The sequence below is a fragment of the Tetrao urogallus genome, assembly GCF_951394365.1.
Source record: "Tetrao urogallus genome assembly, chromosome: 2".
Classification (NCBI taxonomy): Eukaryota; Metazoa; Chordata; class Aves; order Galliformes; family Phasianidae; genus Tetrao; species Tetrao urogallus.
In genome coordinates this window covers 58,189,889-58,261,977 of record NC_136814.1, presented here as the reverse complement: position 1 = coordinate 58,261,977, position 72,089 = coordinate 58,189,889, and the positions used below count along the sequence as shown (strand labels likewise).

The 72,089-nt window shown below is 41.4% G+C and overlaps 2 protein-coding genes across 2 annotated transcripts; both read right to left on the bottom strand.

The window, feature by feature from the left end:
* Positions 1-1,302: 1,302 nt before the first annotated feature.
* On the bottom strand, positions 1,303-8,797 carry KIAA0408 (the record flags this gene model as incomplete). Its single annotated transcript, XM_079550553.1, has 5 exons — positions 8,606-8,797; positions 5,767-6,108; positions 5,368-5,447; positions 3,323-4,682; positions 1,303-1,476 (listed from the first exon to the last, which is right to left on the bottom strand). The coding sequence occupies exons 1-5, from the start codon at positions 8,738-8,740 to the stop codon at positions 1,303-1,305; spliced, it is 2,091 nt and encodes a 696-aa protein (XP_079406679.1). The 5' UTR covers positions 8,741-8,797.
* Positions 8,798-20,153: 11,356 nt separating this feature from the next.
* On the bottom strand, positions 20,154-44,579 carry MTCL3 (MTCL family member 3; the record flags this gene model as incomplete). The annotated part of the gene is made up of 6 exons (XM_079550827.1): positions 20,154-20,264; positions 21,638-22,813; positions 23,412-23,483; positions 39,602-39,760; positions 43,207-43,431; positions 43,713-44,579. 6 exons carry the CDS (start codon positions 44,577-44,579, stop codon positions 20,154-20,156), a joined length of 2,610 nt encoding a protein of 869 aa, XP_079406953.1.
* Between the last annotated feature and the right edge of the window lie 27,510 nt (positions 44,580-72,089).

Genomic DNA, 72,089 nt, shown 5'->3' with positions numbered 1-72,089 from the left:
ACTCAAGTGAAGGCAATAACACTTTCGATGCCATTTGTTGAGAATTTCTGGCACTACTGTGATGAGATCTCGATGCAGTACTTCCATACTAGATGTGGATGTTACTAGAATGCAAGTAAACTTCATTACTGACTGTCAGAAGTCAGTTAGGGAGCAGCATGCTGTTAGCAAGCGGCTCAGGCACTCCAGTCTAGGAGGAGAATAAAAAAGGAGTGTGTCTGCAGCACTGGGAACAACAGTCCTTGTTCTCCTGCCTTGAGTGAAAAGTAAACAAGTCCATTGTTTTCTGACTTTGCCAAACCTCAAAGTATAACGCTAGAAGAAAAAATAAGTTTTACAGAATTGAGCACATACAACCCTTTTCTTCCCTTCATAAACTGTATGTTACACTAGTTGGAACTGCTGAACTGTTTACAATATGCTATATATATATAATGGCACGCTTAAACATTTTAAAGAGATCAGAACATTTCAGGAATGTCTCTGGTGTTGAAAAAGGCTGTGTATTACAAATCATATAATATTTTAATTCAGAAAAAATATGTTTGGGTATTTTGACCTCGTACTATAAGGGTTAGGAAACTGAACAAGGATGCCATGAAACATGACTGATAAATCAGTCGAGCTAGTCTGCTTCAGATACATATTGTGCAAGGCATTATCGCTGCAATTAGAGTCACAAAAATGCATATTTAGTTTTTGTACATTAAATACTACACCTGTGAACCTATGTAAAAGATATACAAAATATAAATGTCATCAGGACTGTATATTTCAAACTTTTATAATAAACACAAAGTATATATATATATATATATGTTGGCATATAGGTTGTAATTTCAATGGCAACACTAGCACAGTTTGTCTCTTCTAAGTACAGACTTGTATACTTCTTAGCCCAACACATGCACTTACAAACACATGATCATGCATACAGCTTTATGTTCTGCTGTTTGCAGAAGAGTCAGAATATACAGCACTATACATTGTTTCAACTCAAAATTGATTGGCGAATTAAGAAAGATGCCACTCAAAATAAATTCTCTGTGAGCTAGTATTCAAAACAAAACAACAACAACAAAAAAAACAAAACAGGAGAAACCGGGGGTATCATTGTTTCCTCTCAATAAAAACACTGAAGACCATGATGATGACCTAAGATTCAAAACATTTTGTCCGGCATGTGATGGAGTCATTCTTGAACAAGATAGGACAGTGTAGATCTGGTTGCTACAACACATACCGAACACAGTTATAATGAGGTGCAGAGCTTTCACAACACCATCCAACCCATTTCTGGGTTCAAACTACTGAGGTCTCTGACCGAAAGGAGACAGACCAGTTGTATGCTGTCCTTCTCACAGCTGGAGGTGCTGATGGTGATCTGGATGCCCATCTGGAAGGTAGACGTCTATTTGCTGGTCGGGCTGGCCGTGAGAAACCCTTCCCATTTGAACATTTAGCTGGCACAGATATCTAGAACACAAAAGCAACCATCCTTGATTTAATGAGTTACAGCAGGAAAGTCCTTCAGGGAGTGCACTGGGAATGTAGGAGACATTCAGGGTGACCACAGAGCAGGTGGTCTGAAGCTATTAAAAGGAACAAAGTAATGCGCAGAATGCAAAAGAACAGGCATTTCTATGTATAGGAATTCTCACTTCAGCAGCAGTTTAAAATATGCAGAGACAAGTGTCAGACATAAGGAAAGAGACAAAATGTTAATGCAAGTTAAAACTGAACGCCCATTTTTCATTTCTCTTCATTGTTGGAAGTCTTGTGAATGAACTCCCAGCATCTTAAGAGTACGATCTACATACTTTTTAGGTAATTTTTGATAGCTTCCATTTCAGCAGATGCATTTTGCTAAGAACTCTCTTTCTATTAGCACAGCACAAAGCTGTTTACAGTTGGTAAATAATTCAGAATGATTATTTATTAATGCAGAGCTGTGCCTGCATGCCAAGCCTTATATGTACAGGACAAACAACAGACCCTGATTTTAGCTACAGAAATATAAATCTGAAATAATAAAGATAAAACTCCATGCTTCATGCTGGGTGTAGTTTTTCACATCTTTGAAAAGCTGCTGAATGGAACCCCCTAACCAAGCAGTACTCTTACTTTATGCAACATAAATGACATCATGAAGTGTGAGTCTATGGAGAAAATAATCCAACTGGATTAGTAAAGTTATTCTGGGCTTGCATCAATGCAAATTCAGTCATTCATCATTATTTCTTCCTTACATATTCATTGATGAAATTCCATTTTCCTATCAAACTTTCACTGGATGAGAAAGAAATCAAAGGCTTTATGTATTTTCCTGTGCTGTAACAAAGATGCTTCTGCTAAGCAAGATGTTGCATCACTGCAAGGCTGACATAAAAACACGCAGATTAAAATCTACATGCTCACATTCTCAGCTGTTTAAATCCACATACCTCCACTGAAGTCTGTGAATTTGTGACAGTGTAAGGCATACCAGATGACAGTCTGAATCCATCTAAGTTTCTCAGCTCTAAACATATTTGCCTTCTTGTTTCTGAGACAGTGAGGAACACATTCATTTGTGTTTAGGCCAAGGAGCTCTTCAGGAAAACAGATTTTTCCTTCTCTGAGGCCTCTTACAAAATCTGTAACTTATAGTTTATTTAAAAAAAACCCAAACATCTGTTTCTATTTTCATTAAGAAAGAATGTTGGCAAAGGCAGCACTTTTGCAAATGCAATTCAGCCAAATATAAATTAATTAGTTATGCCATACTCTTCTACTCTTGTGAGCATATACTTGAATTTATAGGACAAGCGTGGAGATGTAAGTGGATGTCACTTCATTCCTGAAAGCTCTAAGAATAATATAGCTCCCATTTTCATGGTCAGTTCCAAGGAAATCCTGAACCAAGCAGCACCCACGACTCTGAAGGATGCTGCCTCAGCCATCTAGAATTTTGACATGGCAGAGTAGTCTTAAGTCATTTGAGAAGGTTTATGAAACAAGTATCAGCTAAAGGAAGAAGGGAGGGAACTAATATCTGATTTTCAGTAGTTCAAACCCCAAACTGCTGTTAACATCTAGTTTTACGTAGCAGCAGCAAAGGCTACAATCTGGCACATAACTTCACTAGTCATGCCCACTTACATACTTCTGCCCTCTCATGACTCTATTACTTTTAAAGGAAATCCGTCTGATTCACCTAGATCCTGGCCTTACTTACCAATTTTTATGTAATTTTTTACAGTATCATGATAGTCTGCCTCACTTTAAAACATGAAGCTAAGTATAAAATGGATTTTGTTCTTGCCATTCTTCTGAACCTTACCTCTGGTAACTTCTGTCTCTCCTTTCCTTGCTTCAGTTGCTGCCCAATATGCCTGGCTGAATTCCTCAGAAATTCCTGTCTTCCTTGCTCACTTGGAAGCATTTCTAAACACTGATTCAATGTCTCACAACCTCCATCAGTGGATTCAGAGTTTGGCCATGCCCACTTATCTTTGCAGTATTTTGCATTACATGGAGAAATCACTGCAGATTTTTCATAGTTTTTCAAAAGCTTTTCAACAACACCATAGTTTGATCTTGAGTCAGCTGAACGCGGGCGACCGGATAAATTACTCGGTCTCCAGTCATGCTCATGAAGCATGTGCCTGTAACCACTAGTATTTGAAGGTTCATTTATTTGCTTTTGTTGTCCTACTGTTCTGACAACTTTGCTGGGGTTGCTAGTTTCTTGTTCTTTTGCTGCAGAGAATTTGGGATTTGAAACACAAGATGTATCTACCGTTTCTGTCCTGCTAATAGCAGAGTCACACTGTGGGCTGCAGGGTTTGTGATCTAATGCTGTCCGAATCACCTGGTTTTCTTGTGAAGTATTGTTACATTTATCTGTGTGAAACACAGTCCGGTTAAACTCATCAATCTTTGCTGCTAAAGTTTCATTTCTCTGAGTCTTTCCCAAAGTACAACTGGAGTCTCCCAAAAGATCATTGTGCAGGACAGCAGGGGCATAAAAGTCATTGCTGTAATAAGGACTGCAATGAGACTTGGAATTTTGTTTCTGATGCATTCTGTTACTATGAGCCATATTTCCATCTGAACAGCTCTTCTGGGCTGACAGTGGGGAAGGCTCACTTTTACTGTCTTTACCAACATCGTATGCCCATGTATTGTGGCAGAAACTTGGCACAATGCACTCGTTTTTGGTTACAGGTATTGCAGCAGTTACCACCACAGGACCTTTCCCAGCCTGCTCCATATTTGCATAGGCCACTGCAGTTTCATTTTGTTTTATAGATGAAGGATTTGTCAATTTCCTTCCACTCCTACTGTCCTGAACCTTGCAATTGCTTTTGATGCCTGGATCTCTCATTGGTGCTTCAGAAAGCTGTACAACTGTAGAAAGTGAGTTTGTTAAGTGCCGAGAAGTGCTTCGTGGAGGAACTGGTGGAGCTTCTTTCTGTTGCCAAGGTCTGAAAACCTCTCCTCTGTTGCCAGTAAGACTACTGTAAGACATATCCTTCAAAACCTTGGTGGAGCTCATCAGATTCTTCCTATTATTATGCTCCTCTGTTACAAATGCAACTGAAGACTGTGATTCATTGTTGGACAGATGGTTCATCTCAGGCAGAATAACCGTGTTTTGGGTTTCTTCAAACTCCCCCAGGAAAGGAACTGATTTCATTCTGGACATAAAAAGATAGATATTTCAGGGATGAGCACAAAGTATATTCTCTAAGGGGACTTCAGCATGGACTCATTCTATGAGCAGGTATTTTAACACTGGCTGCTTAAAAGGCTTTGGCAGCTGTTTTGCTACAGCTGATACAGTTTATTCAGAACAAACATGATGAATTTGAAGAAAGCTCAACACAGAGAATTTTGTGTTCCTTTCCCTTGCCACTAAAACTATTTGCTTATTTTCTTAACTATCCTATAGCGGGGATTCCTTGTCAGGCATTCCTTGACACATTTCAATATTTAAGGCTAAATCTGGGATTACAATAAGAAACTTCCCAGCCTAATATAAAATATTCTATAGAACCACACAGCAATCAGGGCAGACAAAAATATCTGCTCCCTTTCCCAAGCCTCTATATGGACATTATAAACAGGTACAATTTAATCTCATACGAATACTTACCACATTTTGTAGGTTCTATAAACTTCATTTTACTAGTAAAATGTGTCCTGTATCATATTTCAGAACATTTCATTTGAATGATTTATGCTGTGTACTAAAAGACTGAGAGGACAGAAACTGATCGGCTGCTGATAAATTCAAGAGCAACCCTCCCTTCAAAGTAAACAGAAACATGGACTTGTATCTGTTTTCTTCCTCTAAGATATAGAGTCCAAATATGCCTTTACCTTCTGTGGTTAGACTTCTTCCGAATTTCCTCTTGATAGCTGCATAATTCTTCACTAACTCTGGCAAGTTCTTTAAGAGCCTTTGTAAATATAAGAATAGTTTTTTAACATAAGCCTTTTAAATAGTATCTCCAGAACTACTTTGAAAACTGTTGGGATTTTCATTTAATAGTCACAGCACAGGAAAGCAGTGTAGGGAAAGATATAAAAAAGGTTATGAACTGAGGTAAAGTGCATGCTATAAACACATTTAAACAGTGAGAAGACGCACATCATCAAACTGAGGAGGAAGTAGAGACAGCACCTCGCTGGGAGAATAAAATCAGGTTAATCCTAGCAGACTACAGCTAGGGTATTTTCTTCATCCTCTTAAGTGAAACATGCTAATACTTTACTTACCACATTGAGATCACCAATATAGCTCTTGGCATTTTTCTTGGAATTTTTGATGCTGAGGCTGTCTTCAAGTTCCTCATGGTTCTCAAAGGCCAGACTGTTCATTAACAGGGTATCGTTTTTTCTCTTGGCTCTGATTTCTTTGCATTCAGGTCCTCTTTTACTCAGCAAACTCCCTCTTTCCATCCCATCATTTACCACATTGTGTTGATAGTTCAGTTCCACTGTGTCACTCTTTTCTGAAGTAGGAGAATGCATGGACAGCTGCAGCATCTTGCTCTGAACAGCCTTATTGTCGTGGACATTCATATTGTTCTCTCTTCTAAGTTTTACCTCCTGGTAAAGCTAAAAAAAAGACAACAGAACCTTCTATTAAATCACAGTACTTTGATCAACTTTTGAAAAAAAAACATCCACCACATATTAATTTTCTATTTCGAATAATGTTTCACTTGGTAGCACTAAGTAGAAAAATTTGATACACTTGTTAGTAGAAAAGTGTTGAGTCACACAGCATGATAGTCCACAGGATGTTATTGTCACAGGATGTGGAATGGGAGGTTGCTATTCAAATCCCTTTGCCATGGTTTTAATAAATGGCTGGCACACATAGGATGGGATTCCAAGAGATCTCATGAGGACAATGTCCAGCCAGAAGTTGTATGATTGCCTTCCAAGTAATATTAGTGCATTATATTGTGAATCACAGAACCACAGAACACAGTTCTGACAGGCTGCACGGGGAATGAGAACAGATGTGAGAGAGGGCTCTACGTCACAGCCTGGTAAACTATATTAGTTTAAGAAGGGGAAGTGAATTTTCAGCAATACAGTGCCATCTGCACTAAAGCAGACTCTTCTGGTTCTCAGACAAATGGAATTCTTCCCTATGACTTCAGTGATAAATCAGTACTCCAGAATGGTACTATTTGGCAATGTGCTGTCACTGTCCTATTTTCTTTCTACCTGCTGAGAACCAGTGGCTCTACAAGTAAATGAAAAGGTGCTAATTCCTGTCATCCAGTATATACAAACCAGAGTACTGTGACAAACTACAAAGTTGAAAAAATAGCAGCATCATAAAAACCTCTTATGCTTACATTATTATTTCTAGTGCCAAGAATCCCACGGCTCCTTATAAACACTCATTCTTAACTTTCTCTTATGAAGAAAGAACAGAGTAGGCACCTCCAAATAACCACCTGCCTGCTCTCTTGTTGTGCACTGTCCTTTTGGAAGGACAATGAAAAAGAATGACAATGTGAAGAACACGGAGTCATTTCATGAGTAGTGCTGTTGATAAGAAGTACTCTCATATTCAGAGACTTGACACTTGACCTCCTCTGAGTCTTTCAAAATTCACTCTCAAAGCCCAACTATTCAAGAGATCTGAGGGCCAAACTTTGTAATATCCAATAAAAGAGAGCCTCATTTGGATTCAGCACAGATACTAACAGGGTGCTAATTCAGCAACATCATCTCTTAAACCATCATAGACCCTTCTGGAGAGATCCTTCAATGAAGTTCATATTTGGTGGGCTGAAGAAAATTACCAAACAAAATCACAACCTGATAAAGTAGCAGAAGCCTTGTTTAGGAAAACCCTCTGCAGATGACAGCATTTAAAAAGGGATCTCCCCTTTTCTCCAGACTTGTGGCTTTTTGTGAAGAACTGCCAGGAAACTGAAATCAAGGGCTGCCACAGTCATAGATTAAAAAGGACCTTAGGATGTCAATAACCTTGGGGCATCGCCTCTAGTACTGTCTGATTCTGTATTTCCCCTTAAATCCATTTCATTCTTCATCTCTTTCCTGACAGCACAGAAGCATCCTAACACAAAAGACAGAATGCAGTGGAGATTGGCACACCAAAGTTTGTAAAAACTTCAGGGAAAAGACAGAAGAGCTGACATGAAGTAATATTGCATGCTTTGGACACTATGGCTGCAGTTCTTTTTCCATCTCCTACTTCCACGTGAGCAGTCTCTGCCACACATTCCTGTGTTGCTCAGCCACAGGGAGGTGTTGGCAGAGAGCAAGCAAAGCTACTTCATGTGTATATTAGCATGAAAAATGTGGAAAACTCGGTGATGAAAAAGCTTGTCTCTATGTACTGCCAAAGCAGATTCAATTTATGTGTTTCAGGATGCCAGAGGGTTCTACTCAAGTGACAATCTGGGGATAAAGAAGTAACAAATAATTATCTAAATTATTTCTGGAAGGAGACACCATAGAAATGGCAGAAAGTGAATGTTTGTTAATACGTGTAAACACAAGTGGTGCGAGGGCTTTCATGCTATTTACCGTAGCCATTTTCTCTATTAAATGTTGTCCATAAATGGAACAGGTTCTCGACAGAACAATTCAGCATCATACAGAGATTGATATATTACATTCTTTTTAACATTACTGTTTATCCTACCAGACTTGTGCCAAGTAATGCCTTTTTTTTTTTTTTGCCAGAGAATTGATACTTTTTTTTGTCACTAAATATGCTTTTTCCTATGCCTCATACATTCAGATCTATTTAGCATGTCTGTACTTGCAAAAAGCATGTATAAAATGAGCACCACGGCTCAGTGCCAGAAGAACTGGCACAAGTATATACGGCCAACAATACAGCAAACTTGACACAGAGTTATGTTTAACCTCCTGCTTCATATTTCTGAATATTAAATAAGCAATTGCAAATACTGATTAATCCCAGGCTCTGCATCCTACAAAATCCCAGTGACCGATAGGAAATAGGATATAACTCAGAGAAAAATAAATTAAACTGATCTCTAGTCACTGAAAATACTTAAGTAAAAATGTTAGTGTTCAAAGCTTTGTTTTAAAGTACCTCTTCAATTTTCTTCTGCATAACTTTCCATTGACATTCCCATTCTTTCCTCTCATTGTCAAATTTTTCCAGCAGTTCCATCTTCTCTTTATTCCAGTTCCTCTCGGTGTTCTCAAGTTGTTTATGCACGTCCATGGTTACAGTCTGTGTAACAGCAACAAGACAGCTCTGTTTTTCTTTTTCTTCCCTGAATGTTTCCTGAAAGATTATGAGAATTAGTCTTGTCTTTCATTCTAGCTTCCAGGAAAAAACAAACAAGCAAACAAACCCTAAAATTATTAATTTAAATGTGCATGCAGAAGACAGCAGCGCAAGACTGCATAACATATATCTGCAGTGTGACAGGAATATGGAAGACCTAAGTGTTGTAGGACAAAACTCCAGAAGGAAACAGATCCAATCTGAAAATGAGAGGGTGGATGCACAACCAGCATCACAGGATTCACCAGTGTCTTCCACATCAGGCTGTGTACCACGGCCTCTTCACATCTTTGCTGTTATACCTCGCTATAAACCTGCTTTCCTTGAAATCTGACTCTGCGTGATATTGAGTGGCAGATCAGGACCTTGGGATCCTCTAAGGTCTGCCCTTGAGGGTGAAAGCTATATTTACCTTTGTTCAAAAGACAACCACAAGTGTAAAAGTATCATGTTTGCTGATGCACTCTTTTCACACAGGCATTTAGCAAGAGAGAGACCAAAAATCTTTTGGCAATTGAAGACCGTAAACTTGATACATGGGAAGAAATTTCTCATGGCTGTATGGATGCTTTAGAATACATTTAAAAAAAAATGGAGAGAAAAGCTAGAAACAGGTAACAAGCACATACATGCAGTAGAAAGCATCATTCTGACTACAGGCCTCTATTAAGAGTTTATGTACTTTGTACGTATTTTTATGTACTTATGTACTTTGGATTCACAAACACACAGCATAAGGAAAAAGATAGGACCAGCATAGGGAAAAATGGAAACAGTTATCTGATAGCACTAAATCAAACTTATTTCAAAACCTCACTCAGAACATTTAACTAATTTGTGCTTCAGTTTCTTGATCCTTTTCAGAAGTCATTAGTTTCTTATTAAGTGTTGATGAAAAATTATTAATATAACTACTAAATGTTTTAAGTACTTTGGATCTGCTCATTTGACTTTGGAACAAAACAATTACAGATTTTATGGGCCTAATACTCTTCCTGCTTTGTTAGGCCCACAATAGAAGTTCCAGTACTGCCAGGATATTCACCATGCCAGAAAGGCCAAATCTACGCTCATTCAGTTACAGTGACTTCTGCAGTATAACAGCTGGTACATACCCACTGATGCTCAAGTCATTAACTTTGTGTCTCCAAGCATGCTGTTGTGTCACTTAGGTTGGGCTGGAATCTAGTTCTAGTCACAAAATGCCTCCGCACTGCTTTGGTCTCCTTCCAGAAGCCAAGTGTACAGGCAGGCAAATGAACTACCAGAGAGTGAACAAGGGGTGAGTTCTGGTTTGCCTTCTTGGAATTTGTTCACTTCCCTGACCGATAGACAGTGACTGTCAGCTCACAGGAATTGCCCATTTTGCCACCCACATCTTCTTTGATGTAGTACATATTCACACTTGAGCTTCACACAAAGCTCTTCCTCATCCCATATTTTATTGGGTGAGACTTGTTGATTCAACTGTGGCTACTATGTAATCAGCACTTACCAGTGTCTGCATTATTTCAGCTGACTGGTAAGTTGATGCCAATCCTAGAGTCAGCTTTTTTCATGAGCAAGTGAGTAAAGCTCAGCTGAGAGCAGAGGGTACTCAGGTCTTGGTGCCACAGGAGGTCTTGCTGCAGCATCTCACCTGGCAGGCATCTTGGGGCCAGTCCTAGCCCACTGACTGTAATACCATTGACCCCAAGCACCTTGGGAGTGAGGAAGCAGTCACCAAACATCTCTGTTAACCTGTTTCATAGCAGCATAGTCCTGTCACCACGTAACTTGTTTTTGGAGCTTACTCTTTTAATATCTTATTCATACCTGTCTGGGAGCTCTGAAATGATCATTTGCCCTTCTTCTCCCTACATAAAAATATATGAGGCAGCTTTACAAACACCTTAAACTCTCTAAATTAAGAACTGCTCAAAGACAACACAGCATTCTCATTATAAAAGAAGTTAAACACTTGTTCACTCACAGGGAAGATGGCCAGGCTACAGAGATGCACCTTTCCAAGACAAAACTTTGGGCCAGACTTCAGCATTAACCAAAAACAACTTACAAAAGAATTCCACTGCACTTGAGATCTGTTGCAATCTAAGCATCTATTGCAAAATAATTTTACAGCTGTTTCAATACTTTCCCACCTTCTTAGTTCAAAGGTTGTAATTTTTATAAACAAGTAACTTGTCTACTTACTCTGCTTCACTGAAATCTTCAAACATGTGTCAGAAAGAAACAATAACAACAACAAATACGTCAGCACTGCAAAATCATAAACTAGAGAGACTGGCACAATCTGTCTGTAACATTAAGGAATGGCGATTTTACCAGTGCTCCATTGGTAATAATGGCTGCAATTCAATCAGCAGCATATTACTTGACAAGCACTAAAGACTATGCATCATACTTAATTTATATGCATATAAGAACAGATACTTACTTCTTTCAAGCACACATATAACATCAAAGAGGTCCCTGGTGGTTTCTTTGTGCTGGGAGCTACTACTGCTTAACAATTTCCAAACTGTTTCATGTGATGTTGTAATTATAAAGAGAATTGGAGATAATCAAAATGCAATCAGGCCTTGGATGTTGTGAAGAGGTTAGTTATAGAAGTTACAGGTAGCTTCTTGTAGCACTAAGGTTCACAAAGAACTATTGCTGCTTCTTGTTCTCTGATATTCTCTGTATATAAATTCTCAAAAGAAAACTGCTGCTATTGTACAGTGGGTAATTTCCTCAGACAGTTTATCTTTTGTTTCTGTGGTTCTATTTGCTTTTTTTCCTTGGTCTTTATCGTTTATTTGTTGATATATTTTTTATTTGCTTGCTTACTTATTTTAGTAGTTCTTATTTGTAGTTCAGACAGTGTACCCTGTCTGTCTGGTGCACCATGATGTCCCCATGGGTATTGCATATGGCTTATGCAACACAAAAAGATGTCAAATGCCACATTTTAATCAGCCATGTGGATCTGTGCTCTTGCAGTATTGGCATATTCTGCACGTCCTAGACAAGGTCAGAAGCTCATTACAGCAATCAACTTCAAGCAAATAATCAATTTTGTCTACATCAGCTGCATTTTTCTCTTAACTTTCCCTTTAGCTCTACCTGCTCTCAAGAAAAAAAATGACTTAAGCTGCTATTTGACATTACTGTTAGTATTCCCCTGTCTTACCTGCATCCTTTCTATCTAACTATGCACAGCAGTTTGAAATCAACTGCTACCAACTTCTCAAAATAACCTGTAGTGACATCATCTGGGGAGACTTTAGTTTTCAATAGAGATTAATTAGACTGGTTTTGCACAACCATTTAGACAAAAAAATCTTCCACTGAGTTTACAAAAGACAAACAAAAAAAGGCAATTGGCAATTAAACTATATTTCCAGCAAATTCCTATCTTTTCAATGACTAAGACAACCATAGAGTAATTCATTTGTTCAATTGTAAAAGAAAGCCATCACAATACTGAGCATTTTATCATTAGAAAGAAACTGCATTTGAATGAGAATGAAAGAGAAGGAGTGAAAGAGAAAAAGGGATGAAGAGAAGAAAAAGAAAATGGAAAGAGGAAAAAGAAGGAAAAAAAAGTTCTCAAAATGATAACTGTTGTCCCTATTCTGTTGATATATCTGTGTCTGTGCTAAAAAAAAAAAAAAACGACTGAACTAATGCCAAGTCTTTCTTTAAGAATAAAGAACATGCACAAGATACATAAAACACCATGTAACATACGAATTGCAACATGGAAGAGATATTTAAATAGTAATTAGTAAATTGCAGGGTTTTTAAATTTTAATTGCTCAAAGATTTCAAATAAGCAATAGCCATACCTTTCATGGAATAAAAAATCCTTGAGAAGGTTTTCAGTCCATTTCTAAACAGCAGTGAAAGCAAGGAAATGCATAGCTAGCTGAGATCCAGTTCTGCAAATCTTGATCTTTAAAAGAAATAAGAAAGCTAAGCAATATGCAACCTTTCAGTTGGGCAGCATTTGCAACTGTCTGTGAATAACTCCACAACTTTTGCTAACTGAAAAACAGTTCCGCTCAGCATCATCCCAGCAGCTGGCTTCCACGTGACGTCAGTGCATGGAGGATGGCTTTAAAGCCATATCTTCCAACCCCCAGCTCTGTAACTTTATATCTGCTCATATTTTGTGTAAACAACTCCAAGTCCAGGACATTTTTAGGCTTTATAGTGCAGTCCAGTCTTCAAAGCTTGCCAAAGCAGCCAGTGTTAACATTACAGCTATGACAATAGGCAATTCTAGGTTGCTTTTATTAGAGTCCATGTTGAGAAGGAAGATTCTTTTCTGCCTCCCAGCCCCAGCTTCCAGGGTTATACTTTTTGGTATGATCATTCAGAGCTTTGCAACTTGATCTCGTAAACTGCTTTGTAAGGGGAGTGTGTTTAAAGCAGCAATTTTGTTGGTTAATAGCTATCTGCAAGAGCTAAAAGCAAACCACACCTCCCTAAAATCTTTTTTTCTGTGCTCACACACTAGCACTTAGAAAGGGCAGAATTACTAGGCATTGTGTAATCCTATTTTCCTGCATTCTGGAAATGGTGACAACAGTTTCTTTGGGATACACTCAAATATTCCTGCTACTTTATAAAGATTCTGGATTAGATTCTCTGGTCTGTTACGATACTTTGTCTCTCAGCAAAGCAGAGTGCTTGAAATTAGCACTCTGAGATAGATAGAGAATCTCCTTTGCACAGGGAATTTCACCCCTGGTGTAAGGCTAGCGAGGAAGCTCCAAAAGCACCACAGCCTGGATGTAGAGGATTAGGAGCGCCCACAGCAAGTGCTGGCATGAAACGTGACAAAAAAGACCAGGCCAGTGAACATTCACAGGAGATCCTGAAGCTGATCAACAGGCGGAAGAAGCCCCAAATTCTTATATGCCTGCTGACCCCACACCTCGTGCAGCAGAGAGGCATCGTTGCATCATTAGACTGCTATGCTGTGGCACAGCAAAGGAGGGTGACCCCAGCCATAGCTGCACATGTCCTGCTGCCCTGTCAGGTACTTGTACCTGTGGGCATTCCTTAAGACCCACCACAGCCACAAAACTCACTTCAGGGAGTGTTCAGCCTTGTGTGTACCTGGAGAAGAGCCACAGAGTACTTCACTGAGGCAGTATAAAATTCTGGACAAATTTTTTCATCTAATATCTGTCTTTAAATATACTAGGCAGAAGTGACATCTTTTTTTTGTGGGCAGAGCAGCTGATGACAAGAGGATCTTTGAGATGGAGGACACAGTATGAGGTTTCATACCTTCTTACTAAGTCAGCACTCTCCTCCTTAGAACAATACATGAGATCCATACTCAGCATAAAGACTGTAGTTCAGGGTGCATTTTATAGGAAATAGCAAAGCATGTTTCAGGGAAAACACATTTTTTCTCCTTATATGGTCTAGCTGTATTTATATTACTTGGGTGCTTATTCTTCCCCTATGTGACATAAATAATGGGACTTGGGCTACTAGTGAAAATTTGAAAGACAATCTCAAAGTGAACTAAGATGCCAACGTGCATGACTGAATGTCCCTGAAGAAAAAACTCAGCTTCTAACTGGGGAATTACAATTTCCCATTCATAAGGCAGAAGTGTGACGCTCTTGGAGGCTGCTCCCCAGCAGGCCAGCTGGCATGGCTGGCAGCAGGGCCAAGTGCCCAGGGGCAGCCTGGAGGCACAGCTGGAGTCTGGGTGCCACAGCTGCTCCTCCCAAGCACGACTGCACCACACAAACAGAGATGTGAGACAAAGCCTTTTTTTCCCCCTAGATTTCCCATCAGCATTGGCTATTACTCCTGGGTATTTAATATTGCTAACTCAATGTCCTTCATCATGCTGTGTGAAGACTTTGAAGCACATCAAAGAGAAACTAAAGGAAATAATGGACTAAATCTCAGACTCAAGTTCTTACTCAGGCAAAGTCCTACATTTCTGTTGGTGTAATTAAAAACACATGCAGCTTTGTAAAACAGTTGCTTGTAGTAAGCATTCCCTTAGTTGACAAGAACATCCCTCTATGCTCCTCAGACCTTCTGGTAACTGCAAAGACACTAGGAAAGACTTTTCCTCCTCCTTACCTGATGGAGGCCAGGCAGAACTACAGCTCTGCATGGCTACAGGCTCTGTTTCATTCACACTGTTTTGCAGGATGATGCACGGAGGAAGAAAATTTCTTGACCTATCCACAGCACTTGAAGGACATTTCAGAGACAGATTTAGTCCGGGTAGGCAAAACCGAACAGTGCTGTGCATAGTCAAAGGGCCTCTTTCTAATAAGGGAAAGGAAAGCAAACTTGGAGGAAAAAAAAAAAGACAAAAAAAATCCTAACAAACACAAAACAAGCTATTAAAACCTGGGTTAATTGAACCCGATACTACTAAGTGCAGTAACAATGGCTTCCTCTTTGGAGGAAAGTAAGTCATCCAACAGAAACAGCTCACCCTGCAGCGACACCAGAAAATGCAGTAAGAATGGCTTTCTGGGCTCTGGCACAGGCAAATTAAGTAGGAAGGCCATTGTAGGTTAATTACATCTGACACTCTGCTTCCGTAGGCAAAGCGTTCTTTGTCCATAGCTGGTATCAGCTCCGCTTGTTCTAGAAGTCAGCACTTCAACAGAACAAGTGCAAGGGCATTTTAAACAACTCCTCAGCTAAATTTGTCTTCATTGTGCAAGACTGAAGTCAAAGAAGTGTGAGTTTCAGCATGGACTATAACCTGATTACATATTCAGCAGTGTCATCTGGTTAGAAGTCTGCATTCAAGATTATTTCAGAGCATCTTTGGTCTTGCCATACTTGCTCAGGAACAGCATACCCATTTTGTTCTGTCAGCACAAGCCACATAAGAGAGAACAGCACAGCTGCCATCGTAGTCAACCCAAACGTTACATCAGATCCCTACGAAGTACGTTTTACACATCAGTATTTCAGGCAAATATATCTCAGCAGTGGATATATGTCTGCAAACTGGCAGACAGGAATACAAATTCTGCCTTCTCTAACCATCATGCACTTCTGCAATCACATATACCTTAGCAGAGAAATAGAGCCAACAAAGTGTTATGTCATGTCACTTCTCCAAGGGTACACTGGGAATCAGCGGCAGATACTTTAGATGTTTACTTTAAATAGAGCCACTGCAATTTTCCCCATAGGCAACTGCATGTGTAATGGCAAAAGTTGAGTTTGAATATCACTACCCCCAACATTATATCAGAGACAGAAATGTAAGCCAATGGGAGTTAGGCACCTGGTACTGACGCCTTTAAAGTCTCCTACTCGCCTATCAAATTCTGAGGCGATTAAGGGGAAGGGCATGTAATATCCTAAAGCTCTGCTTGTTTTTGTAAACAACTCTGAAAGTTCATGTGCAGTTCATCTCTTTTTATAACACATATTTAGACAGCCACAGTTTTGGCCATTTTTCATTTTCCGACTGCGGGCACATTTCTGCACTGTAGCACCTGCTCACTTCTGGATTTGATACTGAAGCAGTGGTGACATGTGTCAGCAGACACTTATCCTCTCTCTAACCAGAGCTTCAGGCATGGATATTTTTGGTTGAAAGAAAGATCACTGGATCCTGGAGAAGTTGATCTTTCTAGAATCAGGGAATTTTTCAGTAAAAGTAAAAAATATATAAAAAGGTACCTTCTCTGAGTATGCAGAATTTTTTCTAAATAGGAAAGAAAATATTTCTCTGGTTGCATTAAAGGAAAAAGAAAGCATCTATATTCTAAGTGACAAAAACTTGTCTGACTTATTTCCAATGTATACAAATACAAAAGTATCAGAATTAATCTATATTTGCAAGATCTTTACGAAAGGACGTGGAACATATGTCCTGGAACACCCAGGAATCAGAAATCTAATCTTTCAGAGAAACTAAGACAATCTTGAGCCTGAAATTTAGTAACCTTTTTTTGCAAGGATAGAATATTAATCCCGGTATCCAACCCAAATTCAGATTTTAATACTTCTACTCCACAGAACAAAATTCGGCATCCATTTCAAGCAGATTTTGCTTATTTTAAGTTCCCTTCATTAATAGGCTCTGCAGCTTTTTTTGTGCACTTTTACGTAAGATTTTAATATTTACTCTGTAGTGTAATGTGTTACCACATTTATTTTAATATCCCTGTTAGCAGCAGTAAATATTACATCTCCTGTTTTTATAGGGCTTATGCAAGTCCCTGGATGTGCTTCAGAGGAGCTGGATTTCATCAGTGAAATGCCTGAAATGCCTTCAGCTGACTTGTACAGGTAAGCTGCAGCGATCTGTGAGAGCAAACGTACTTTATAAAGGTTAGCTACATACATATTCTTGCTCAACATCTGAGCTTTTTGCTATAAAAGCATACTTCAAAATATTAATCCTGCTTTAATTAAAAAGAATCTATGATTTGCTGTTGAAACACTTTTCCTTCACTTGCAAAAAAAATACATATATCTGGTTTACCCAGCATCCTCTCATCAGGAGGATAACAAATATTTCTTTATTCTGCAATGCCTCTACTATTGCAGCGCACTTCAAGAAGTTCTTCTGTTTCAACAATGGGATTTGTGAATCCACTACCAGCATAACTGATACTGATAGGCAATGTACCAGGTAATGTGCCATGTAAGAGCAAAATCACCCATTTTTCTTCACTGCTCTCCTGAGTTGCACACTATGCAGCAGATAAGTTAATGAATCAGCAGTGCTCAGATTGGCCTTTCTCTGCCTGACTCCCCCACACTCCCGCTAGAGGATGCGGATGTGTTCAGCTGAATTTAACTGCTTATCTCTGAAGTAGACTTTGTCCATCACCCCTATAAATGGGGAGAATCTGCAGCCTTTCTTGACAAGTAGAATTGCCACATTTGTGAGACCGAGCCACTTCAATTCAGCACGACACAGAAGACTTATTTAGCTAAACGTTATCTTCTGGCTATCAACAGATTCTGTGCTGATTTTATTAGCTTTCTCAGCAACTGTTTAAATAAAGAAAAATGAAGGGTTGTGCACTCCTCTGCAATATTTGACGTGAAACAAATAAGCAAATCCAGTCTGCCCCTTAAAGCTGGATGCAGGACATGAAAAATAACTTTCATTTCTCATTGGGATTTTTCTGTATCAGGGTTGCAGGGTTCCTGTTTTGCTCATCACAGATTTAAAAACTGTGGGGATATGCTAAAATGATTTTGGATGCTTCAGGATCGCTTCATTTCAGGTTGTAGGCTATGCAACAGTTCCCTAAATGTCTCAGCTCTGACTTGTTTTCTTGATGCCTGGCAGAAGTAGGATGAGGAAGGTTTGGTTCACGTAAAGTAAACGAACCATATGCAAGAAAAATTACTGTGACTAATCAGTGGGGTTATAATTGTCAGTCCTGTACAGAGGGTATGTCCCACCTGCCAACTCGATAGATTCATGTACACTTTAACTGATTTCTAAGAAAAAGGCAAATCTTTTCCAAATAACTTCTAAAATATACTTGATGTATGAATACTGTGCTTTAAGCTTTTTTGGCAATTTTACAGTAGTACCGTTACTGATACACCCAGTGTAAAGCAAACCCTTTCTCATCATCTTTATTACAAACAAGCTGAGAAAGGAATAAATGTGTGGGTTAAAATCTGAAAGCCCACAACTTCGGATCAGGTTTGAGCATGATTTGTTGTACTCTTTGGGACTGAGACAGTAATATTAAGAAAAAAAATAAATATTTTCTTCCCCCAGTAGCAGCAGTAGAACAAAAGAAATTTAAAAAGCCAGTGTTTTGTTAATATTTGATTCATCAAGTTGAAGCCCACAATTATTATATTTTAATGTCCAAATTGCAAAGCCTTTGGAAAAAAAAAATCTCAATTATTGAAATAATCTGACAGAGAAAAGCAGCAAAAAGGCTGTCCCCTCAGTGACTTCAGTGCTATCTTTAAGATCACAGAAGTTCACAGCGAAGGGAAGTTACAACTGACCATATCTCACCATAACAGTTTCTAATATGTGCAACTCAACTTTAAGGCAATTGAGCACAAGAAGCTTTCAGAATTCTGTTGCGCCTGACTTCGTCTTTACTCAGGTCAACAGATGAAGGTAAAAAATTCTCTCTTTACCTATATATTGATCATTGTTTTCTTTACCTGCATCTCAATAACCACAAAGTAAATAAGACAAAATTCCCTGATAGGAATAACTGTTTGGATTAAATGAAGGTTCAGTGATTTAACTGATGAAGGCTACTATACTTGTAGAGAATACATGGAAGGAGAGCTAGACAAATGAGGAAAAAAATAAAAGTTTTGTTTAATGCTGAATGCTGTGAGTTCACTACCTTTTCCATTCTCATAAGAAAAAATTCTGTTGTCTAACCTCTGCTTACCTATAAGTGGTTTCTCTCAAAACATTGTCTCTGCTGTTTCATACAGTGGGCTACAGCTCTCGGCAGGAATTTTTATCAGATGGAGAGAGGCATGAAGATGAACTCTTCTCATATGGGAGCAGGTTAAGTGAACAGTATGAAAAAGAATTCATATTGCCAGCTAGTAAAGCAGCTGCTTTATTTATTACCACTTATTTATTGTTTTGGCACTAGACAAGGCAAATAGCATCACCACCCACAGTTCAAGTAAGACTGCAGTGTGGCCGCTTTTCTAGAGCGCACAGAGATTGCAGCCAACCTACATTTCTCAGCAGACTTCTTGTTTGCACTGCTAGACTCCTCTTCCTTGTATATCTAATTCTCAGAGGCCCCAGCTCCTCACCACATTTCCACATACAAGTACTCTGTATCAGCCATTCTTATTCTGTCCCCTCCACGGTGTCTAATCTACATAACACAGTGCTGATATCAAAACCATAGAAAATATATATGAACTGTGAAATACAGTTACAGAATACATATGGTTTTACTTTTCATTGGCTAGAATGCAAGTTATTTTTCTGGGAGTGGGAAGAGGAAAAGCACAGACTCCTCATACCCACTCCTCACGTTTCTGTTTTTCTTCTGATTTGGTGCAAATTAATGAATATAACATTGGTTCCAGCCACTCAGGAATATTTCATTCAAAAATGATAAAAAGCGGAGAAAGTGAAAAATATTCTGTTTGCTTACCTGGAACACTATGGTGAGCAGGTTTCCTATTCAACTGGATGATTTTTTTTTTCTTTCTCATTTTTAGGTGTCTGTTTCGGTTTTGGCAAACAAGTAGTCTTCAGTGTTTTTACAGCAGTGGATACTACAGAAATTATGTCTCTTGCACGTCTTATCTTGGAGGGTGGACAAAATAAACAAACTGAAAATAACACTACAATGAACAGTAAAAGATGAATGGGTTACAGTACAAAAAACAGTGTAAAAAGGAAGACAAGTTTAAATATTGTTGTGTATGAAAGGGATGAAAATAATACAAGGATGAGAATAAGTAAAATGATAGGCTGGAACATCTGGGAAAGTAAATACAAAGACAAAGAGAACAGTCAATTAATGGAATACCAAGTCCAAAGTTTAAAAAAAAAAAAAGTAGTGATTCAGATTATGCTTGTAGAGGGACCAAGTGCCCATCTCCCATTGACTTCAGTAGGAGTTCTGCATGGTTAAGCCCTGAAACGCCGATTTAACTATTGATGTTATTTGTTTAGAGAAAATACCAATTGGATTGCTTTAAATTTGTATGAACCCATGCAGTGCTCTGCCTCTGAGTTAATGGGAACTCTAACAAGCTCAGAACTATTGCTAGATCAGAAAGTGAGCATGCCAAATGTCTTTTCTGTTTGATTTCATGCAGTACATGTATAGTAATTGATTAACTTTAAACTCACTGCGTCTGTGACTTTCTGATACAAGAAAACAAAAGACTAATTAGTCAGCATAGGGACAAGAAATAATAGCTTTCAGCTTCACCTGGCAACTAATTTAAAATTGCAAACTAGCAGGACAGCACACGTAAATTAACACAGCAAGAGACTTACTAAAACTTCAGGATAATACTGTGACCAATAACACCATTTGCCAACTATAGCACTGCATAATAAGATAATAGGAGGTAATTTTCATTTTTCACGGCAGAAGATCTTGAGTCAGCAAGGAATTTGCTCCCCAAAACCTCTCTGGGACAACTCTGCACGTCACATGCAAGATGCTTGTTGGCTCTTTCCTTAGGGGATAAGAGAAGAATAAAAAAGAACTGCAGAAAAGATGCTAGTCACCGTTGCGTATAAGCAGTGACCCATAACCTTTCAGTGAAAGATACAACCAGTTACAGCAATTCCAATAGTACCAGTATTCATCACCACGCAGTCCATGTAGATTTTTCATGGTTTATTTTTTTTTTTTTTTCTGTGGTTCATTATATTCTTTGTAATTTTGGAAATTGAATATTTTCTAAGTTTAAAATTAATAAGATTTTTTTTTTAATTCATTTAACAAGAACCCAACGACTATGAAAAAAACCACGTTCATTAACGTGCTAAAAATGCTATCTGCATTGTCTTTACTGGTAATCACTGCAGCTTGATTGCCATTAACTCTGGCAACTACAGTTGCAAAGCCAGAAGGAGGAAAGTCTTCCAGCTCCTACAAGACTTGTATCTAGGCTATAATTCTTTCACTTTCATAGAGACCATTTGTTCACCATTTACAAATAGGTCCCATGGTAGAACAAATTTGCATATAGCCAAATAAGGATTTAAAAATAATTTAATAGAAATTTCTGTCCACATTCTAGTTTAAGAATTTTAAGGTGCCATACATCAAATTTTAGTCTTAATCCTTTTGGCCAAGGTTTTTTACCTGTAGGCCATAATAAGTAAAAGTCTACCTGACTCACTGACAAAGGTTCGTCCGCACTCCGATCATCTGAAGACTTCGGAACTTCAAGTCTGTCGATGAAAGTCTGGAGTTCTTTCCTGAACGCCTTCATCTGCGCATTGATCCTGTAAAGAAGCTCATGCTCGCGTATCCTGCTGCCATCGTCTTCCTCATCCATCAGTCCAAACAGGTCCCCATTAGCTACATAAATTCTTGCCTCTGTTATGATGGTGCTTGTGTCGGAAATCAAGCGATCTATTGTCTTGCCCAGTCGCTCAGCTTCACAGCGAATGTCCTTCATCTGCTGCCTGTCAGTGAAGCTTTTCTGCCACCCAGATGGTGTTGGATAAAAAGATCTCGTGGGTGTCAGGCACCGAATATTTCTCACCTCTTCTGAGTCACTTTCCCCACCGATGGGCCCTTCCCTTTTGCGGTGAGGGGGACGGGAATCATCATCGCTCTCCTTTTTTCCTGCATCACTTTCTGCATCACTGTCTCTGGGGCTGCCACGGATCCCAAGATGAGAGGCTAAATCATAGCGTTGCATGTTGGACATAAGCACTCTATTCTCATACTGGAGTTGCATGACTTTGCCACTCAGCTCATTGATCTGCATTCGTGCAGCTTTTAGCTCCTCCTGCAGTGCTTCAGTCTTGGCATTATCGTGGTGCCTAGAGCTCTCGTGGGCTCCAGACTTGTATTTGTATTTGTTCAGCTCAGCCGTTATGCGTTTGTTTTGTTCTTCCAAGTCAGCTACATTTCTCCTCAGCAATTCTGTCTCATCTTCTACTAGCTGCAAATGCTGTCTTAATTCTGACAAGGATTCACTCTGTTCTCCCAGGAGTGGATTGGTGGCCCCTGAGAAATCATCTCCTCTTAAGTCATCTAGCTCTGCTTTTAATCCTCTATTTTCTACTTCTAGCTCCACTATTTTTCTCCCAAGAATGTTAGCTTCCTCTTCCACAAGTCTCAACCGAAGCTTGAGTTCAGCTTCCCTTGTGGTAGGTGGACCGCCTGCTTCACCTTTTGGCAAAGGGCTGTCTAAATCACCATAAAATGATCTATATTTTTGCAGCTCGTGTTCAAATCTGTCCTTCTCCTTATCAATCTTAGCCATTTTCTTCCTCATCAAAGCTGCTTCTTCTTTGACAAACTGCAGCTGGCATTTCAAGTCTTCATTGTCCTCCTTAGAAAAAAAAAGGAAAGCGAAGAATTTGAAGAAAGTTGATGTAAAACAGGAGACCTCCAGTGGATGGTCTTAAATTACAAGGTCAACAATTAAAGATACGTGGCTTTAAATACACAAAGACTTTCCTGTGACCATTTGTTCATTAATCAGTAAATCAAATAAGGGGAAATATTTAAATTTGAAAAGACTATTTTACTCGCCATTAAACCCTGTGCAGCCCCCAAAAAAGGCCTTTTGAGGGTATCTTGTAAAAATAACTTGCAACACTGTAGTAGATATCACAGTGTTAAAAAATCTTGAAATCTGTACACAAAGGGCCTATAATCTTATTTCACTGGTGCTCCATTTACTCATTTTGCCTAAAATATTTGGAGTACATGAAAACTGGTGGGTTTTTACTGCAGCACAAATAGTTCATTTAGGTAGATCTTGACATCATGTCTTCTCACTACATGATTCGGGGAAAGAAGTCTCCATTTCGCAGCATGTAGAAAAACAAAAATCAGAGCAAACAAGTGTAAATCTGAAAATCACATTTCCAGAGTGTCACTAAAATCTCCACATAATGACCCAGATTACTGTTGTTTCAACATACCTCTGTTGGTGTTTGCTGTGACTTTTTCTCTGATTTTTGTAGGTCTTTGCTCCCTCTTCTTTTCAATGACTGCTGAAACAAGAACAAAGTGAGAGGAACTGCATATTTCACTGAAGAGCTACATAATTTAGTCATTCTGTTTAAACATAGTGAAACAAATGCAAATACGAAGGCAGTAGCCTCTTGCAGCTCCTGTGATGTCAAATAGAGAGGAGAGACACTGCTGCCTAAAAACGACACAGCAGAAGCACTGCTTTAGTGAAGTATTGGTTTAATCAGTCTGCAACATTTTTTATTCAACACATTTTGAAACAAACACATAATAAATGCTTAGAGCACCCTTATCATCACATGAGAGGTAAGAAAGGAAATATATCCAACGGTAACCCCCAAAAAAATGGAAAACTGAGGCAAGCAGTAAAACCAGTGCCATAGGTAAGCCACACAAAGCATTGTCAGCGACTTTCCCCAGCTAACCTGAGGACAAGGACATCTTTCTCTGCATCCCACCCACAGGCCTCAAGCTTGCAGTGGACTGCTGCTACAGCTCTACTAGGCATAAACTGCAGACAAAGCAGGCAGAAAGATGCATACATCTGGTCACTAGATTTGTTCTGTTCTCCAAACATATTCAATACCTATTTTAAGTTGCTTGGACTACAGATTCCTAGTGAAAGGCAAAGCAGATTTACTTGTGACAAGCACAGCACAAACCTATCCACACCATACAAGTGAGCTACTTTTTATGGAGCCAAGATGAAAAAAACGGTGAACAGAAATTCCTGAGTTTAGAGCAGGATGCACTGAGTTCAAAAGTTACTAGGAAAGAAATCTTGTAACTGCTAACAATGAAAAGTTCATTAGTGGGCAAGTGGCAGTAGTGGAAAACAACTGCAGCAATCCCACTGTCAACACACAATTTAGATCATCAAGAAAACAGCAGGGAAGAGGAAAGTGAGTGAGAAAATGTTAATACATAACAACCCACTTGCAGCTGTTCCCAGGTTTTATGCTTCCCAGGTGAAACATAGCTCTTGCAGCAGGCAGTGATATAACTACCTCCCTCTGAGACTATTCTCTGGGATGAGCAACCTTTGTGCCACTGAATACTGAGAAACATGCATTTCCCTGTGCCAGCCAGGGAAAATCCAGTGGTATATCCAAAAGTCATGCAGTTCCACCTAGTGGGAATTAAAATCTGTTCACAATCCTCAAGGAACAAAGCACAATGGGCAAGTATACTGTACATTGCTGCTGCTACCAATTGTTCTCCTTCTTCTGCAGATCACCCTCAATACAACTACTACGCCCCAAGGACTGCTCCCACCAAAGGAAAACTTGATACCACAGAAGTGATTGGCACATAGATCTAAGAAACCATAAGAGATGAGGCTTCTTGATCAAATTCACTACAGAGTTGTACCAGAATAAAAATAACCTCAGATTCAGAATCAGAATTCACAGGTATAGCCACCAAGAACCAGAATTGAAACTTTTATGTCTCTTGAAAATACGCAGTGCTCTCAATAGATAAAACAATAAAACCAAAGATCATTAGAATCTCAGCTGGATACCTATGAGAGGATTCCAGAAGAATCCAGAAAAGTCACAAAAAAATAGTTAAATTGATTCTTTCTTTCAAAATAAAGCCAACAATACAGGGATTCAGTCTACAAACAAAATTATTCTTCTCCAGGGTCACCCATTAATTACCCTACTGCAGAATTGGTATGTGCATGTGGAAAGTTTTTTTATTGCTTTCCTAATCGAATTGGCAAATTTATAAACTTTCAGAAGTGCAGATTCCTGCTATATGTCACAATTAATCATTCCACTATAAAAAGCTCATTTTCAAGTCATTTATTACTGCAAACTTTTCTGGAACCAAGTTCTTGCCAGTGCCATCCACTAATAAAGTAATTAGAGGATAATTAAACTATATATGTTTGATTACCTAAATTCCTTCCCGCCAAGCCCAGCATCTCTTCAAACAAAATGAGCTTCTAAAATGCTGGGACACAACTTCTTGTGTACCCTACAACATTTTAGGATATGAGATGTATGAAAAAGTTTTCAATGACAAAACCATTAAAAAAGAGAAAGTTCAGAGAGCAAAAATTATTTTTCTGAGTTTGACACAGAACTAAAACACTTGTTTTTCCCCTTTCTCTCAATGTTTTTTATTTTAAAGTCCTTTTCTTCTTTTGTTGTCAGCATAATAAATTTTTAACTTCAGTAATAGTAAACTATTACTAAACCATAGTAAAAACTACTCTTTCTTCCATTTCTTTCAAGTCCTGTACTACTGCTGTCTTCCAATTCAGTTGTCAATACGTTAAACAATTTATTCCCAATCATTAAAAAACTACTTCAAAACAAAACAGAAAAAAAAAAGTATTCAAATAAACATACTGCAAAACCAAAATCAGCAGTCCAGACTCTTGCAAGTGAATGTTCCCATTTTCCCACTGGATACTACTGAAACTGCACGCTGCTTATTTTGATATACTAAATAATGTTACACAAGGCCATTTTAGCCAACTTCATGTACAAACGTTGTCTGTTCAAAAAGCTTCATATTTCATTGTCTTTTAATATATTTCTCCACTTGTTTGGATAATTCTCCTTTTTCCATGTCACAGTGTACAGCAAGGAATACTGCAGTGCCACTGAAGGCTGCCTTGTTGTTTCCCAAGTACAGCAAAAAAGTCTGCCCATCAAATTCTAGAATTGTTTTGAAAGTGTATAATTTAAATTACCCTCTGTTACATTCAGTTCAGTCTGTTTAATGAATATGATTCTTAAATTAAAAAAAAAAAAGACTGCATTTGCACTATCTAATCTGCAATGCTTTCTAGAGAGCTTTATGGTTGTAATAATCTTAAACCAAGTCATCCATCTTCAGGGAAAAAAAAAAAGAAGAATAAGCAAAAAATGCACATCATAGTGTTTCTGCAATGGAGATTTTGCTAAACTGCTCAAGTAATAATGAAATATTCCAAAAGTGCTAGAACAACAGGACCAGCAGCTGGGGTATGTATTATTGTGCTGTATAAGCTCTGCTTACCTCTGAATATCTAGGAAGTACAGCTGAGTCTGACCTGACTCCTAGCATTCACTAGTTTGAGCACACATAAGGTTACATTAATGTTCTGACAATGCTGAGAAATTTCCACAGTATAGATAAGGCCATAGACAATGTTTGCACTATATGCACACCTGATCACATGACAGGGGCAATCCTGTTGTGATTTTCAGGAGCATCAATTCTCCAGTGACCTTCACTGGACTTTATCCAATGTCTTGTTCGAGATGCTAAGCACTTCTCAAGACCAGATGGCAAAATCCTTCTCTTGCCAGCCTTAAAATGCAATCCAAATGTGCATTTCCAACCACCTACGATGCTGAGTGCTTCAGAGTACAAAAAGACCTGAAGTCTACTTTATAAAAACCACAGCTGAATGAAATGACAAAATGATGCTGCACTGAATATCAAAGCTTTAAAATGAACTAATTTCTCACTACTTGACTCTGTACTACAGGAAATCTCTCTGCAATTAATAAAGAAGCTGAATAGAATATACCATAGTTTTTCAAGACTTCTGGATTGATTATTTCAAGTCTGATCTGAGGGTAAATGATCTAAAAAAACAATGTAAGCAAACACAACAGGAATTGTCAAAAATATAAGGGAACTTATGAGTGCACAAGGTTCCCCTGCCAGCCCCTATCCCTGCTCACAGACCAGGCCAAGGCAAAGGGTGTGCAGTTTCTGAATCTCTACAGGTGCAACCCACCATGGTTGTACTGCACACATTGTAGTTAGCTACCTCTTAAACACTGCGACAGATCTACAGAGCTTTCAAAAATCAGAGCAAAACCAATGCCATCTTTACAGTCTTTAAAAGTCACTGAATACTTTGGCACTCCACAACTTGCCTCTGTTTGGCACAGAGTGATCATTATCAGGAAATAGAAATTCATCCTCAGACTTTCTCTGTTCTTTCTCTTCAGTCACGTATAGTCAGTTAGACTGTGGATCTGGATCAAAGCAGACACAAGACAGATTTTTCAGTTTACTGCCACTGACTAATTCAATGTATTACACATATAGTTAACACTAGATGGATACTCTCCATGGTGGTAAACTGAAATACACTTTCTCCTCAAAACAATCTTTGTATTTAAAATGTCCCCCTTACTCTGTAAATCTACCAATTTTTTCAGATACAGACTCCTTAAACTATCAGCCACTTTGGTGGTTGTTTGCCTGCAACAAACTCCAGGCACTGGCTTTGTCATTGGCACATAGAACTACACAAACACTTTTCTCTTTCCACTCTTCTTGAAGAGCAGTTACCACAAGTATTCCAGCATTTGACTTGCTTCCAAGAGCTGCAAGAAAATGCAGAAGATAAGGGAAATGCAAAGAAGCATGGCACCCAAGTTCAAGAACCAAACAAAACTGTAGGTCTAACCATATCCCTACCCACACTCGAAACACTCCCTTCATATTAAAACCGGCATAACTGAAAACACAGCTGAAGAACAATATGAAATGAAGGCAATCAAAGAGAGAACAACAATTCTTAGTCTTTGAATGTCTTCATATTTTAGAAAAGAGTAACCACCCTGCCATATTTGTATTTTTTTATTTGCATTTATTTATGAATTACTACAGATATCACTTTCAGATCCTTTGCTGTTATCCATTTGTCAGTTTTAAGAAAAAAAATAAGAAGAGGGAAAAATATACATCTTTATCTAGAGAAAGCCCTTATATTTTGAAGGAAAAACAAACTGACAAAGCAAATAATGAGAACTTTGCAAGTACAATCAGGTAAAAAGATGAAAGCTGTCTTTTAAAAGCTCTTTATATAATCAGATCAAATAGCCAGCAAAATCTGACACTTCACTTTCTGTGACTGCACGCTTCATCTACCAGTACATATGAAAGTAGTGAAAGCAAGTTCTCTGAAGAGGAAGCTGTCCTCTGCCATTTGAGCAAACTGGGCCTCGTTATAGATGCAGAAATCAAAGGCAGCTTACACACATCTCTCTAATACTGAAATGCAAGAACAAATCTCAGAACACCACAAATACTTTGGAGTGAAAACACTGGAATAAAGTACCTTGCTGCACAGTGATGCCAGTTAAGCCTATTGTTCAGGACTTGTCTAAGTTGCAGTTTATCTGTGAGCTCAGTTATTTGTGTTTTCAGGGAAAAAGAGTCAGTCTTTTTGTTAGGGTTTGCACAGCACCAAGTACAACGTGCCCCAGTCATTATCTTGGATTGTTACTGTGACAGAGTATGTCAACACAGTTCAAAACTTTACCATACAACAACAGCAATTATCATAAACCACACTCATGGACACAACAGTTACCAATTAAATATATTACAGATTTTACTTAAGTTAAATGGAGTTTTCTTTCTCACATCTATTATCACAAGTAGATTTTTTCAGTCTTATCAGAAGAATGCCTAAAAGAAAATTACAAATAAATTATCACAAGAACACAAAAGTGCCAACAACCTGATAAGGTTCATGGCCTTAGTTGCAAAAATTCATGTATATCAACCAAAGGCTAGTTATTATCTCTTGACAAAAAAGGCTACTGTGAAAATGGTAAGTAATAAGACGGAAAAAAGAATGATTCTACACGTACAGTGTGCACCCTCACACTGCTCACTGGAGGAGTAAACAGAAATCAGTTCTGCAAAGTTAAGCTAGTCGTGTTTGTACAGTTGCACTCAAGCTTATTTCAAACAGAAGAGCTGTGTTATATGCACAGACAGCTCTTATTGGATTCACATGGAAGGGTTATCAAGAAACTTTAGGTTTGTATGCACTCAACAGGAAAAAGGGCTCTGTAGGTCACCCTTCAAGACTATGCACCCCAGACAGCATTTGTGGTACAGGAACATCTCACATAACAATCAAATTTTAGAGTCATTTGAGAGGATGCAAAAGTTCGAGATGAATTAACTTAGGAAAAAGGCAAGGGGCTGGAAGCTAAACTGGAAGATATTTTAGCAGCTTAGACATCCCCATGCCCACCTTTCTCACTTTATCCCATGCCTTATGCTCATAAGGATGCACACAGTGCTTTTCCCACTATTTCTACCATGCAAAGGTAGCAGAATATAGCAATACTGGCTGAAGCAGGAATCCAGGAACTGCATTCACTACAAAAGGCTCAGAAGACCTGTGACTGGCCCCTATGCCACTTCCTCCTAGGTGAAACCTGCTCAGCTTTTTAAGGAAGATGCTAATTCCTTGCAAGAGGAAGGACTGTGGATCTTAGGCTCACTTGAAATCTTTATGTCTGCAGTTGCCTTAACACTCTTGTTTAATACTTCCCTTTGCTGTGACCAAAAATTCCATTCTGAAATGAAATTTTACTATCTTCAGCTCATTATAAATATTTGATCACTCGGATGCATTTTTTAACTAGCCTTCATGAGCAAACATCTGACTGTTCTTCATTTATCATAAATGTCACTGAACCACTGGATCGCCTGCAAATTAACAACACAGCAGTGACTCCTTATGGGGTCTCAGAGGAATCAATTCTTCGTCCTAGCTTATTTTTCACTGCTGCCTGGAAAAAATTAAATCATGGATAAAATCTGCAGACAGAGTCAAGGTTGGAGAAATTATGAACAGTGAAAAGAACTATCACTCATGTAAAACTAGGTGAAGTGAAACAGCATCTGTTTTAAAGGATAATCAGTTGAAATTATGTACTAATGTAATTTTTTGACTGTATTAGACTTACAAAGTAAGGTTTTTGTAGCAGGGGACTGCAGGAGTAGCCTGGTGAGCAGAGCCCACCACTACCCCATATCAGATCAGAGCCAGCTCTAGCTGATCCAAAAGGGACCCACTGCTGCCATGAGTAGTGCTGGTTGTCCATGTGGGAGAGCAGACTGAAGAAATGGAAAAACTGCTGCACAACAGCAGCTTGGGGAGAGGAGTGAGAAATGTGAGAGAAACAGCGCAGAAGGATAAGAGCTGCTCTAGGTTGAAGCAGCCCAGGAAAGACTTATGGTGGAGTAGGTTGCCCCTCCCCTGCAGCCCACGGGCAGCACATGGAACAGATCTCCATGTGCAGCCTTGAAGGAGCTCACAGTACAGCAGCAGATGAGGCCTGAAGGAGGCACAGCCCACGGAGAGCCACTGCAGGAACAACTTCAGGCTGGAGCTGCAGCCCTGGAGAGGAGTCCACAATGCACCAGAAGAAGAAAGAGACCATGAAGGCCTGGCAGAGACAAAATACTGTGCTGGTGATGGTTACTGGTGGGTGATCTCTCTTGTCTTTATCTTAACCCATGAGTTTTTTTCGTCATGTTATATCCTCCTGTACTTTTCAGAGAGAGTGGTGTGGTAGTGCTGAAACCACTGCAGTAACCAAACAGCTTAATTTAGTTCTACAGTGTAGATACCAAAACTAAGGTTCCCTCTGCAGTCTCTAGAAATGACTGATTCTCCACAGTCAATCCACCTTCACAGGTAGTGAAATGAACCACTTCCAAGTACTGCCTATCTTTCCCCTTTGAGGAAGGACAACTTCCTGACTTAGATGAACATATTCATTTTTAAATGGCTAAATGATGACAACCCTAAGCATGCAGATTAAAAAAAAAAAACAAAACCCACAAAACCAGGCACAATAAATGAAGCACTGATGCTGGACTCTTCAGTTTAACACACTAGTAGGAATGAAACTTTGAAACTTTACCAAAGTCTGGGAACTGGGCAACACTACTCAGAATAGCACGCCATAAGAAAAATGAACCTTTGAAGTGTATCTATGTCTGTATATCATCAAGGCAATGCTCCAGTTCAGAACTCTTTCTGGGGCACTGTTACTGGTGCTTCTAATGAGTCACTTAATCAAAGATCTAAATTGCAAGCATCTGTAAAAATTAAAATAATTCAGCCAAGCCTGTATTATAAAACACTCTCAGTAATTAGGCCACTTTGATGTCATCATCAGTCATGCTTTACAGAGATGCAGAAACCTCTCATTACACACAACACTGATGGAACAGATGCCTGGGAAATACATTCTAAGTGCAAGTACTCAACTGTGACCTAAGCAAAGAGCTTGGTTATTATTCTAACCTGATTTGCTGAGAAAATCAAATTCAATTAACAGAATCATACATCTAGGATCACACAGAGCAAAACAAAATTGATATCCACATATCTCAGTGTGCTATTATTTATACTAACAATGGAAAAAAAAAATAATAAAATCACACAATATGTCAAAACACCTCAGCAGAAACAAACACTTCAGGAAAATTTATCTGCATATCTAAAAGGTTAATCCACTGCCCTTTACTTCAGAATAGTAAATGCACTCTTCAGAATTCATAACCATGTAATGTCATCAAGCCAGTAGGCTGCATTTTTTTGATGTTACAAATAAAGCAGTAAATGAATAAATATCAGAAGCCTGGTTTTCTTCTTCCTGTCTAGTATCAATTCCCCAGTGTTTGGTTGATCCCAGCACTCAGCACACCCTATAACTGAATATTCTCTCTGTCCATAGACTCATCTCTATTTAATATGCACCCACCACAGAATATAACTATAAACATATTCAAATATAAGAGTTTAGAAGAAGGTGGCTCAAGACATCCATTCTGCACTCTGCTCACAAACAGAGCTATGCTGCATAGAACACTAGTTGCACTAAACGCTATCAGTGCAGCATGGAAAATGCCCAGTACATACCTGGGTCTGATCTCCTGTTCACTGGCCATGTTTTGCCTAAGAAAACAGTTTCACAGACTCCAAAGCCTCCCTGATTAAAAAAAAGCAAAACAAAAAACAATCTGAAAACAATTTCTTTTCTCCCAGAACATTACCTTTCCCGTGCCTGTGTGCTCTCCAGCAAAATGAGAAATTAGATTCTTCTTGTTATTGATAATTACAGAGAAGAAAAATATCAAAGAATAAAAAAATAGTTAAGGCTGAAAGCAACTGCTGGACATCTAACCCAATCCTCCTGGTCAGAGTAGAGTCAATTAAAGGAGGCTTCCTTGTGCCACACCTTGGAGGGTTTTGAATATCTTCAAGGAATTAAAGTCAAGAATACTGGAAGAGAAGGACCAAGATTGTTCTGTGAGTTACTGAAGAACACCTGGAAGACAATGCAGTCATTGTTCAGAGCCAACACATATTTATGAGGAGAAAGCCCAGTTTAATGAACTTAATCTTCTATGAAAAAATAATGGGTAGTATATTGAATAGTAAATGCAGCAATTTCTGTGAGAGTTTTATTGCATACAGCTCTGTAGTCTGTTTTCTCATTTGAGGTCTTGCCAATCTCTTTCACCTGTTTTTACAGTGGAAACTACACTGACATCACCCCCTGAGGGCCCACGACATGCTTCACCACAACCATCTGTATTATGACATGACAAGGTTATTATTTCTCATGCTGGCAGCTGAGTTCAGCCAAAACACAAGAGCAATGCTTACTTCCATGATTCAGATTCAGTCTTCTTACTCTCCTAACACTGGGACAAAAATATGGGGCCATGAAGCTCTACAAAAGAGCCATCAGGAACACAGATACTTGAAAGATGCATTGTCTATGTGCAGACTAACTAACAAATCTATCTGATGACAGAATGCCCAGGTTTCTTGTTTTTTGTTTGTTTGTTTTTAACTGTAGACGTACTATTGCTAACATAAAAATAAACTCTAAAATTATTTCATGTGGATTTGCTAAAGAGTTCAAGATAAGACTAAGAGAAAACAAATGCACACGCACTGAACAAAAACAGCCAGAGTAATTTTTCCCTCAGTCTGAAACAAGCTCAGCTTTGACCTTTTTCAGCACGTTGAAAACAGAGGTGTTTCTTGAAGGGATTGATGCACTTAAGCAGAAGACTGAACACGGTGGTATAAAGGGAAGAAATCATTTATTATTCTTATTCATCAAAGCCTTAGTAGGACTTCCAGTAATATTACGACATTTGGTTTATATTCATTCTATATTAATTACAGCACATATCTCAACTTCTCATTCAGCACTCAGAAAATGTCTATATTCCAAGAGATAGTAAGCAATTTTGCAAAGTCATCTGAGTTTCTCTAAATCTATCTAGAGAATCCTATATTCCCCTTTCTGCTCCTATTGCTCCTAGTGCGAAGAGGTTGAATTTGGCCTATATTCAAATTTCTTTCTTTAAGAAACTAAGAAAATCCTACATAGCATCTGACAAAAAAAAAAACTCACGTATCCAGGGACCTGCCAATAAATGAAAAAATAAGCAAAAATAAAATTACAGTTGGAATTTAAAAGCCATAATCTATTATTTAAAAAATAAGCGAGATAACAATGAAAGAATCAATGTGGATTATTTGCTGCCTTTGCTACAACTATGGATACAAGCATGAAAGGTAGCATGATAGCTATTGAAATATCAGATAATGCTGGTTTTTTTTTTGTTTTGTTTTTTACACTCAAACTTTTAAATTACCTGGTATCTTTTTCTTTCAACTGAGCAAACAAGTTGGTACCTCTATGTTTAACTTATACCTTTGATACCTGAATGCCCACTTAAGTAAAAAAATTAAAAAATAAAAAATACTGAAACAAGGAAACGCAAAACTAAAAATTTGTCTTTTGTAATGCTGCTCCATTACTGTGTTGTATGAAACTTAATGTCTTTTCCTAAAAATTATGTAAATTCAAGCTTATAAGTAGCACCAACACAAGATTACAAATGGCTGTACGTAAACCAAGTGACAATGGTTTTCCCAAACTTTCCTCCATTTATTAATGTGTTGTGGCACTTGGAGGCTGTTACCGAAGTCATTAGCAACACTGCCTACGTAGGTAACGAGATAGGTGACCTTCTCTCTAATTTAGATCTCAAGAAAATCATATGCTAAGGTCTGAAGTAACAGAGATGAGCATTTTCCAGCCTGCCCACCTGTGAGTTCACACTCATAAACCATATGCTCTGGTAACCAGTTACCATTCATCAACCTGACTCACATTACTACATTGTTCATTACTTGCTTAGACAACTGGCGTACCAGTTCTGTTGGTACTGTAGCTGCTGGTGATTACCCCTTTCCAGTAAATCTCAGCTGTAGTGAATTCACATGACAGCCTTGGATTAGATTTGATGTTCTATGTTTCCCTTTGCCTAGTTTTTACACCAATAAATGAAATAGTCAGGAATTGTTCTAAGGGTCTGATGCTGACTGACAGTCCACAGTTAAACTACTTTCAGCTAAAAATGACAATACAGCTAAACTTGTAAGCTGTAGGAATACAGCTTCCTACAAACAAGCATGACTGCATCCAAACTGTCAATCAAAAATGAGCTCTGCCCCAGGCTAGACTCCAAATCATGAACAAACTCTGAAGCAGTGGTAGCTGATCCACACCAAAATCATCCAAGGGGTACAACTGGCAACCACATGTCAGGGTGTGAACCCATTCCTCAGCACAATTCATTTTACCCATATAGTTGTTGCATAATGGAAGCAAGTCTACAGCAAAAACATCGTTGAGAAGCATGACCCAAGCAATAAAATGGTCTCAGGTGTTGAAATGGGACCAGGACATAGAGATTCCTATCCGTTCTCTAATGCTTGGATTCTCTGTGATTGGAAGCACATCTATTATTCTGCATTCCTGTTCTGATTAGCTTTGTCTGAAAGAGACATTTCCCCTTTCTTTTACTGTATTTAGTTCAATACAAAGGGATTCTGGTTTTACCTGGAGACTTTATCAATAATAACCTTGACAGGCAAATTTGCTTATCTTAGGCTGCTTGTATCCATCACAGGAAAAAGGCAAACAAAGTAGCATCTCATCAAAAGGAAGGAACCCCCTTGCCTCCATCAAGCCAAAGCAATAGTAGTATGTTTACAGATTCAAAAAGAGATGCTCAAAATAAACTTCATTCTATGACTGAATTCTCTTCTGTTTTAAACTTAAGCCAGATATACTGTCAGTAGTTACTTTTAGTATTAGTTGCCCATTAAAAAGCAAATCACTTATTCCTTTTGCATGTCCTTGCAAGTTTTATAACAATTTAATAAGAATTCATGAATTAGCACATCAGCTCCAAGGACTCCTCAAAAAAAATCCTTTCCAGGCATGTTTCTTTGCAGTAAGATATCTTTGGAACTTCACTCTTTTGAAACCTCTCTGTATTTTATATGTGTTTTGGAGCTTACTATGATTGACCAGTAGGCCATTATTTTCAGTTTTGATAAACTGTCTTCGAAGCAAACAGCTCATGAATTGCTGATGGCTAATGCATAATTAAAATGTAATTTTGTGAGGTTTAAGCGCAAACTGATTTGCAAGTGTATATCATTTTTTCCTCCTTATGACATGATATTTTCAGAGAACTATTAAAACAGATTTTATAACATAAATCAATTCATTTCTCCATTATTTTTTTTACATATTCTAAACTTAAGTAAAATCTTCTTATGCTCACTGTGGAATCAGTGAAGTTAATCACAGCATGCTCTGAGCAATGAAGTCAGAATCACAAATTCATAGATTATGAATATCATCCCTGCTGAGTACTGTTTTTAAAGGAAAAAAATATTTAGGCAAGATACCAAATGCAACAGGATTTCACAAAGACAATTCTGAAGTAAATGGAGGTTCCATGTCTGCAGGATGTGGAGCTTAGAGAATCACTGAGCTGGGCTTGGAGACAGGGGAATTCTTTCTTCCTTTTCCTATACTAACACAGACAGTTTCTAATCTTTTTAAAAAGAAGTCTTGTCATCACACTGTTGTTCTTTCACCAAAGCAACTTGAGTTTTCACAAAGCAACAGATTCCAGATCACAAAAGCATTTGGCCTAAAGGTATTCCCAGTCCAAGTGCAGTCATTGATACAGTCGGGTCCTCCGACAGGCCAGGGCTTATTAAAATTATTAAATCCCATCCTACTGCAATATGATGCCAAAAGTAAGTAAATTACTGCAACTCTTCAAAGAGTCTCAGTTTCTCATAATGACGTTATGAAACTGATCAGCTACATTAACAGGCATCCTGGCATCTCATCTCTTGCTCTTTACCTCATCCCTATTCCCTCCCTTACTAGCTGTTTCAGATGAGGATAAGGCAGAAACAGAAGCATGGGGTACAAGTAGGAAGTTATTAGAGGACAGCATGATAGAGGAAACTCAAACTTTCCCTGTCAAAACAATACAACCAAGTGTCTATCTCCAGTAACATATATGCACATGGCATAGGAAACAAACACAAGCTAGAAATTCATGTTCAAATATGACCTTGCTGGGATCACATGGGAGACATAACAAGATACCTCACACACCCAGAGTGCAGCCACAAATCTCTGAAGGTAAGGAAGTAGGGTTCTGCTCTATGTAAAGTTCAAATGTATTATGCATAGCCTTGTTATCAGTGATGGGCAAGTTATGAGCTATGGGTAAGAATCGGAGGACAGAGAAGTACGGGTAACACTATTTTGGGCATCTTCTGCAGAACATCTGATAAATAAGAGGAAATAGATGAAGCCTTTTTCAGACAGCTATAAGAAGCCACATGATTTGTGCAATGTGTTGACTTTGAAAGAGATTTTTATCAGAGACATAGAGGCTGATACTGGGACAAGATTATCCCTTGCCAGTTCTTTTCAAAGACCTCAATATTGTTTTTGTGTGCATGTGTGGTTTTTTTTTTTTGTGTTTTGTTAGTTGATTTTCTTGTGAAATCTCTAGTTATTCACTTGATTTCTGCTCAGAGATCTGAGAGCACTCAGATATATATATGGAGATCTAAGTTGTGCACACAGATTACATAAACAGAGCAAACAAACTTCACAAGAGTAAGCAGAAATGCATAATTACTTTCCTGCAGTCCCACAGCACGCTAGTATCAATATCAGAGATAGAATTCAGATTTCTCCTTGTAAGTCCTGTGCTGAGCTTCCTAGATCATGTTGCCTTCTTCCATTTTCACACAAAGTACAGAACAGTCTGACTGACAGGCAGGCTGCACTCCAAGAAAACACAGACACATGCAGAAAGACAAACTCTTCTGCCTACATTATGAATTGAATAGGCACAAGAAGTCTCTGGCTCAAACCATGAAGCTCTCTGAGCTAATAACCTAAGCTTACAAGAAGAAAGTGCCAGCTTGCCAACATCACAGTAATCTTGCTGAAGAAATGAACTATCTTGCATCTGCCCCATTTAGAGCAATAGCAGAGCTATCTATATCTATTCATAAAGACATATATATCTGAGAAACATTGCATTTCTGCATTGCAATGAGTATTTGTAAAGCCCAGGGCCCAGTAAATCTGTCATACTCTCCACCTATTTTATTTATCTCACCACATACAGTCTAAAGCATGGTTAACTGGGCATTTCCTACATTTCCTACATAGCTACAGCAAAGGAATGATTCTTTCCCCCATATTTATTCAAGAAAAGCTCTACAAGAGTTAATCAGGCTTCAACAAATGCTGTCTTGCTGGTGTATCAAATATCTTTCCATTGATATCAATAACAATAGAAACCTAAGCTATAGAACGAAGAGGAATATGTATGAGCAACCCTGCCTGTGACAAAGGGGTTGGATCCTGATGATCCTTGAGGTTCCTTCCAAGCCATTCTACGATTCGATCATTCTATGAGAACAGCAGAACCACAGTTCCGCCTAGTGGGCTGTAGGGAAGAGCCAGGACAAGGAGAAAGAAACCACTGGTGGCAGAGATGAAGCAGCCTATTTATTGGGTTAATTTCCTGCAGGTACATAGCTTCCAAAAAAAGCAAAATATTAAACTGCAACTACACTTTACTGTAATCCAGATTTCTTATGGTCATAAGAAGAAGCAAAGCAAAAGAAAAAAGAAAACAAAAAAAAAAAATACCTTTGTTACAATCAATTACAGGGTAGGAGGAAAGCTACAAGAAAGTAGATTTTGAGACAAGAAAAACTGAAAACTTGGAGAAAAGTCAAGCTTAACAAAAAGTTGTAAGCATAATTACAGGAAGATCATGCTCACATAAAGAAGATGGTCTCAAAAACTTAGTGGTATTTGAAGGCAGAGGCCAAAGCGAAGACAGAAAATCTCAGTCATAGGACAAGGAAGCCAAATAAGGCACAGATGTCACTGTGCCCTTTTAAAATCTACAGTTATCCAGAAAACAGCAGAAGATGGTGAAAACACACCTGTTTATTCTCTACTAACATGTTTGAAATTCAATTCCTGTAAAAAAAAAAAAACATACGCATATTTTTAATGCTACCACACTTAGAGTAAGCATTTGCAACTCTTTAAAGTACTGTAACTGATGGAAAATATACACTTGGCTGGAATATCCTCCAAACCTTAGATGCTCACAAGAATACAACTGAAAATCTCCTGGCTTTTTAAGAACTGAAATAGATGCTTTCCATTTGATATAAGAACAAAGTAGACATTGGCATTTCTGCTAGGGAGTATTACTGAATGTGAAAATCATTGTCATGCGTTGAATTTTAAACACTGAACATGAGAGTTGTTCCTAAAATCTATTCTAAGAATTCACTCTTAGTCAACATATTCTCTTTTAATTGCTTTACTATCTCTGTGTCCAGGCTATTATGTTTTAAAACAATTTTCTGCTTACTTAATGGGATTGCAAGTTACATTTGCATAATAACAAACTGAGTAATTTTGAAGATGACTTAGATACAATATTAAATTATGCTAAGATTGAAAGTCTAGGTAGAGTCCTCCACTCTCCAATACTCCAGAAGAACATGCCTGAGTTGCCCTGTCTCAGTGTGCCTGCTAGTCCCTAACAGTAGTTAGCAAAGGAAAAATACTGTTCTTCATAAAAACATGAGGAATTCTTTCTGTACATGTTCCAACATAAGCACAAGGTCTCAAGGCTTCTGAACTCCGTTACTACCAGTTCTACCTTTCATTTCTAGTACAGGAAAAGCTAAGCCACTATCTCCTTTATCTTTCTCCTAGAAACAACTGAATCTTTTCATTTGCTCTTAACTTCTCAGTCACCTAGATGTATTTCAGCACTCTTTGCTACTTTCAACTTTATCTGTCATATTTCATGCTCTTCAAACAAGCTGTTGGAAGAAAAATAGTCAGGAATAAGAATTTGAGAACTTCAAATATTTTACATAGAAATAAATAGCAATACCAACCTCTTTCATTTTTTCCAGTTCATTCTGCAGTGCCTGTTTTGCAGTTTCAACTTCTATAAGCTGCTGTCTTAATTTTTCATTTTCATCTTCTGTTACAGTACGCTTTTCTTCTACATTCTCTAACTCATGATGAAGTCTCACTGATACGTCTTTTGCAACCTAAATGTAGAGATATTTCAAAAGAAAGGGAAAAAAACCACAATTACAAGAGAATCACTGCTGAAGTGCTTAGTGTCTAAGCAGCAATTTACAAGTTAATTCTGGATGCCTTTATTGAAGTGATATGTAAAGAAACAGGTAGACAATGACATATACACATAGGATTACACATTATTCAAAATTTAAGACAACCCTACAAAAAAAATTGAATATTCTTTCTATGGAATTTACTGGAAAGCACTGGAAGCCAACACTTTCTTAGGTTCTGTTAAATCAGCAATTAAATAATATCTTCATTATTCCTGGAGACAGTGCAGCATGCTTTCTCTCAGCCACTGCCAGTTTATTCTTTTCAATGCAGTAAAGGATATGTCCCTCAAATACTTGACATGTGGAAGTCCCAGGTTAAAAGCACAGCACAATTTCTCTAGGCCTACTGTACCTGGGCATTGTAAAGGGTCAGAAATGGAAAAAACTTTATTTTCTGACTCTTCTAATTTCTCTACCCTTCATGGATAGCTAGTCAAAATATATGCCATTTAGTTCATTTGCTACTGGTTAATTTAAGGAGTAAAGCATGAACAAACATTTTTACTGCCCTCATACTTATCTAAATTATGTGTAATATTTTTAAATTAAGATGAACAGAAACTGAATTAGGGGGTTTGACATTTTCTTTTTTAATTGTATTTTCACAGGAACAGAGTTAGAAGGAACGCAACAAGATCTAATTCCCTTTCTTTGTGTAAGACAATAAAAATTTTGCTATTTAAGCCATTTGCATTATATTTTGTGAAACCAGTAGCAACTACAACCACACATTAAAATATTTAAATATACACTAATCACTGCAGTGGTGATGATTTAGACTTATAATTTGAACAGGCTAGTTTGATGATGATTTTTTTATTTTTTTATTTTTTTTTTTAGAACATGAGAAAGTAAAATTAATCCTTTTCAGCATTACTTAGGGAAGCTCAGAGGGCTTTCACTGCTTACATGTCGAAGAACTCTTTTTGACATACTAAAACACTGGAAAAAAAAATTGCAAGCAAGCAGTCTAGAAGAATCCGATCTATCAGAATACAGCAGCAGCCAGTGAGTCAGCCTCTCTCGACAAGAAACTGTGAGTGCATTACTGATACAACACTGCAGTGTAGCTCAAGACCACTCAGTAACCTCCCCCACTGCACGCATACTCAAGACACACAATGCCCAACATTAGGAGAGAATGGAGAGGAATTTCAGTGATAAGCAGAGTCCAAAGAGACTGCAGGATGAGCTGAGAATCACACCATAAGGCTGCATCTTGATGTCTTTTTCCAACAGTAACTATTAAGCTGTTCATCTGGTTGACCAAAGTAAACAGAAAATCACTGGGGACATTCTTAACAGCATCCTACCACAGTCTGCAGCTATAATCCGTATCAGCAAATACTACACAATCACTACTAAAAGTGATTTCATGCCACAAAATTTGGTGGAGTGGCAGTTAAAGCAGGTAGATAATACAGACGTTCTAGATCACCTGGAAATTTGAATTCACTTATGCAAGATGCATTTTAATACAGCTATATGAAAGACTATACCTCTGAAGAACTAAGTGCCCTAATGTAATATACTTGTAAAATGAGAATGTTATTTTACATAGAAATTCTTCAGAAGCAAACTCGGGAAGACTACAAAGAATGGTGCATGAGTTACAAGCATGGGTACCCAGAACCAGGATTTCAGCTTGGCAGATATATGGCATTTGACAGCCATCCCTACCCAAAGTAGAATACAACCACGACCTGAGGGAAAGCTTAGTGAAAATATCATTCTTTTCTAAGCAGTCAGTTGTGTAATCATTAGGAAAGACATGGGAGAAGTCCTAATTGAAAAAAGCCCTTTGTTCAGATTAAACTGTGGCCTTTGGATCTCCTGCAACGGCAGGTAAGCCGACTACAGGGACAATTTCCCTCCCAGCCGCTGCTTTCCCCGTGTATACAAAGTAGTATTGAGCCAACTCTTTGTTTCTTTAGCCAGGAAGCTGGGATCACCCATTCAATCTGTAAGGGAAGATTCATATTCTGCCTACCAAAGTGTCTCAGCCATTCCCCTAAACACAATTTTGACCATGCAAAATTTGATCAGAATTCTCTCTTGACCCCGGAGAAAGAGGCATAAAAAGCAAACAAAAAAAAACAAAAACAAACAAACAAACAAACAAAAAAACAAAACATTTCCACCAGTTTTGTTCCTGACCAGGAAGACACCAGTTTGTCCAGAGCCACGTGACAGCTAGGTACAGAATTGCTGCGGCCAAAACAGCAAATGTAGCTTTCGGAAACGCAGAGAAAAGGAATATCAATAAACACCAAAAAGGAAATTATCATTTTAAATGGCATTAGTAAGAAAATTACTGGAATGTGTCTTGGTCTGGTGTCTATGTTTTAATAAGAATGATGATAAGCCGGAAATTTTTCAGAAAAGATGATCCAAGTCTGAATAACGGGGCTGGGAACAACAGACTCTCAATCCATCACACTTATCAGAAAGAAGTTTAGCAATTGTCTATTCGTGTCATGTATTAAATTAGCATTTCCAGCTGCAGTCCACAGAATCCAAAATGGCTAACTAGTACTTGGGAGGAGGATGGTCTGTGAGTTTCAGTTTGCTACACAGAGATTTGAGATTCCTTGAGAAATGGCTGGGAGATCCTTCAATTGGCAAATGTTCTGAAGTGTTGACTTGGGAACAGACTTAAAAAATCTAGAGCATGGAAGCAAAAATTAAACAGCTTCCAACTAGCACAAATCCCTCTAATTGGAGCAATCTAGAACAGAGATTATATTATTTACTAACGTTGGTATTTAAACAAATGCTGAAATTTCTCAGCAATGGGGCTGTGGTTCATTCAAATGTCATGGACTAAATACAAGTGATTAGACATGGAAATTTGATGGGCTGTGTCTACTGTTTCACATGGATGTGGCAAATCCCGGCTTTGCTGAAGGTCCACTGACGCCAGCAGAATCAGGATTTTGAGGTTGCAACTGCAAGCATTCAGTTTAACAGCCCTTTGTGATCTTCACCAAAGAGAACACTGATCTCGTAAAAGTCAGTGGGGCTGTTCATCAGTGAGGTTGGTTTAATTGTGCTGTGGGAGAATATGGCCTGTGTTCAACATAAAAGACCCAAACCTCCGGACTCCAACTGGGATTTAAGTCACTTTTTGCACAGTAACTTCACAAAACACAACTGGACTAAAGCTGCAAACAGTCTGCCTGTGGGGCCTCACCACAGAGCTGCTTGCTGGAGATCTCCCATTACTAGTTAAGCTGCAACCCTACGTGCACAGCGTACGACAGAATGGATGATAACATGAGAGTCACGAGGCCTGAAGAGCAACACGTGCCTCTACCTCCAGTGCTCTGTCTCACCAAGGCCGCTCATGCCCGTACCTTGAGGTCCTGCTCCATGCTGCGCAGCAGCTCACCGTCGATCTCACCAGTCTGTGCGTAGCGGAGCCTCTTGCGCTCGGCCTTGCGCAGCCGGTACTGGAGGATCCGGCAGTTCTTGTTGGCTCTCTCCAGCTCGTGGCGCATTTCTTGAAGCTGACAAGCATCCTCCTCGAAGAAGCTGTCCCTCATCTCATCCATCTCAGTCCTCAGTTCATCTATCTCGTTCTGACACCAGGTCGAGAAGGGGTGGGGACACCAACAGGTGGGTCAGAAACAGAGGTCAGCAAGGGTAGGGGAAGGCACCCAGAGGGAGCTCGGAGATGGCCCTTCTCCCCACGGGGATCCGCCTAGCTTATTAAAAACACCGCAACAAGAGAAGGAAGCGGTGTTGCCCGCGCACGCCGCGCCGAGGCCATTTTCCCTCCTCCCCAAAAGCCTCCCGGGCGGCAGGGAACCCCTCCCGGCTCCCCCAGCCCCATCTCCGGCTCCCCACCGCGTCCCCTCACCTTGAGGCTCTCGTTCTCCTCCCGCAGCTTCTCCATTTCCTCTTGCATCTCGTCCTGCGGCTGCGGGCTCAGTGAACCCTCGGGTGTGCCGCTCCTGCAGCCCGCCTCGCCCTGCCGCAGCCCCTCGGCCCCGGCCGCCGCCATGGCAGAGGGCGAGGAGGCAGGGGCTGCCGAGGGAGACTCGGCCGAGGCGGCGGCCGCGGAAGAGGCGGCGGCGGCAGCAGCAGCACCGGCGCTGTGGTTGTTGCCCTTGGTTTGCATCTGAGCGGCCGCCGCCAGCCCCTTCCTGAGGTGGAACTGGATGAGCTCACTCTGCAGGCATCCCTCCTTCCAGTACCCGCCGCCGCCCGCCGCCCCGCGGCCCTTCCCCGCGACCGCGGAAGATGGAGGCGCGGGGGCCGCCTCCCCCGTGCCCTTCGGCGGAGCCCGCCCCGCTTTCCCCCGCCACTGCCTGGGCGGCGGCGGCGCCACCGCCCCCTCGCGCTCCCCCGCGCCGCTTCCCGCAGGGGGCGCCTCCTCGGCGGGCTCTTCGGCCGCGGCCCTCCCGCCGGCAGCGAACGGCGCTTCAGCACCGGCGCCGGGATGGACAGCTCCCGGCGAGGCCGCACTCCGCGCCTGTTTCTCGGCGGCGCGACCGCGGGCGGCCCTGGCAGACTGGCCCGGCGGCGGCCGCGCGGTCCCGGTCTTCAGGGCGGAGGCGGCGGCGGGCGGGGCGCGGGAGGCGGCGGCGGCTGCGGCAGGCGGCGGCCGCACGGCGGCGTCGCGGGCTCTGGCCGGGGAGGAGGCTCGCTGCTGCTTCCTGCCGCTGCTGCCCTCGGGATGGAGGCGAGGCTCGGCGGCGGCGCCCCCTGCGGGCGGTTGGCTCATGGCGACGGCTATCGGCGGAAGGTGGCCATCCCTCTAGTCGTCTTTGGCGCTGCCGGCTGGGGAAGAGAAGCGGAGAAGACGATCGGGCGAGTGGGGACGCGGTGGCGGCGAGCAGAAGCTGCCCAGCAACCAGCCCGCCTCGCCCGGCGTGCTGCCGGTCGGCCCCGCGGGCGCAGCGATGACCGAGGCCGAAAGCCACAACTTGGGTCCGAGGGGCTCCAAAGGGCTGAGACTGAGAACTGTTCCCTCTCCTCTTTCACCGATTGCTGTTTTCCTCCTCTGAGCCAAACCTATTCCTATACGTGCTGCCATACCACAGCTGTATTTGAATCCACACACCCCCCATTTCCTCATGCTCTTCTTCACTGCCTATTGTAGTACCAGCCCAGATTGCTGCTACATCCCTCTGCCTGCCTTCAGGCACCTGTCAGTGGGCCAGGCTGCTTCACAAACAGCTGCAGGTGATAGTGGCAGCTCACTGTTCTTTGGCCTTAGCAGGAGTTCTGCCAGGGCAAGGCCAGGCCTCCAGAGCACACCAACTAAGAGTCCTGGAAGAAAAGAGTCCCTGAACCAACTTTTAAGCCCATCTGAGTTTGATGCTGGTTATACTGAAACAGGAGTGAGGCATAATCACTCCAGCAGATTTTTAAAGCTCAAGCAGTGAGGAATACACTCCAGCCCAACAGCAGTCATTACACAGCATTCACTTGAGTGTGCAAGGATGGCAGTTTTGCCACAGACCGACTGAACCAGAGTTTTCATGACCACAACAGATGACCAAAATAGGCTGCATTCCTTAATGCACTCCAAAAATATTAGCTATGATAAATCAACTGTTTTTACATAGTCTTTGTTCAACTGCCCTTAAAGGGAAAACACAGGCCAAAGTAGAAGTGACAGCATTCATAACACAGCCTAATGATCCCACCTAGACCACTGCAGGGTAAGGAATAAAGAAATCAAACCAGGCTAAGTCAGAGTAGACCTTATGCTGCACCCTGACAATTGCTTTGCTCTCTGGAACACACCAGGCACCAACTCTACTCCGTGCTCCAGGGCAATGGCTCCAATTTCTGCCAAGTGCACTGTCATTGTACCTCTCATTTTAACCAATATGCTTAGAACTAACTCTCTCTTTCAAATAATACTAAAAATAAAATAAAATATATTTTAAAAGATAAAAATTGGTGAATCTTCCCAGACATTAAATAGTAAAGAGATAGAATGGGAGTGTAAACCGACCAACAGTCACGCATGCACAGTGCTATACAAAAGGTTTGCTTCATTTCTCTATTATTCATAATAATTGCTGCTGTTCAGAGCTGTAAGGTACCAAATATCGCTCTTGAAAACCAGAAACCCCAACGGAAGCTGAAAGAAGTCAGAACAGGATTTGGCTTAGATCCCATATTCTCCTGAGCACTCTGACTCTACTTTACCATCTTCATGCCTCCAGTTTCAGGGTTGGCTACTGCCTGCAGTTTGCTTGGCTGTGGCTTGGAGTTTTTCTGTTTTTTTTTTTTTTTGTTTGTTTGTTTGTTTTTGTTTGTTTGTTTGTTTTGTTTTGTTCCCCCCCCCCCCCCCTTTTCTTTTTCCTTTTTTTTCTTTGTTAACAGCATAATGAAGGCCCCATTTGAGCCCAAGTCCAAATCCCATGTCTCAAATAAAAGCCCCTCCATACAGTCTTCCCTCCAAGACAAATCCACGTGGCGGTACGACACTGCATCTCCATAGGTTTTTCCATTGGGAACAAGAAAAATGCTCGACGAAAGGCAGCAACAAAAGGCTCCACCCGCAGCGTCGGGATGCGGCGCAGGGCATCCCTCTGTCCGCTACTCCGCGGGACTCCGGACCCCGCCCGCCTTTTGTCCTGATTCTAGGGGCGAGGGAGGCTTTTCTCAGCTCCCCACTTCTACCCGGCGGTTTTGTTGGACCAGAACATTGAGTAAGATCCCCCCTCCCTTTCTCCATATATATAGATATATATATATATATTTTTTTTTCTCTCCAAAGAGAAGAAAGAAAGAGAGGCTCGAGCCTCCAGCAGCCGCATTACTCACCGTCGCTCTGTCCGCTGCCCGGCTGTTGGAACGCGTGCACGGAGAGGCGGGCACCGCACCCGGGGTACCCGGAGCTGCTAGAGCCTCTGAGGAAAATGAAGCAATATTCATGAGCTGACCTCACCGGGCCTGGGAGACGGAACGGGGGGAGGGAGGAGAACGGCAAAGGGACGCGAAAAGAAAAGATTAAACGGCAAGAACCCCGCCCAGGCCTGGAGACGAGTTGCGTCTCCTTATCTGTCTGCACATGGTGGAATTGGATTACAGCACAAATGGGGGAAGGAGCAGGCTGCTCGCGGGAGATGCGCCCGCTTTCTCTTCCCAGTCCATCCCGGCAATCGATTCCGATCTATTATTTAATGTCCCCGTCGAGGAGCTGGCTTGGAGCAGCCGGAGATGCCAGGCGTCTCCTACATCGGGGTAATAGGATTTCCCTTTGTTCGCTTCCTGTATCTGCGCTTGGAGGCAGCGATCGCTCCACGCGTCCTGTTGACAAAAGCCTGGGGAAAGCTGGGAAAGGGAGAAACAAAAGCAAACCGCGGTGGTCTATTGAAGATAATCACCCGGTGCTGTCTATTCGCGTGACAGTAGGACTAACGCACCACTGGCCGCATGCTGCGGGCAAAACTCAACCAGTTCCGTCTGTTTCACCTAAAGAAGCTACACCTGTTTGTCTTGTCACCAGATGAATTTGCTTTAGATGGTCTGACACACTTCGCACCTACATCCACTCCCGATTACAAACAGAAGCCAAAAAAAAAAAAAAAAGAAAAGGCTTTCCTTCCTCTCCTCACCTTTTCACTGGAGGAGGGTAACATTGGTGGCCGAGGGTTTTCCCCGTCCGACAGCCGCGTGTGGGAGTGCCCAGTCCCAGCCCTGTGTAGCATTCCTAGCTGGTCTCTGAGCTGCAAGTTCCTCCCCTTTAAAAGAGGATTTCCAACCTATAGATGTAGATATACACATAAATATGTGCATACTTCAATATACACAGTACATATACAAAAATATTGTATACATATAACATGTAAGCTTATGCATACACACTTGTATATGCATACACACATGTACAGCACACACAAAGAAGTATATGTGTATATATACTTATACTGGTATGTGTATTTCCATATATATCTGTATACTTAACTGTAAGGTCTGTATTCTGGAGTTGGGGGAGGGCAATCTGAAGGGAAACAGCTACATTCTTTCTAGTTGTCTTTGCCCCACCTCCTAAAAAAAAAAAAAAAAAAATCAACCACATCTTAAACATCACATCCTGAGATGTGGAAAGATGCACTCCCTATCTCCATAGCCTCCAGTCTTGAGCCCAGGGACTACATGATGTGGACTTACATAGATGTGACGAGTTGAGTGCAATAAAAAACAAAATGTGAAAGATCTGTGCTGAAGGATATGTCTCATTTGAAACCCATCATGAATATCGATTGCATCATGAATATCATAAGCACTAACCAACCAACATGATTGGTTGAAACACAAGGAACAAGAGTACAGAACAGCTCCCTAATCAGAGCTGAGAAACACAACATGTTGTAGTTTTCCAGATAAATTTACTGATAGATCCTGAAAGAACTGGGATTACACGCAGTAAAGCAATATAAATAGTAGGTGGTCCTACTGTATTTTATTGGTCTGTTACTCCCAAAATTTCATAGCATTCCTTACTGGCTTACAAGGTTTACTGGGTACACTGGTGACATATGGTTGAGCTAGCTGCTCTCAGTGATCTTTTCCAACCTTCATGATATTATGAGTAGGCATGGCATTGATGGCTTGATGGTTGGACTAGATAATCTCAGTGGTCCTTTCCAACCTTCATGATTGTATGATTCTATAGAAGTCTGGACTCTTTGTCTCCGTAAATGTTAGTAATGACAGAGTACACAGGATAATGGTGATGAAGCCATCACAACAACACAACACTTTGTCTATGCAATTGCCATAAGGAAGTGCACAGCAGTTCCTACCTTCAAGCACAGAGCAGGAGATAACATCCTTTCTACCCCCTCCATATTGTCTGGATATACTTCTCTGTGGTTAAATAAAAATGGGATCCAATACCTTTCCATTATGCTTACAGTAAGCTTTACTGCACAGTTGGAAAAATGCAGATCCTAAGTACCCTAATTGTCTTATATAAGTGTCCAAACTGAAAGCAAGTAATCAGATAGTCTCCCTGTCCTGCATTGTCTGCTTTTAAATACACAGTACTACTATTTGTGGAAGAAAAACATGCCCATCTCTAGGTTTTATTTGGGATTGTTGTCTTTATTCTCAACATTTCTATTGTGGCTGAAACCTCACCACTGACTCAGGTAGAGTCAAAACTTCCACAGGTAGAGAAATGCTTCTTCTCATATCATTCATAAGGGCTGTATTTCCAATAGGAAGTTGGTTCCTGGACCTCAGTAGGTGTTCCGTATGAGCAGCAGACCCTGCTATTCCTAGAATAAGTGGGGCATGAAGAAACTGACACAGAGATGTCAGCATAGTGAAAGTTTGATACATAGATAGGTTTTTTTTTTTTTCCTGCAGGATCTCTAAGCACCTGCTGGTGCACCTAATATTAAATATGGATGCTGGTAGCCCTGCCTGCAGCAGGAGGGTTGGAACTTGATGATCCTTGAGGCCCTTTCTAACCCAAGCCACTCTATGAGTCTACGATTCAATGAATACACGGAAAGAAAGACCTTAACTCACACAGAAAACAAGAATCTCTCACCTGGCTGCTTCCATTCAAGAATAGAAGAATGAAATGAAGCTGAACTGTTTAGGATCATCATTACTACTTATTAGAGCTGGAAAGGTTATCACAGTGAAAATGGGAAAAGAAACAAACAGAGAACAAATATTCACCTGCATCTGAAGACCTAGGATCACAGGAAAGACTTCACAGAGAAGGGATCTCCAGAAAGAGATCCTTCCCCACTGCCAGTCAGCCCTTAAATGGGGTCTAAGAGGAATGCAGACAGGCTCCACCCCTTCTGGTCACACAGGTGAATTGTCTTCACCTGTGCTCCCAGCGCTGACTCAGTCCTTTCCTCAGGTGATCAATCAGTGGTTCAGGCCATGACTCAACATTTCCTCTACCCTAATTCAGAACAATTCCGTGGTATAGATAAATTTTGAATTCCTAGTGAAGCTCTGGTCCCCCATCTCATAACAGACATGATGAAAAGGGGTGAGGGGAAGCCAGGTTATGATGTAGCTCTGTGCTAGGAATGGTTTCAGGCTGGAAGAGGAGACTTTGGGCTGGGAGGGGGATGACTGAGGAGAAATATAAAACAGATCCTTGCAGACTTTAGTAAAATAAATAAAATTGTTCGTTTTGTGTTACTTATGGTTATTCACAGTCTCCTTCCATGAAAAGCAAAGATGTAAATATGAATGAAATCAACAAGTAAGTTACGCGTTTTGAAAAATTGCAAGGAAGACAGTTCTTGTGGTTACACTCTACAGTTCTCTGCCATGAGGTGCTCTGAATTTAAGGGCCCACATGATTTTAAAAAGTGGTTGAAAAATTCATGGAAGGAAAATCAACTGAAGGTAATAAAGGCAAAACAGATTGTGTTTTAACAGGTTAAAACAAAACAAAAAAAAACAGAAAAAATAACCTAGCCTTCTGCACTACCAAATTTTCATCTGGAAAATGGCTGGGGAGAGATATTATTATGTGACTTTGTGTTATCTTCTAGCATCCACTATTGTTCACAGTCAGACACCTATCACTGAGCTAAACAAGTCTTTGATCTGTCTCTGAATGAAAATTCTTATGCTTTTTCTCTAACTTTGCTTCTTTCTTTTCATCCTTTTTGCCATTTCTTTCTTTCTCTTCCTCCTTAGATTTCTTGTCATGCACAGCATTGGTAACCTGCTGCACCCTGATTGAATGTGTACGTGATTGTTTAGCACTTTTTCTTTAATAGATAAATAGAAATAAAATATTTTGACACAAATTAAAATTGTTAATGCCATATATTCTTATCTCCATTACTGCTTGTTCACAAAGATATTTTTTTCATCCAGCTTGCAATTGCATTTAGTGGTATGTAGTAGTCCAAAAGGCACTGGACTCAAAGAGGTGCAGAAAGAGAAAGGAGATGGGGAATTTTCTCCTCCAAGCACAGTTTTGGTTTAAAAAGTGTTTTTTCTAAGGTGAAGTTGAGAATTGCCTTATATAACACCCTAAAAGTATGCTCCAAGCATGGCCTCCTAGCCTGCAGTAAAAAAAATACTTTACCAGCAGATTTCAGAAGCTTTTCAAAAAGGATGCTTTTCCAGGAAGAGCTCTGGTTGCTGTACTTTGGACACATTGCTTACTCACCTCTTCTGCCCTCTTGGGAATACATTGGGTTATGCTGGGGCAGAAAGAGGAGGCACTGGAGCATGCTGTGCTAACTGGCACCACCCCAGTTGGCACAGACCCCATCTTATCTCCCTGCTCAAGGAGATGTGCTGGACACCACTAATTATACATCAGACCACAGTCCTTTTATTCTGTCCTTGGAAAATTGAAAGTCTGAGACTTCAATTCACCAATTTCTAATGTGTTCACTAAATGGCACTAATGTCTATTGTACCAAGCAGTAATTTGGGGATAAACAATTAATACTTTATCGTGGTTCTTCTTTCCTATTTATCTGGAAATGGAAAAGCTTTTTAGATATACTGCATAGCAGAATTGTGCAGCACCAAATTGAGATAATTAAAAAATAATAAAATAAGCAGCGGAAAATAGTTCTTTCAAGCATGCTTATTTTGGCATACGCATTTGACCAGATCATTATATAAAATAACAATGATCCTGGTTGTCACATCTCTCTCCTTCTTCCTCCTCCTCATGCTCTGTAGCAGCTGCTCCTCAGCCAGAGGCTGCTACAGCACAGCACATTGAGGTTACACCTTCTGTTCATCTGCATCCTCATATACAGAAACCCTACCAAGGGTGCAGAGATGCTATTTGCATCCTTCCTGAAATACATACCAGTAAGAGAAGGAGACAGTGCCACTTTCTGCCACTATGAAAAGGAAACTGTTAGATATGACCCACTGGTATCAGTCTCCATATTCATGATGGACCTCTCATATCCCAGCTCAGAAAGGCTGCTTGCCATGTGCTGTGTCACAAAGGTCTCAATCTGCCCAGCTCATGAATTCCAACACCTGGCTAAATTCTTAGTATCATGATGGATTACATGATACAAAAATTGAAATTAATATTAGAGGAATCTTTGGCTCTGATAGTAGAGAATAAAACTAGATGAATTTAGGTCTGTTGATTATTAGGACTCAATTTATTGTAGTGATAAAATAAAGGCTTTCTTCTGTTTTTGCTTTCCAGTATTTCATTCTGGCTTTCTGAAGACTGAAGTTTTATGTTTCTGCCTTTTGTTCCTAGAGAAATCAATTGTACTTATTGTTCAGAAATGAGCACGCCCTGAAGCAGATCAGTACCTCTCAACCATTCCTGATGAAAAAAACAGTTCATAGCAGGATCTCTTTGCCTCTCCTGGATATATAATACCTTCTGCTATAAGAATGATTTGATTTTTATTTTTAAAAATTTATAAATTTACAACTTCAGTTATTATTTACAAGAAAAAAAGAAAAACAAACAAGCAAACAAACAAAAACAGTCTTTCTGTATTGCTGTTTCCTGTAACATTCCTTTGAATCTCTTCTTTTTTCTTATTTAGAAGCTAGGATTGCACCAAACTGGCATAAGTCCTACCATGCATACATACATCTGCATAGGCTATATATTACATTTGTACCTAAAGCTCACTGGTTATTCAATGAGACTGACAGAAGAAGAACTCTACAGAAAATCTAATGGCTAAGAACGTAGGAATAAAAGCCAAAATGTAGAATATCTTTGGATTAATCAGCCCTGTCCCTTGTACTGTTGCAATTTATGTAGCATGCCCAGTGACTGCTAAAGAAAGCATTCCTGTTTGAACACTAGCACGTTACCTGTAGGCTCAAGTAGCCAGTTCCAGAGAGAGGTTTCAAATATGAAGGAAAATGATTGAAGGCAACATCAGAGCTTTTTCCTACTGCTTAATGGATATTCTTAAGAGAAGTTACTGGTAAGCAGGCTGTGTGCTGGGATTTGCCTTCTTTCTCCCTGAGGAAGCTCTGCGGACCACTCTTCCTGCTTGTGTATTAACAGCCAGCACCACTGCATCATACCAAGTAGGGACTTGTGTTCAATACACGAGAGCTGTTACTCATTGTAATGTCTGAAGTCCTCATCATGACTTGTTCAATCAGGCTGCAGATATTCTTATCACATTGCACTCCACAGCTTAAAGTAAGTGGTCATAGTGGTTACGGCACCCATGGGCATTTACAAACTCCTTCTTCTGTGCCTGAAGAAAGGTTAGAAGAAACAAGGTCATACTGTAGGCTGGTGATGTTTCTTGATTATTCTGCCTCTCCAGCAGTTGGCCATTGTGTCTGTCAGATAAGTGTAAAATGAAGCTACAAAACCATAGAACTGCTCTGGTACCCAGTTCCCTCTGAGTACAAGGAGACTTATGCCTTTATCTTGAAAAACAGTGAACAGGTCAAGAAACAGCCTATATTTGTGTTGAGGGACATGGTTTAGTGAGTTTTATTGGTGATAGGTGGATGGTTGGACTGGATGATCTTTAAGATCTTTTCCAACCTTGGTGATTCTGTGATTCTGTGATATTTAATTAGTTTTGTTTTATTTATTTATATTCCAATTAATTGATTTTTATTTCCTTTTTGTTAATTTGGGATGTTGGTTTGATTACATGTGGATGTGTATAATTGTTCAGGCTGGGACCATATGTTGTTGCTGTGACTTCCAGGTGGCATCACATTACCAGAATCTGTGGATCTTTGTCCACGTGTTAGCCATTTTTGAGTGTAACGCTATTTTTATGGAGATAATTCTTGGACTAGAATTTTTGAAAATGTTGACAATTTTGTCTCAGCTCTTTATGCTCCTGAATGCCTGTAAGAGCTCAGCATAATTCATTTTGAAAATATTTTTTCCATTCCTATGTCTTATTTGCTATTAAATGAGTAGAACTTAACATGTGATTTCCTAATTTATACTTGCAAAGACTAGCAAAAAAAATCACTGTACTTACACAAGCTAAAAATTAATAAATTAATAGTGAATTGGTTCCTTTGTTTACCAGTTTGTTGGACTTTCTTGCATGTGTATTATGATCTTATCTGCATCTTGGATCATATCCAAGCTTCTTACATAATGTCCTGTTGCTTGTTGAGAAATAAGAGAGCTTCTGGCACACAACAAAACAGTAAAACTAGGATATCAGGCTTTCCACCTGGTACATGTAAGCATTCCTGCATGGAATAAGGTCTGTTTCCAGAATTACATATTAGGGGTTTGATGCATGGCTTCAGATTCAGGGACTGCATGTGAGAAGAGCAATTCTCATTTCTCAAATAATTTAGCCCAATTATACTTCCTTTTGTATACCAGTACTGCTTTGTAAGGCTCTGAGTTGCAGACAGATTATGCCTACACTGGCTTCTGTTTTCTCCCCAGGCTTCTAGAGAGCAGTTTTGTGCAAGCAAGGCCAGAGTTGCATTGGTTTCTATGGTGACTTCAACCTCACGTCACACACCAGCAGCCCCTCTCCACAGGCCTCAGTGAGCTGTGCATGCTATTATGCTTTGCTGGAAGTACCAATGAGGGAGAATTGTTTTCAAGGAGCAGTGAGGGAAATCAGAGGTAGTATGTTGCCTTTGTAGCTGCTTCGATAATCTGAGGTGGTCTGGAAATGGGAATAGGAGAAACCTCATTCCTGTAGGGTGGTCTCTGGAGGACTGCTTTGTTTTACCACCTTCCTCTCTTGTGAATGCTTGGCATCTAGCAAAAGCATAGAGAGATAAGTACCTGTAGCCTGATATGTGCCATTCTGAGTCCCAGTGGAACAACATTACTCAAGGCAACACATTTATCTACTGCAGTTTTACTAGAGGTGAAATAGCATTTGGGTTTGTAGTAAAGGGGCAGGGCAGGCAAGATGGGTGCCAGGCTCTGAGAGCCTGTCTCCCACTGTCACAGCAGCATTGCTGCCCACAGAGAGCCAGAACACTGTGGAACAGGTCCAAGATAAGACTTTGCTGGGGCCTGTGACTGAAGAGTACCCTTGAACTTAAGCAGAGCTTTTGAGCTGGAATGGGCATTGACTGAAGCTTTTTCTCTCCTTCTTAGAGTCTGAGCTGTGGAGTTAGCTTGGTATTCATCTTAGCAAAGGCAGTAATAACTCTAAGTGCTTCTGTCTAACTTAATTAGTTATTAATGAAACATGAGAGGATGCCCCACAGGTTCTGCTCAATCCCGAGATATAAAGAAGCACACAAACCACCTTATGTCAAACTCATGTCTGTTCAGAACCTACAGATCCAATCTTTCTAAACACGCTCTCTAGCTCTCTGCTCAAGGCTCTGTTGTGATTGTGAAAGAGGCAATTGCAGGAAGCAACCACATATGATATTGCAGGGATCTTCACTGTTCCCTTAAAATCCTCTGAAATTAAACTTTGAGTCTACTGAGGTCGATTGCAAACGTCACACTGTTATTAAAATGGCCAGTCCTAAATATTTGTTAAGTTTCATTGGACGTTTTACTCAAAGTCTCAGGATAGTTGGCATAGGATTGTTCACATAATTTGAATACTGACAAATTTAATTTAGAATTTTTACTAAATGAACTTCTATAAAGGCAATGCGTATTTTCAAATCACTGATTATTTCTGCCAAGATCATAAAAAAATAATGTTCAGTTCACTTGAAGTCCTTTATATAATCTGAGAAATGTTGTGAATTATGCTACAAATTCTTAAAATGTCTTTACAAATGAACTTTATTAAGGTAGCAATTGTCCTTGCTATATTTGTAGTTGGGACATGGTTAGTGGGCACAGTTGTGATGGGTTGGTGGTTGGACTAGATGATCTTAGAGGTCTTTTCCAGCCTTAATGATTCTATGGCTCTATGTAATAAACTTTTGAAAGAAAAAATATGAAAAAGTATAATCACAATAAAACTCACCTAATGTAGCACAGAAGATGTTCAGATTTTATAATGAAGCTTTTATTTTGAGAGAAATTACTACGGCTTCTGGAAATGAAGGTTCTCTGTACTCACTTGGGGCTGCCAAGTCTCATGCACAGAGCAGAGAAATTCCTTCTGCTCTCCTGTTTGATACTGGGCACACCAGATGACTTTCAATTCTTAATTCAATTCAATTCATAATCACTTAACAATGTTAGCTAGCATCAATTCCCCTCCTACTCTTGAGATCTATTTCTGGAAAAAGTTATAAAAAACAGATTAACTCTGAGAAGTTAAGTCTTTCCTCTCACATAAGATTGAGGAATTTTTTTTGTATGTATGCTTTTCTTGTTTTTGTTTTTTTGGCTGTTGTTTGTTTGCTTGTTTTGTTGTTTTTTAATAATCATCTTTACCCAATTTTCATTTGCACACACTTTGCATTCATCTCTAATGATTGAAAAACCATGAGACAAAGATCAATTCTATCATTTACTTTAGCATACTTCTAATAGCTTGAAATACTGAAAACTCCAGTGCTGAAAACTTCATTGGCATTAGAACCCACAGGAAGACCTGTGAATAATTCTTTTGAGTCCAGGATCTCTCTTTCAGAAAGAAAAATTGGCCTCTTCAACTATTACTGTAGTGATGATCTTTCTCATTGCAGGATGTTTGGTGAGCCACCGGGAGTCTGAGCAGTGAAGCATGAATCTGATTTGATTATGTTTATTTTTTAGACTTTCATCTGCAATTTTCTAGGCTATGAGAATTTCATAACTACAATAAAACATTTGTATTGGCTTGCACATTGGGTACAACTTGTATAATGCAACAGACTGATACCAAAACAATGTCACGCTTCTGCAAAGTGAAATTGAGGAGCTCTGAAGCAGTTTCATTTTATGACTTCCCAGAGTAAGGAAAGTTCTTGCTAGTATCATTCTTAGCATACTAGAAAAATCTGACAGTTTTCCCACACGCACAAAAGAGGACACTGATCTCTACATAAAGCATTTAAACACACAGAGAGGAAACTCCAAGGTAGGTGTTTGATGTGTACTGTCATTTCAGTAATACTCATGGAAGAGAAAATGGTATCCCCAAGCACAGATAAACTTTATTTCCTATCATGGGAATCAGAAGTTTTATGCAAGGATTAAATGCAAAATTTCATTTGCATATTAAAATATTTGTGATATGATTGTGAGTTTAATACATCACAGATTAAAAAAAGTCTTGTTGAGAGTGAGAGCATGATAAATCAGAACTCCAGCTCATGAAAGAGGCAGCAGTTTCTGTTCCCCAGTTGCGCTCTTATCATCAGACTTCTGATCGGGCTCAATTGAAAAATTTGACAGCAGCAATGCCTATGTGAGGTTCTTTCTGGTATACGATCAAGCTGTCTGAAATCAATATTAAATCCACTTCCAAAGAAGTTAGCAGCTCATACAATTGCTCCCTTCACTTCTTCGAATGAAAGCACAGCAGCAACTGGTCACTGTGGGCTGATGTTTACATGACATAACAGAGTGCCAGAGTCTTTTTAAAAAATAGTGTTGAAAATGTTGAATACTTGAATTTCCTCACAGCAGATCTGACAAACAGTGGGATTGAAAACACTGTGATTACTAAGTTTTGAATCATTGAAATGCCGTAAGATTTTCATCATATGCAAAATACTTCTTGTACAGGCACAACCATTTTCCCATATGTAAAGAAACAGAAGAATGCACATAAATATTTCTGCCTCATTAACTTGACAGTGGAAACACTTTGTCATTTCTGTAAAATATCATGTTGTTAATGAAGGCTTTTATTAACATTATTTTAATTAGATGTATTTTTTATTTCTTTTCATAGCAACATAGTATTCAAGATATCTACCAGATGACATTGCTTTTTAGGAATGCAGGGCTCTTGAATGTCGTTTAGCACCGTACAGCCTTGCTCTGCCAATCAAGACATAAAGATGGTCACTCAGCTCCCAAATGTGGACAAACTTTACACAACAAGGATAACTCTATTGTAGTGGTGGTGAACCAAAGTCTGCCAGAACTCTGAAGAAGCAACACAGGACTTGCGGGAGCAGGCAAAGGCCAGTACAGCTCTTTCCTGCTGCAGGTGTATTTTCTTCAACTCTTTGGGTGGGATCTAGAATTTGAATTCTTTCTCAACCTGTGTTTCCTTAAAAGAAAAGTTTGCATATGAAGCCTGGGAAGCACTGTTGCAAATTAAATAGATACCAGTACCTCCATGTTTATTATGATCTGTTGACGAAAGTAACACAAAATGTAACGACATTACATATTAATGGCAGTTGCCCAGTCACATTTTGCACAGCCGTATGCAAAATGACTTGTGTTCAGTGTTGTTTCCTGGCAAGCACAATTCCATTAGGAAATCATGAAAATACAGCCCTGTTGGTGCTTAGTCATGGAGTGCCCCGTTCCTAGCAACTCCCTCACTTGGGAAGTATGGGGAGATGTTCAGTAACAATCTTAACTGGTCAAACAGATTGTTTTTAAGACTCCTTGCCTTGTCTCTGCAAATGATTCGCAGCGCACTTAACTGTTAGATTGTTCTGATTAAAAGCCAAAAAGCTTTTGCACAAAAATGAATTTCCTCTGGGCATGCCAGCATCTTTCTGTTTGAATGTCTGTATTTCATTTTATCTAGGCTTGTGTTACTAGCACAAGATCTCATTCTAGAGCATGTTTCTTCTTTATGTTCTAGGAAGAGCAGACTTCCCTCGTTTAACACATTTTCCCATTGCACATCATTTGTCCTATCTGACTGTGCTCTGCTCTACTTCAAGCTTTGCACAAAATACTGCTAAAATTTGTGGAGATAATTAAGAGTAGGTTCATTGTTATTTCAAATGGTGATGCATTAAAGCGTAAGGGAGGTTCTCTGATGTTTGAATGAATAGTTTCTTCTGAACTCTTATTTAAATACTAGGAATTGAGGCTTATGTTTTATCAGTTAGAAAACAACCTATTTTTGAATGGATTTTGATTGCTCTTTTTGATATTAGGAAAATTTGGATTGTTCTGTGTTTTTTCTTTTTATCTATTTCAACTATCTTTAGCATAAATATTCTTTTATAGGGATATGCAATGGATTAGTGCTGGGTCTTATAATTAGTATTCATGTTTTTTGAAATTCAGATGATACATGCTTGTAATTACAGATGTAACATGTTAGTTATGTTTTTTAGTTTATCAGGAACCAATTCTGTTCTCCTGCTCTATTGCTGAAAATATTGCCTATGGTGCAGAGGACCCATCTACTGTGACTGCAGAGGAGATTAGAAAGTTGCTGAAATAGCAAATGCTGCTCATTTTATCAGAGATTTTCCAAAAGGGTTTGACACTGTAGTTGGAGAAAAAGGCATTCTGCTTTCGGGTGCATTTGTTACTTGATATTAAAATCACGATGCTTAGGAGTGAAGCGAAAATTGTGTTGTTGTTATTCAGCCTTTTTCTCCAAGTCATAGTCCAACATCAGTATTAACATCACTTCCATTCCCTTCCTAATGCACCTGCCTAATTCAGCTCAGCCCAAGCCTCTAGTTAAAAGGACTTCATGTCTGTTCTCTTTCAACTTACTGACTTTTTCCCCAGGTGGACAGAAGCAGCGAATTGCAATTGCTCGAGCTCTGCTCAAGGTAAGACTGCACCTGTTCATTAAGAAGTTACACAGTGTTTGTGAACTCTCATTTATTACATCTGTGGTTGAAATACTGATAGATCTGGTGGATTTTTCTTATTTTTTGTTTCTGGACAGTAAAATAGCAGGCAGACTCCAATCAGCGGTTTGCTGACGCATCATGAAAGATCCCTGTGACAGTAGTAAATAGGAAATTGAACTTCTGACTGCAGTGCTGCCAACTGTACGTTAAAAATCTCCCACAGTGCTGCCGCTAGGTTGTATCTTTGAAATAGTCACCAGTTAGTAGTATTCTGTTTCTTTAGCTTGCAAAATTGGAGATGAAAGTGCTGTTTCCATTTTGCTATCTCGGCCTGTAGACTTACTAAAGGTAGTTTTAGAGTGGCACCCTGATCTTTTGAAGAAATAACTGCTGGGCTGTACTAACACTGTATTTTTTATATATTCAGATCTTGTCCCATTGTAATTGTAAGCGATTTTACTTTCTTCTTTAGAATCCTGAAATTCTTCTGTTAGATGAAGCAACAAGGTAAGAAAATTAAATAGAAACTTGTGATCTATCTGTAGAACAGAGATTTGGGCGGTGTTCTTTCTTAAGCTGCATGCCCTTGAACAATCTACCTAGCCTCTTATTTTTCTCTTCCCACAAGAAACTAAAATTCCAGAATGCATAAATTGACAGGGAGATCTGTGCTGAAAGCTTTGTTTATGCAAAGTGGAAGGATAGCTGGAACGCTGTATTAATTTTTCCCCAAACTAGCTCTGTAATGTGCAACGTAGCTTTGAAGCAGGTGTTTCAAAAGCTAACCTGCTGTTAAAATAACATATTCCCCTTTCTCTCTACCCCCTTTCCCTCCGCCCCTTCTGCTCCTCATTTCTTTATAGTGCTTTGGATGCTGAAAATGAGTACATAGTGCAGGAAGCCCTGGACCGGCTGATGGAAGGGAGGACAGTTTTCATCATTGCCCATCGTCTGTCTACTATTCAGAATGCTGATTTTGTGGCCGCCCTCGGTCAGGGCAAAATACTCGAATGTGGAAAACATGAGGAACTCCTTGCAAATCCAAATGGACTTTTCAGGAAACTAATGCAGAAACAAGCTTTTCTCCAGAACAGCGATACTTTTGCACTAGACATACAATCCAGAGAAAATAATCTATTAAAAGAAAATGTATGAGGGAATGTACGAACGATGGAAGCTTACAAACTATGAAGAATGTAACTTATGTTCCAGTAATGCAAAGTAAATGTTATATTTTTCCAAAATGTACAAAGTATCCTTTTGAAACTTAAATGTGTTTAAACTTTGTATTGAAAGCTTTTTGATAATTACTGTCACTTTTTAAAATGTGTGTCGCATTCAGACAGTGTCAGAGGACAGATGTTTGTGCTTTGTGTCACATTAACCGAGGCCGTTTAGAACCATGTTTGCTGTAATGCACTGTATGACAATGTGCTATGTTCTCAAGTAAATTCAGTATTTTAAGGGGAATCAAGTGACAGTGCAATCATTTTTACTTCATTGTCTCTTCCCTTTTCAAGAAACTTTTACGTTCATGTTTGTTGCTCACCTTAAAAGGCTGGAATTCCAAAAATGCACGTTTCACTTACCATTTGCTCTGAGATAAGAGAACTTGATTAGGCTCACCATCTACAGTTAACAGAGAACTACAAATGAAAACTTGTCTATAGTGTATGGGAACAGATGTTGGAGGAAAGTTACTGAAAATACAAACAACTAACTGACTTTACAAATAAGGACAAACAAAGTATAATTTTTGCAGTGTGTTTTTTCAGCACAGGAAAAATCTAAGGTTTGCATGCATTTTCTTCCTTTTTCTACTTTCCCTGCTTTAGTTTTGCTTCTATTACAAGATGACATCCAAAAGAAGATGTTTTTACAAATGTGAGTTGTCCCTTTAAGGCACATACAAGTCTGGTTTATGAAATTTTAATGTCTTAAAATCACATGTCTTAAAATTTCATAGAAATCTCAGATTTTGCCTAAATCACCTCGTGTCACTTGCTCAAGGACGATTAGTAAAATACGTTGTGGTAGCATGACATTAATTTGCACAACTGCAGGAAGTACGGTTGGCAGTAAAGAGTAGGCTTCACGTTTCTAATTTAAGAACCTCTTTAGTAGAATCTCTATGGTTTCTGAAGATACAAAGCACCACAAGAAACGTTTACAAAGCCAAACGCTTCACAGTGTCTCATCAGAGCTCCCTGTGCTAGGAAATCTGATTGCTGCTGGAAAGCCTTATTGGAAATAGGTGAGATATCTAACACTGGGTAAGCGTAACATCCTTCTCTAATGTGCCTCTAAAAGCACATTATGGAACACTGAACACTGAAAAGATCCCTGCACTACAGAATGAAAATAAGATATCTTCTGCTATAGTCTTAGGAGAAGAAGAGATTTTATTGAAGGTACAACAAAAACACCACTGACCCAATGTTTAATTTCAGTGTTGGCAATCAATTACCCCCTTGATAATGTATCTAGAGAAACTTGAACTTTAATCTTTATTCCTAATCTCTCTTTATGTGAGTGCAATCAGCCCTTTGGTATGTGAGTTTAAACCATGTGATCATGAGAGTTAATTGCAGCTGAATTGAATCACTGTTCTATGTCTGTTGATCATGAGTTGTTCTGGAAGGCATTGCAGTCTACGAAAAAGTGAGAAGAGTCCTAGTTCACAGCAAGTTGAATCTATGGTTTCAAGAGCTACAGTGAATAGCAGACTGTATTCAAACTGTTCTTTGCACCATACAAGCCAAGACAGCTTTGCTGGGCAACTTCAGCTTTGTAGTTTACACATTTACACTGCATGTGACCCAGCCTCACTATGCATGTGGAATGCTGTATGTAAGCAGTAGATGTAGTCTACCTTGACTTCAGCTAGGCTTTTCACAGAATCACAGAACTGTAGGGGTTGGAAGGGACCTCCAGAGATCATTGAGACCAACCCCCCTGCCAAAGCAGGTCGCACAGGTAGGCGCCCAGGTGAGATTTGAGTATCTCCAGAGAAGGAGACTCCACAATCCCCCTGGGCAGCCTGTTCCAGTGCTCCATCACCCTCACCATAAAGAAGTTCTTGCACACTTTGTGCAGAACTTCCTAGGCTGCAGCTTGTGTCTGTTTCCCCTTGTCCTGTCTCCACTCACCACTGAAAAGAGACTGGCCTCATCACCCCACACCTGAGATATTTATAGACCTGGATCAGGTCCCCTCTCAGTCTTCTTTTCTCAAGGTTGAACAGACCCAGTTCACTCAGCCTTTCCTCATAGGAGAGATGCTCCAGGCCCTTCACCATCTTTGTGGCCCTCCGCTGGACTCTTTCCAAGAGATCCCTGTCTTTTTTGTACTGGGGAGCCCAGAACTGGACGCAGTACTCCAGATGAGGCTTTACCAGGGCAGAGTAGAGGGGGAGGATCACCTCCCTCGACCTACTGGCCACGCACTTTTTAATGCACCCCAGAATGCCATTGCCCTTTTTGGCCACGATGACATCCTGATAATAAAGCCGAGAATGTGGGATAGATGAGTGGATGGTGAGGTGGGTTGAGAAGTGGCCGACTGGCTGAGCTCAGAGGGTGGTGATCTTTGATGCAGAATCTGGTTGGAGATCTGTGTCTAGCAGTGTCCTGCAGGCATCAGTGCTGGGTCTGATCTTGTTCAGTATCTTCACTGACAACGTTGATAAGGGGGTAGTGACAGTGTCCACCCTCAGTAAGCACGTCAATGATACAAAGCTGGGAGGAGTGGCTGACACACCAGAAGGCTGTGCTGCCATTCAGCAAGACCTGGACAGGCTGGAGAGCTGGACAGTAAGAAACCAGGTAAGGTTAACGAAAGCAAGTATAGAGTCTTGCACCTGGGAAGGAATAACTACTTGTATCAGTACAGGCTGTGGGATGAGCTGCTGGAGAGGAGCTCTGCAGAGAAGGACCTGGGTATCCTGGTGGACGACAGGTTGGCCATGAGCCAGCAGTGTGCCCTTGTGGCCAAGAGGGCCAATGGGATCCTGGGATGCATTAAAAGGAATGTGGCCAGCAGGTCAAGGGAGGTGATCCTCCCCCTATACTCTGCCCTGGTCAGGCCTCACCTGGAGTACCGCTTATAAGAAAAATGCATAGTACTGCTTAAAAGAAAAGTGCATATGGAGCCCGGGAAACACTGTTGCAAATCATATAGATATGAGTATCTCCATGTTTATGATGATTTGTTGAAGAAAGTAACACAAAAAGTAACAACGTTATGTATTAATGGCCCAATCACATTTTGCACAGCCGTATGCAAAATGACTTGTGTTCAGTGTTGTTTCCTGGCAAGCACAATTCCATTAGGAAATCATGAAAATACAGCTCTGTTGGTGCTTAGTCACGGCGTGCCCCTTTCCTAGCAACTCCCTCACTTGGGAAGTATGGGGAGATGTTCAGTGACATCTTAACAGATTGTTTTTAAGACACGTGTCCCTTGCCTGTCTCTCCAAACGCTTTACATGGCACTTAACTGTTAGACTGATGTTCTAATTGAAAGCACAGTGGTAACCCAGTGTACACTGCATTTCAAAATATCTGCTTTATGTAATTATTGTGGTTTTGTGATTTTTTGTTGTCGGTATTCCACACCATAACATCATGTAAAGCAGTGGGAGTTAAAGAGTTAATGTTCTGGTTCTGTGGACTGCCTTTTTTTGGCATTTTTGGTTTATGGAGGGGAGGAGTGGCATTCCCCCGAGGACTTCGAGCCCAGAGGAAGAAAGGAGGAGCACATCAGCCTTGCTCCCTCTCACACATTCTCTTGGTTTCACGGTGGAGAAGCACATGGTGGAATTTGACAGTAGGTAGACAAAGAACTAATTCCAAACCTTGTCCACTATGCACCTATTTTTATCCAGAGTTCGCGTGCAGCTCTAAGATGCAGATCTTCAAATCCTGACTTTGAAGTGACAGCAACATTTTTGACATCATCCGTTTTGTCCAGAAAGATAATGTTTTCTGCACTGCCTCTGCTCTCTCTTCTCTTTACCTCAGGCTGGTAATCCGCAGCACTGAGTGCAACATGCTCAACCTTCATAGAGTTTGCACTCACCTTTCAGTGTAATAGATGACTTGAGGCCTGACTTGTAAGCTGAGAAGTCATGTTCTGATGAACATGGTGAACTTTACATTTTGACACATACACGCTTTTTTCATGTGCCTAGCCCTCTGGTACGACACTTTTCAGAAAACTGGTACTTGAAATTGAAGTACCGAGATGTTTCAACAGAATTTGATGCAGGAGGAGACAAACTCAGTGGGACTTCCAAAGTAAAGGGGAAGCTGGAATGAGTTTACTGAATTCTCTCCACATGTGTGGTATAACCAATGCTGAAAGGGAAGATTCTTTTCAGGTAACTTGCAGATTGTATATCCAAAAGTGATGTAATAGTTCAATTTTTCAGTTCTACTTTTATAAGTGCTAGAACAAAAATGTAACACCCCCTTTATAAAACTCAAATGGGTAATGTGGCTTCTTCACAGAGAATGCTGTCATTGAATCTGCTGCCAGGAAAATGTTGAAGCAAGCTCTCTTAGTTTCAAAGGAGGCACTGCTGCCTTTGAAATTATCCTGTAGGTACTATATGATGGAGTACCAAATAGAAGATCATTTTGGATCTTTTGACAAAGTGACAACATCCTATTCTAATGAATTCATGCCTATCATGTGAAATGATTGATGTAGATGTAATCATTGTGGTTGACATTGTGGTTAGTGTAGCAGGGTGACATTTGATTTGTGTTCTGATTAGTTTAAAGAATAAATCTGTGCAGTGTGTCTAGAAAAAGAGTTTACTTAGTACCTTTGTGAATAAACCAGTGTCTGACTGGCATTTACTTCTTTCTTATCAGTGCAGAAGGGTCAGCAATTCTTTTTATTCAGGCATGAAAGTGAATTTTAATGTTTGTGAAAGGAGCTAGATTGATAGCCAAGGAAGCAAAGTCCTTCCTTCATCTGTAAAACAAGGCAAGAAGGATGATCCTGGCCTCTCTGGATTCTCTTTGCTCTTACTCACAATAGAACAATGTTAATGGTCTCAGATCTGATGAAGACTTTATCTTGACCATGTGGCTTTATGTCATAACCTGCCATGTGAAGTCATGCAGGACTTTGAAGTAAAGTACAATTGTGCAGTCTGTTTTGCATGGGCAAAAACAAGCAGTTGTCGATAGAGTGGCTGTGTGTAGAGATGACAGAGATGAAAAATGTGTGGAATTTCAGTTACTTTCATTTTCCCTTCTGCACCTTCTTTCATTTCAAAGCTACTATAGAACAAGAGTAGTGAATAATTCATTATTGGGAAGGTCAAGAAAAATACTGTCTCTTGGATATATAAATAATTACTATTGTTACTTTATTTCTTAGCTGTTACTATTATTCCAGCCTATTTCTGGTTTTTACTTAAGTTCAACTGAGTCTCTTGATGAGACCGTTAGAGCTGAGATTCCAGATCCTAACTGCTGAATTCTAAACACACCTGTGTACTCCAGCTGAGCTGGAGTTCATTTACTTCATAGCAGCCCATATGGTGCTAAATTTCACCTTTTTGACCAAACATGCATTGATAACACACCAGTGTTCTGGCTGTTGCTGAGAAATATTCCTCAGAATCAAGGCTTCCTATTTATTTATTTATTTATTTATTTATTTATTTATTTATTTATTTATTTATTTATTTTTGCTTTGCCCACCTCTTCAACACGTAACCTGGGGATGGGCAAGAAGCTAAGGGGGACCATAACCTGGGCAGTTGACCCAGTTTGACCTAAAGGATGTTCTATGCCATATAACATCAAACTCAACAATAAAAACAGAGGGTGGGTTTTTAGGAAGCCAACCATTGCTCAGAAAGTGCCACAGGCCTTTGGCATATAGTGGAAGGCTATGAATGACTGCCTTTGCATCACTTTTCTTCTTCTTCTTCTTCTTTGCTTCTTAAGCTATGTTTATCTCAACCCATGAGTTTTCTTAGTTTTGCTTGTCCTATTCATTTTTTTCTCTGTTTTACTGGGGGGTGCAGGGGAGTGAGTGAGCAAACATATGTGTGATGCTCAGGTGTTGCCTGCAGTAAACCCATAACAACATGATTATTTTATAAAGCTGAAACTGGAAAGCTAGTCTCAGAAATATTTTGGGCAAGTGAGTCAGGCTCCAGCTGCTGCCTGATTGCAGTACTAGGACAAGACCTGTATGCTTAGCCCTTCATAAAGAAAAAAGTAAGTCCTTAGGCATACAGGGCAGAAGGGAGTTCAAGTGTTCCACAGGAATCTGGACAATCTGGACAAATAATGGACTCATGACTGAGAAGTGCAGAAACATGAACCCACAGCTCAGTGTGAAGATAGCTGTGAGGTTCCAAATAGCTAGCACCTACTGGCCTTCTTCAATGCTTGCTGAAGATTTATGAATGTGAGCACAGAGAAGCAGTGCACAGTGCATTTCAGCAGTGGTGACAGTGCCCACAGCTCATGTGTGCAGGTGCACATTTTGACAAGCCACAGCATTCAGCCTCATCTTCATTGCTGGCAAAAATGCTTACTAATGGTGCTTACTATGTTGAAAAACAGCATTCTGTAGCTGAGAATTTGCTCTATCAAACAGACTCACTCATTTTATCTGTTGCCATTTCCATGAGAATAAATAGGAGGCATTACTTTCAGAGGAACTCATATACATGGCCCATGACAATTCCTCTTTACTCAGTGCAGCCCAGGCAGGCAAACCAGAAGGTGGGACACTCGCACTGTATACCACGTGCAGTGCAGCTGGTACCCTCAGGTCCAGGCTGCCTTTCTCTGCCCTGGCCCATTTGCCTTGGTTGCATGCCAAGCAAGAGATTCCCTGAAGAGGAAACTTTTCATCCCAGCTGCCAAGAGTTGTTTCTGCTACTGATACATCTTATTTTGGAATCACCATTTGGTATCCTTCTTTAGCCCTGTTTCACACCACTGTTACAATGAGAAAAAATGTAGCCAAGGACAGAAGGAAATGAGTTCAGCAAACATTCAGTGCAGTGCGTAGCACTGAGGTGAGCATTTCCAACCATGGTGTGTAAATAAATGACAAAATACAAGCAAATCTATAACACAAGGACGACTTGAGTTTACAAATAAATGGTATCCTTCACACATCAGGCATCAGCTTTTTCACCCTTATCTTTCTGTAACCAGGTTTCTGAGCTCAGAAGGGATTTTCCCTGTAGGGGCAGATATGTGAGGCGTCAACGTGAGAACTCATTAAAAATATACACTTTTTAAAATTGTATTTGTGGACATCTAATACTCTGGAAGGAACATCTAATGTTTATGTGACTGTTAAAAGAAACACTGAAAGTGACGAAATGAATTCCCCACTCCCAGCTCTGCCAGGTGAGGTGAGAACACAGCTGAGGCGGTTCTGCCCTGAGAGAACGGACGGCAACGCCTGCGAGCTGCCTGTGACCTTCAGGTGACCCCGGCCGTGGCCTTCAAGTGACCCCGGCCCGGTCACCTTCAGCTGGAAAGGGCGGGAAGGATGAGGTGAGGAAAAAAAGCGGCGGGAAGGGAAAACGGCGGGAAGAGAGAGCGGCGTTCTGAGCTCCTATTGGCTGACGGGCGACTGGGAAACCTATATAAGGCGCATGGGCGGGAAGGTGAGCAACAGGTGTTTACCTCAGAGCACGAGAAGAAGCGGAGCGCTGCGAGGGAAGGACAGAAGGCGGAATCCAAGCGGCACCGGGACCGAGGTGCGGGTCGGCGGGGTCGAGCAGAGGGGCGGCCGGGAGAGATAGAGGCGGGCGTCGGGCAGGATGTGCTGGGAACGACGGATGACTAAAGAGTTGAAGCGGGGCAAGGAGGGGGAAGAGCAGAGCCAGGGGTTGCGGGGATTGTGGTGGTCCGGCCGGAGCGCGGCTCCGACGGTGCGGGAGATGGGGAGGGGGAATCCGGCAGGAGCGTGGCTCTGACGGCGCGGGGGGTTGTGTGGGGTGGGAAGGTGTCCGGCCGGAGCGCGGCTCTGACGGCGCTGGGGGTGGGAGGGGTCCGGCCGGAGCGCGGCTCTGACGGCGCTGGGGGTGGGAGGGGTCCGGCCGGAGCGCGGCTCCGACGGCGCGGGGGCTGTGTGGGGTGGGGGGGGGGGGGTGGTCCGGCCGGAGCGCGGCTTCGACGGCGCGGGGGCTGTGTGGGGTGGGGGGGGGGGTGGTCCGGCCGGAGCGCGGCTTCGACGGCGCTGGGGGGGGGAGGTTGGGGGGGTCCGTCCGGAGCGCGGCTCCGACGGCGCGGAGGTTGGGGGGATCCGGCCGGAGCGCGACTCCGACGGCGCGGGGGTTGTGTGGGGTGGGAGGGGGGGGTCTGGCCGGAGCGCGGCTCCGACGGCGCGGGGGTTGTGTGGGGTGTGTGGGGGGGTCCGGCCGGAGCGCGGCTCCGACGGCGCTGGGTGGGAGGACGGGGAGGGGGCCGGCCGGAGCGCGGCTCCGACGGCGCTGGGTGGGAGGACGGGGAGGGGGCCGGCCGGAGCGCGGGGGGGTTGGCTGGGGGGGGGTGTCTGGCCGGAGCACTGCCTTGGTGGGAGATGCTGCAAGATGGCAGTAATCAGCCTGAATAAAGAATTTTTTCTCAAATGGGTCGTGTCCTTCAGGAAGTTTGTATCTTTTTATCATGTTGCATTGGTTGGAAGTGGGGGGGGTAACGTGAGTGAGACTCTAAGGATAAAAAGGAAGCCCTGGAGTACTGTTGCACTGTTCAGGTAAGTGAATGTGATGTGAAAGCTATGATAGCAAGGAAAGGTAGGTTGCTCTGATAAACTAGGCTAATGAGTGATTCTGTATCCTACTTTGACAATGTTCATGGCCTAAAGTGCTAGTCTCTGGCAATCACCAACTTGAGGAGCCATGCCTTGTCTCGATGAGGGCCCCTTTCCCCATTTGCCTACAATTGACCTCACGGTGGCTCCATACCTTTAATTTAGCCAGCAGTGATACCTTCTGCTCAAAGTAGTTTTGGCTGGATTGGGCTGGGGAGGAGGGAATACAAGTCAAATGGAGCCCTGCCTCAGGTTTCAGGATCTGCTGCCGAAGATGGAAGAAGCGGTGTGGAGAACCGGGAGGCAGGAGCGAAGAAGAGGAAGCAGAAGCCTGCAGATGCGGGGGGGAAGGAGAGAGGCACCCTGGGCAAAGCATCTCCCTGCTAGCAGGGGCATAGTCAAATTGGAGTTGAGCGTTGCCGGCACCTTGGGTGACCAGGCCGGCTTTGTGCTGGGCGACCTCCCTGTAAGCAGGGCTCCGGTCTTTGCTGTAGTTGTAGTTGGCCTTTTGCCTTCTTGCTCCTTTGGCTGCCTGGGGAGCGTGGCCCCCTGTACGGAGGGCGAGAGCCACCTCTCCGCACCCGAGTGGGAAATGGAGCTCGCTGGACCCCAGGGCCACCCTGTAAGCAGGGTAGTGCCTTTCCCCGCCCCTCCTCCTCCGGCCCCTCAGTGCTGTTGCCTGCTGGTGGCCTGTCGATGCGCCGGCCCTGTACTCAGGGTGTGTGTCGTGGCGTTTGGCCTTTGTCCTTTCTTGAGTAACCCCTTGGCACGTTGAGGTCTGTGGCCTCCGTGCAGCCCGGGGATGGGTCCCAGGCTCTTGCCTGTTGCTCGTAGGTGTGGGTTTATTCCCAGGGTTTGGCTGCGCTGTGTTGTCCTTCCCTTCTGGAAAGTTGCATCTGTGAGTGTGGTGCCCTTCCTTTCCTTGTTTGTGTTTGTGGAGTGACTGAGCACGTGTGCTTTCCCTTTAGGCCTCCTCAAAGATTGCTGCAGCTTAGCTGTGACTTCCCAGGGGGGAATGGAGGACTTTGGTGCATGCCGCATGAGGGGTGTTCCCTCTCACCTTAGTCCTGCGAGCGCAGCGGATGTCCTGTGTGTCCTGTCTCCTTTTTGCTTAGTAGAGATCTGAGCCACGTGGTAGTTGTGTGGCCAAGGCCACCCTGTATCCAGGGCTTGGGCCTGTCCTTGCGTGGCCGCCTGTTCTGCTGGCGGCGTGACAGCCCTGTACTCGGGGTGCATGTCACAAGCCCTCTGTTCCCCCGAGCAGCCCGTCCCCCCCTGTAATCAGGGCTGGGGAGGCTGCAGCGCTGCAGCCGGCTGCTTTAGCCATCCAGCTGGTGGGAGTGACCCCTCCCTGTCCCGTCAGAGGGTGCAGGTTGAGGTGCTGATTGTGTGTGGGGTGACCTCCCCGCTCGGTGGGTTGAGGTTGCTCTCTGGGCTCCCCGAGAAGTGCTGATGTTGTGCTGCCGGGCGGGCCAGCCTGTAACTCAGGCATTGGCGGGAGCCACGTGCTCCGTGGGGCTTCTTGGAGATAGATGGTGAGGCGTGGGGCGCCGTCCTGTAGGCAGGGCCGTGCGTGCCCCCTGTGCTTGGTGAGCTGCGTTCTGAGAGACAGACCCCCTGTACTCAGGTGGGAATGGGAATGTGGCCCCGGCCTTTCAGAGGCACGGGGCTGCGAGTTGTGGGGCTGGGCTTGCGCCCCCCCTGGACTTGGGGCTGGCATCCCGACCGCGGCCTTTGGCCGTGTCGCCCCGCTGCCTGGCGGCTCAGAGTTGCTCCTGCCGCTGGGGGGGAAACCGAGCTCTGTGGCTCCGGGGGTGTTGTCTGCCCGCCTGTAGTCAGGGTCTGGGCGTGCGAGCCTGTGTGCTCTGCTGGCAGCCCGTGTGGGGTGACCGCCCTGTTAGCGGGCGGCGGGTCAAAGCGTCCCCGACTGGGAGAGCAGGAGCCTCCCGCGGCCTTAGGGATGGGGCTGCCCTGTAACTCAGGGAGCGGCTGTGCCCCGCAGTCCCAGGCCCTTTGCCATGGAGACAGCGGCGGGGGGTCCCCTGTAAGCAGGGAAGCAGACTCCTTTGCCGCTGCTTCTAGTGTGCCCAGCTGCATTTGCCCAGTCTGCCCGCCTCTGCGATCCCCTGCAGCGCCGGCTGGAGCCTCCACCGTGCGCCACTGAGGTGAGAAAAGCTGCTCTGAGTAGATTTTGCTGCAATGGACCGGGGAGGAGCGGGGGCATGCAGGATCTCCTCGTTGGTTGCGTGGCGCGTTTGTTTGGGACGCTGGGCTTCCCGCTTCCTTCAGGTGGAGGCGCTGCTGCTGCTGCTGCTGCGGTCTAATGGTGTCGTGCCTGGTGTTTCAGGATCTGCTGCCGAAGATGGAAGAAGCGGTGTGGAGAACCGGGAGGCAGGAGCGAAGAAGAAGAGGAAGCAGAAGCCTGCAGATGCGGGGGGGAAGGAGAGAGGCACCCTGGGCAAAGCATCTCCCTGCTAGCAGGGGCATAGTCAAATTGGAGTTGAGCGTTGCCGGCACCTTGGGTGACCAGGCCGGCTTTGTGCTGGGCGACCTCCCTGTAAGCAGGGCTCCGGTCTTTGCTGTAGTTGTAGTTGGCCTTTTGCCTTCTTGCTCCTTTGGCTGCCTGGGGAGCGTGGCCCCCTGTACGGAGGGCGAGAGCCACCTCTCCGCACCCGAGTGGGAAATGGAGCTCGCTGGACCCCAGGGCCACCCTGTAAGCAGGGTAGTGCTTTTCCCCGCCCCTCCTCCTCTGGCCCCTCAGTGCTGTTGCCTGCTGGTGGCCTGTCGATGTGCCGGCCCTGTACTTGTATGTCTGTCAAATGGCGTGGAGCCCTCTGTCCCCCAAGCGGCCTACCGCCCCTATGCTCCCTGT